The sequence below is a fragment of the Drosophila melanogaster genome, chromosome 2L (assembly GCF_000001215.4).
Source record: "Drosophila melanogaster chromosome 2L".
In the NCBI taxonomy this organism is placed as follows: Eukaryota; Metazoa; Arthropoda; class Insecta; order Diptera; family Drosophilidae; genus Drosophila; species Drosophila melanogaster.
This window is the reverse complement of record NT_033779.5, coordinates 22,994,755-23,066,843: the sequence shown is the minus strand read 5'-3', so window position 1 is coordinate 23,066,843 and position 72,089 is coordinate 22,994,755. Positions and strand designations below refer to the sequence as shown.

The 72,089-nt window shown below is 38.3% G+C and overlaps 1 protein-coding gene across 3 annotated transcripts, besides 1 other annotated feature; it reads left to right on the top strand.

The window, feature by feature from the left end:
• Positions 1–5,928: 5,928 nt before the first annotated feature.
• Positions 5,929–7,817: a mobile genetic element.
• Positions 7,818–40,928: 33,111 nt separating this feature from the next.
• Cht10 (Chitinase 10) lies at positions 40,929–67,270 on the top strand. 3 transcript variants are annotated; one of them, NM_001042957.2, is made up of 9 exons: positions 40,929–40,989; positions 41,620–41,674; positions 50,754–50,806; positions 50,864–54,388; positions 54,441–54,626; positions 61,158–61,437; positions 61,498–62,853; positions 62,911–63,097; positions 65,878–67,270. In NM_001042957.2, the coding sequence occupies exons 3-9, from the start codon at positions 50,774–50,776 to the stop codon at positions 67,169–67,171; spliced, it is 6,861 nt and encodes a 2,286-aa protein (NP_001036422.1). In that variant the 5' UTR covers positions 40,929–40,989; positions 41,620–41,674; positions 50,754–50,773; the 3' UTR covers positions 67,172–67,270. The 3 variants fall into 3 exon arrangements, with proteins under 3 accessions (NP_001036422.1, NP_001260698.1, NP_001260697.1); NM_001273769.1 differs by lacking the exon at positions 40,929–40,989 and adding an exon at positions 41,016–41,147; NM_001273768.1 differs by lacking the exon at positions 40,929–40,989 and adding an exon at positions 41,425–41,555 and having other exon boundaries at positions 50,740–50,806.
• Positions 67,271–72,089: the final 4,819 nt, after the last annotated feature.

Here is a 72,089-nt window from a genome sequence, read left to right as displayed (position 1 = left end):
TTTATTGTTGGGGTCGCTTACACAGTTTAGGTAACAAAGTGGAATACCCCTGGCTTTAGACCTTATGCTATGTTGGTTGGACCAAAGACACTAGAATAACAAGATGCGTAACGCCATACGATTTTTTTGAAAACGATTTTTTCGGAGCTGTTTTTTTACAGCAAACAGCTCATACAGTGACAGCCGGCAACTGTATGTGTGCACACGTATGCTCATGCATTGTTAATTTGACAAAAAATGCCCTTCACTTTACAAGTTTCTAGACTTTAAATATTTATTATTTTTTATCAATTGTCTCCATTTACAAAATTCCTGTTTTGCATAGCCTTAACGTTGTTATTATTTAGCTTAGAAATAGTAATAGCCGAATCAATGCACAGTGCCGCTCAACTGAATAGGTTGACTATTTTTAAATCCGAAACAAATTTGTATGTATGAATAGCTCAGTTATTAATAGCTGTTAAATAGCAAAGTTTCTGATCTCTTAAATTTGTTTTTATATCATTTTTTTTTTCAAAAACAACAAAAAATCTTCAATTTTTTGGCTTAACTGAATAGGTTTTACGCTTTTGACTTTACTTTTTGTTTGACCGCGTGATTGTAAAAAGTTAAATTCTTTTGTATTCTAAAATATAAATTATCTTTTTTAATCTTTTTCTCAAATGGTCCGCGGAAAACCTTTATCCGATTTTGAAAAAGGTCAAATCAAAGGCTATATTGAATCTGGTTTAAAACACTGTGTAATAGCCAAGAAAATCGGTCGAAGTCAAAACGTTGTGAGTAATTTTCTTCGTAATGAAGCCGACTATGGAATTGGATTATTTTAATTGTGTTTATTAGTGAAAAGTAAGTGGGTATGTGGGATACGATTAATAATTGGTTATAAGCAATAATGTCATCAGGTACCAGATGGCTGTGAAATTGAAAGTAGATTATTTTTCTTTTGTTTTGTAGTAGTGCGTAACTCTATTTCTATTAGTGATTTTGTAATGGTCAGGGTCAGTCTGTTCTAGATTTTAGGCTAGTTTAAATGGATTTTCTAATTTGCCTTTCTGTAGTGGGCTTTTTGTGTTGGGCAGTATCTCGTGTCGACTTCGTATACCATTCTGTCACTGTTGAGAAATATGTGTACAGGGTATCCAGTGGTCCAGTGGTATCGTGTTTGGTCTTGTGATTGTATATCTTAAGTATTGTTTTTATTTTGCTTAAAGTCTTAATCGCCCATACAGTTGCCAAGTTATTTCTCAATTGCGCTGTAATTGACCTCGTGTTCATTGTGAGAGTACTCTTGTGGAGAGTCTGTGGTTAAAATAAATTTCTTTGTAAAGTATTTTAATTTTTTAAATGCTGAGGCATATTGTGGGTTGGTAGTATCAATTTTGATCTTTTTTAAACACTTAGTCATGGGTTAGGCTTATGTCTGCAAAGTTTGGAATGAATTTACGGTTGGTTTAGTGGGAATTGTGTATTTCTGAATGGCTTTAATCTTTTAAGGGTCTGGTTTTATTCCGTCTGTATTTGGAACATGTCCCAAAAATGTGGTTGCATGCTTGAGAAACTCACACTTGTCAAGCTGTAATTTAAGGTTTAATTTAAGCCTTTCCTAGTTTTTCAAAAACTATTCTGAGCGGTTGTCAGTGTTTATTTAGGAGCGGTCGTAAAATGTCATTCATGCACCGTTGAAAGGTGGCTGGTGCGTTTTTTAATCCGAATTGCATGCGCAAGTATTCATAATGACCGTGGTTGGTGGAAAAGGCTGTCTTTGAAACTGATTCTGGGTCCATCTCGATCTGGTGAAAACCCTTTGCCAGGTCTATAGATGTGAAATAATTACACCTGCCTAGCTTTCCTAAAATTTTTGTTTGCCTGACGCATCTTGTTTCTTTGGAACCACCCAGATGGGACTATTGTAAGATGAGTTACTGGTACGTATAATACCCTGATTTAGCATATCGTGCATACCTCTTGTTCATAAGCCTGTGGGTAACTGTATAATTAAGAATAAATGGGTAGATTACGCTTTGTATTGATGGTATGTTTGGTTTGATTAGTAAATGTAAACTTGTCACCTTCATGGTACTGTATGTCATGGTATTGCTGCAGGAGTGCACACAATCTTTGTTTTTTTTTTAGATATTTAAATGTTCCAATCTGTATAGGTCTGATTCTAATATGGGTGAATTTTTTTCTGGTGTGGTGTCAGGTATCATATTTACATTTTGAAATTGACTCTGTGCTTGTGCTTCTATTCCTTCTATTAATGTGTATTTGTTATTGTAAAGAGTTACCTCTTGATCGCGGTAACTTATTTTTCCTTTTGATCCTGCTAAAAAATTTCTTCCTAATAAGAGATCGTAATTCTCGGACAAAGGGTGCAGTAAAAATTCGTTGTTGTTGGGAACAAAATCTTTGATGGTACATGTTTAGCTATTGAGCTTTTTCAATAGCTGTTGCGAATAAAAAATAGCCGAAGAAAGTTTGTTTATTTTACGATAATGTTTATTTCGCGAATTGTTTACGGCAGCTAGGGCCGACAAAGAGCTATATCGAATGCACAAGTTTAGTCTCTTCCGACAAACGAAGAAGTGGCAATTGGCCGGACAGACTGCCGAAAAATGCAGCGCCAAGCTTAACGTAGGTATATAACAAAAAGAACAAGGAATGAGCGCCGTACAGATAAATGCGTGCGAGAACAGCGGCTTGCACTATGGGCATCGCAACTGCTGCCACTGACTAATTCGGCTTACAATATTAAAGAGTATTAGATTAGTCTACTGCACAGTTTTGGCGGCTGCATGACCCAATATCCTCCACCCGTTGGAAGCTTGGCTTCCAACAGAGTCCTCAAGGGGAGGCAGACACAGCTTGGTCACTGCCCGCCTTATTACTCCAGACGCGGTCCTCAATTCTGCAACTCGAGCGACGTCGTCTCTGCCAGGAATCAGCCGCATGACTCTCGCCAAAGGCCATCTCATTGGGGGTAGATTCTCGTCCTTAACAAGAACGACGTTGTCCACGGCTACGCCAGGCTTTGGGGTGCGCCACTTGGAGCGCTGCTGGAGCAACGTGAAGTACTCTTCCTTCCATCGCGACCAAAATATTTGCTGAAGAAAGGAGATGCGCTGCCAAGAGTGAAGCCGATTATAGTTTAGGCCCGTTTTATCTGGCTCGTCAAACGACGAAGGCGGACCACCATTGAGAAAATGCGCCGGAGTGAGGACGTCCAGATCGGCAGGGTTCTCTGAAATGGGAACTAAAGGTCTGGAGTTAATAACTGCCGAGATGTGGCACACCAGCGTCCTCAGCTCGTCGAAGGTCAGAACCGCCGTACCCACAGCGCGGTAGAAATGATGTTTGGCTGTTTTCACCGCTGCTTCCCAAAGTCCACCGAAATGGGGCGACCGTGGAGGGATGAACCGCCAGTCAATCGTCTCCGAAAGGCAAAAATTCTGAACGGAGCCTTGATGCTCGCTGCTGAGAAATAACTTTCGAAGTGTGGTAGGATGAACACTCATAAGGCCCACGAAGCATACGAGGAAGCATACGATCATATCCCCGTTAGGAATAAGTATATCATTGCTATCTCGCTCTTACTTATAAGCTAGCATTAAGAGATAAGAATGTACACCTAGCTCACTCTCTCTTTTGAAAGAGCATAAGAAAAGAGGAATACGCGAGACGCGGCATTCGGTGGCGTGAGCTTGAAGTGAGAAGTCGAATAAAGAGATTGTGAAGTTATTTAAAGGAAGGAGCACGTGTATTCATTTTTCGGCGTCCACAACATCAGAAGTGGTCATTACCCACTATGCCTGACACTAAATGGAATCAATTCTCAGTGCCCCAACTAAAGAAGTGGTTGGAAGCTCTTGGATGCCAGACTTCCGGCACAAAAGCGGAACTAATAGTGCGTCTGCAGGCCATTTCCCCAGAAACGCGTGGCGATTCACCGCCAAATAACGGATCAGCAGCAGAAGAGTTGGAGGAATTGGATGGAGATGCAGCCTGGCCAAAGCAGAGAGAGCCACAGGGTGGAGACACACGCACGATCCCGTTCGACGAGCAGTCATTGCAGTCAGAACCCCCGGAGAACCTCGATCTGGATCAGCTATCGTTGGTGGATGCAGAGAGAGCCACTCTAAAAGAGCTTCGGGACGAGATAGAGGCAAACATGGCTGTGCTGCAGAGGATCCAAGCGGATATCGACGACGCGAACAAGAGCAAGTCCGCTCATGTTCGCCAGATCAATGACGTCATCGAGAACAACAGCAACGGAAACCACGGCAATGTTAACATATGCGCTAACAGCACCGACGCCAATGTTAACAGCACCAAGGTGACTATCGCCGCCGATAACATTGATACGGGACATACCAGTTTTGGAAAAGAAACCGCTGGTAGTGTTGTTCAGCACCAGAGTCGAAATATAAACAAGCTTCTGGAATCTCCTGCAACATCGCTTGCCTTGGCAAAAGAGGTAACGATGGAGTTTGACGGCAGCTTATGTGCGCGCAATTGGGTCACGCAGTTTCAAAACATCGGAAAGATTTACAATTTGGACGACGGATGCATGCACATGCTGCTAATTGCCAAACTAAAAGGAAACGCACAGCGCTGGCTGCACGCAAGCGCCACACGCATCCTAGAATCGACCGACCAGCTATGCGAACAGTTAATCTTGACATTCGAGATCAAGATGTCAAAAGGGGAACTGAGGAGCGCATTTCAAAAACGCGAATGGCATCCGGATGAGAAATTTGCTGTTTACTTCGAGGACAAGGTGATGCTGGCCAACGACATCAACATCGATCTAGAGGAGCTCCTGGAAAACATCATTGAAGGAATCCCAGCACCAGCGTTGCGCAACCAGGCGCGCATACAGCGTTTCTCCGAGCCGATGCAAATTCTGCGGGCTTTCTCGGAAGTCCGTCTGCCGAAGCACAAAACAGGGAGCAGTTCATCAAAGCGCCTTACTGGAGGAGGTGCAGCCAATAAGGACTTACGTTGTGCCAATTGCAACTCCAAAGGGCACTTCGCCAGGGAGTGTCTCAAGCCAAAGAGGGAGCCCGGATCCTGCTATGGCTGTGGGGCATTTGGGCACTTCGTCGGACAATGACCGGAGCGCAAGAGCGCCAATATCAACAATTATGTAAGACTTGTCAAGATTTTTTTTCACAATAACTATAAAACCCCATTAATTACAGAATGCCTCATAGACACAGGGAGTCCAATATCATTTACAAAGTTAAGCAGTGTATCCAAAGAAATTAATTTAGAATCCGCTTCAGGAACCTATTTCGGGCTGAATAAAAGCCAACTGACATTACATGGAAAAAGCTTATGTTACATTATAAAAGAAAAAGTTAAATGTTATTTTTATTTGTACGTGGTCCCAGACGAGTCTATGAGTCATAATGTAGTTCTTGGACGAAATTTCATGGAAGCGTGCCAGTTGAAACTGGATCCAGACGCCTTGGGAAGGATAACGGTCAACCCAGTCGATAGTAAAAGATATAAAAAAGCAAATAGTAAAACAATCAGTTCTATTGTTAGTGAAACAGTTAGTGAAACAGTTAGTGAAACAGTTAGTGAAACAGTTAGTGAAACAGTTAGTGAAACAGTTAGTGAAACAGTTAGTCAAATGGATAATGAAACAGTTAATAAGACGATTAGTAAAACAGCCAACGAAGCGAGTAGTATAGTTAGTCAAACTGTTAACGAAGCAGGTAGCAAAACAGTCATCGAAACAGTTATGCCTTTAGCCAACTTCACGATGGATTCCGGACCTTATGCTGCGGTTGTGCCCAGTTATGAAGAAGCTGTTAGAGAAATTTGTAGCATTGAACACTTAGAGGATGAGCAAATGAACTTCATATGCGGCGAAAACAATAACCAAGCCTTAAACAGTCAGTTAAAGGAGATTATTAAACGCAACTACTTAAGCGTTAATAAGCCTACCGAGCCTTTAGTCAAATGCGAAATAAAACTTTGTTTAGAAACGTCAAAACCATTTAGCTGCGCCCCAAGAAGACTTGCCTACTCAGAAAAGGAAAAATTACAAAAACTATTAGATGACTATTTAAAAGAGGGAATTATTCAACCTAGTGTATCAGAATATGCTTCACCAATTGTTTTAGTCAGAAAGAAAACAGGAGACATACGGCTATGTATAGACTTTAGAAAACTGAACAAAGTTTTAATTAAAGACAATTATCCGATACCGCTTATCGATGACCTTCTAGACAAGCTAGTCAACAAGAAAGTTTTTTCGAAACTTGATTTAAGAAACGGTTCGTTAATAAGGAATCAGTCAAATAAACCTCATTTGTTACACCGTTAGGGCAATTCGAATTCCTCAGAATGCCAATGGGCCTAAAAACTGCATCGGCGGTGTTCCAAAGGTTCGTAAACAAAATTTTCGAGGATCTTATAAGGGATAACAAAGTAATTGTATACATGGACGACATCATGATTGCCAGCAAGAACTCGGAGGAGCATTTAGAAACTTTAAAGGAAGTGTTTATCAGATTAGCTCAAAATAAATTGGAATTACGAATGGATAAATGTGAGTTCCTTCAGACAAATATTAAATATTTAGGATTCATTATAAATGGTGAAGGCATTAGGGCTGATGACAAAGGAATAGATGCCATACAGCATTTTCCAGTTCCAGACAAAATACAAGCCGTTCAAAGTTTTCTGGGCTTATGTTCATACTTCCGTAGATTTATAAAAGATTTCTCAACATTAGCGAAACCTTTATATGACCTTTTGAGAAAAGATGAAAAATTTAAATTTGGAGAAAAGGAAATGAGCTGTTTCTCAACTCTTAAGGAAAAGCTGGTGCAAGCACCGGTCTTAGCAATTTATAATTTCAAAGACGAAATAGAACTGCACTGTGATGCAAGCGCTCTTGGTTTCGGTGCGGTGTTATGTCAAAAAAAAGAGGATGGAAAATTACACCCAATATTTTATTTTTCAAAGCGAACAACAGTCGCTGAGGCAAAATATCACAGTTTCGAATTGGAAACAATGGCAATTATTCACGCACTGCGTAGATTTAGAATATATTTGTACGGAAAACGCTTTAAAATTATAACTGATTGTAATTCTCTCACTTTGACGCTTAACAAGACTGAACTTAATCCGCGAATAGCTAGATGGGCGTTAGAGCTCCAGAACTACGATTATGAGCTCATACATAGAGAGGGTAAAAGGATGCAGCATGTTGATGCTCTTAGTAGATGCACGAATATTTTAATAGTGGAATCAAATACGTTTGAAGACAATTTAGTAATCTGCCAAGGCAAGGATCAAAAAGTTCAAGAAATCAAGAAACTGCTGGAAAAAAATGAACACAAGTTGTTCGAAATGAGAAACGGAATAATTTATAGAAAATGTAACGACGGCAGACTTTTATTTTATGTTCCCACAGACATGGAAGATCATATTCTATATAAATATCACAATGAGATCGGACACATAGGTAGAGACAAAATGTTAGATGTTATTTCTAAATCTTATTGGTTTCCCAATGCCAAAGACAAATGTTTGAGCCATATAGAAAATTGTTTAAAATGTGTTGCGTTCTCTCCTAAGACAGGCAAGGAAGGATTTCTGCACTGCATTCCGAAGGGCAGCAAACCGTTTGAACTAATACATATCGATCATTACGGCCCAGTCGACTCAGGCAGATCCAAAAAACATATTTTTGTTGTCATCGATGGTTTTACGAAGTTCGTACGTTTATACGCCACAAAGACCACTAATACAAAGGAAGTCATTACAGCCCTGAAGGACTATTTTAGAGCATACAGCAAGCCTAAATGCATCATTTCAGATAGGGGAAGTTGTTTTACATCCAAGGAATTTGATGACTTTATGTTAGAGTTCGATGTTAAGCATATGAAGATTGCGACTGGTTCACCCCAAGCAAACGGACAGGTTGAAAGAGTCAACAGAAGCCTAGGTCCAATGATAGCGAAACTGGTACAACCAGAGAAAGGCATATATTGGGACACAGTAATAGATAAAGTTGAGCACGTCTTAAATAATACACAGCACCGCAGCATCAAACAAACTCCAAGCAGAGTTCTTTTTGGTTTAGAGCAAAGAGGAAAAATAGTAGACGAGTTAAAAGAAAAACTAGAGGAATTAGAAAATACTGAAGAAGATAGGGATTTGGTAAAAATTAGAAATGAAGTTGAAAATAATCAAAAAAAGGCTCAAGCGTATAATAAAACACATTATGACAAGACCGCCAGACAGCCATCAGAATACAAAAAAGGAGATTATGTGATGGTTAAAAATTTCGACAGTACAGCAGGCATCTCTAGAAAATTGATTCCAAAGTGTAAAGGCCCATATGTGATATCTAAAGTATTAAGAAACGACAGATTCTTGTTAAAAGACGTAGAAGGTTTTCAGATATCTCGTAACCCATACCAAGGTGTCTGGAGCATCCAAAATATTAAGCATTGGATAGGCAACAAGAAAAATAAACGAAGACACAATTAAACAATAATAATAATATAATAATAATAATAACAGATTAATATTGTATGTACATATGTATAAATAAGGTAAAAGAATTCATCATACAACTAAGCAATCAATGTAAACCATGATCAGGGGATCAGCTAGTCAGGATGGCCGAGTTGTGGTAGGATGAACACTCATAAGGCCCACGAAGCATACGAGGAAGCATACGATCATATCCCCGTTAGGAATAAGTATATCATTGCTATCTCGCTCTTACTTATAAGCTAGCATTAAGAGATAAGAATGTACACCTAGCTCACTCTCTCTTTTGAAAGAGCATAAGAAAAGAGGAATACGCGAGACGCGGCATTCGGTGGCGTGAGCTTGAAGTGTGAAGTCGAATAAAGAGATTGTGAAGTTATTTAAAGGAAGGAGCACGTGTATTCATTTTTCGGCGTCCACAGAAGTTCCAGAAGTTCATTTTTGGCGCCGACAAAGTCGGTGGCGTTGTCTGACCAAATTTGCTTCGGTTTCCGTCGGGTGCATATGAACCTCTTGAGTCCGCACAGAAAGGGAACTGTCGAGAGATCCTCGATCAGCTCCAGGTGCACTGCCTTGGTTGCAAAGCATATAAATAAGCAAACGTAGCATTTAACCGCGGGCTTGTTGCGAGTATCCGACTTGTGAAGGAAGGGTCCACAGAAGTCTATACCAGCAACCCCAAAAGCGTGAGATCCTTCCAAGCGCTCCATGGGAAGGTCCGCCATTATGTGCTCTATCAGCCGCGGCTTAATCCGAAAACATCTGATGCACCTGTTCACGGTCTTGGTAAACGTCTTCCTCCCCCCAATAGGCCAATCTTGGGATCGAATCCAATGACGAATTCTGGAGGCGACTGCCTACTCTGAGAAGTCCAAATTGATCCAGCAACGGGGAGAGGGAGGATATGGGACTAGACGAGGAAACTCTTCCCAGCGTTTTTAGGGATTGCAGGTCCTCCCATAAATGCGCGCGCTGTCAAGTACCCTCTTGAATGTGTCTCAATGTGTCTCAAACACTCGTTGCAGTGAGGGGTAAGAATTTGCAAATTTGGAGCTAGCAATTACATCCACGTACGGCGATTTTGCGATGAACACACTTCGACGAAGCTCAAGCACCGGTTTGTCAGGACAAACAGCTGTTGGCCAATCTCTTTCAGGCTCCGTAAGATAGGCGGGTGAGTGACGATTCGCTAAGCTCAGACGGCAGGGAACCTCTGGATAAGATGTCAGCCGGATTTAACGCTGTTGGAACATAACGCCCAGCCGTGACATCTGTCAGCACCAACAATAGTAGCGTCCTTTAAATACTTTCAAGCCAACTATTTCTCTCGTGATTTTAGCCAGAAGATCCGCACCACAAAGCTCCAGCTTTGGTACTGTTATGGTCTTCAACGGAGCTATGCGCGACTTCGAACAAAGCAAATGGCTAAAACTTTGATTCCCTTTAGAAACCACATAAACGCAGGCTCCATAGGCATCAATGCTTGCATCACAAAAACCATGCACCTCAAGACCAGACTGTGCGCTAAACACGAACCGAGGGAAACTAACATGACTTATTATTTCAAAACTGCGACATATATCAAGCCATTTCGTGTTATGAGTTTCCTGGAGGCTTTCATCCCAGGACAGCTTTTCCTTGCAGAGCTGCTGCAAAAAGCGCCTGCAGGGTCTCAATGGCGACTGAAAGCCGTAGAACGAAGACAATATCTGGTCGGAGGCGGGATCCTAAGGGAGACCTAAAGTTTTGGTGAAATCGCTACCATCTTCAAACTTCATGAATGACTCCTTGTCCTCGGCGGGCACACCCTCCAGCACAGCTTGAGCTTGAGCTTGCCCTTCGCAAGAATGCCAGCCGTCTGCTGCATTATGCTGATAGCATCCTTTACCGTGCCTGAGCCGGAGATAAGATCATCCACGTAAAAATCGCGCCGAAGGATTTCTGATCCAATGGGAAACGATGCCTGCTCATCGATTGACAACTGCTGCATAGCCCTTACGGACAAGAAGGAGGCTGGTTTGGTGCCGTAGGTAACTGTGTCGAGTTTGTATACTTGAAGGTCATCGATCGGGGAGTCCCTCCATACAATGCACTCCAAATAGCTATCTTCTTGCGAGACCCTTACACATCGGTACATTTTACATATGTCTCCTGTAATGGCAACTGGGTGTGAGCGAAATCGAATTAGGATGTGAAATAGCTTAGGCTGGATGACCGGGCCAGCCATTAACACATCGTTAAGCGAGTAACCAGTGGAAGTGGCAGCTGATCCGTCAAAGACAACGCGACGCTTGGTGGTAGTGCTATCCTCCTTCATGACGCAGTGACATATGTCCCAGATCACGATATTCCTTCATGAACGCCGCATATTTAACCGTCAAGCCAGGGTGCTTTGTAAGCTTCCTTTCCAGCGACAAGAATCTCCGCAAAGCCTGAGGATAGGAATCTCCTAAAGAGTCCAAATGGAGTTTTAGCGGCAACCGTACCGAGTAATCGCCAGCTGGCAGTCGGCTTGAACTATTGGGCCGGGACAATTTTCTACCTCCCAAAAGCGCTGCAGAAGTGAATCAAGTTCAACATCAATGCTGATTTCCTTGCTGGCTGAAGAAGGAACGCGTGAAGCTATTAAGGCGCTACCGCAAGGGCGCGTGCAGCCTCCAAACACAACCCAGCCCAGACGAGTTTTTTGAAGCAGGGGCAGTCCTGGTAACAACTTTATCTGACCTACGCACAGCAGCTCATAAAACAGGCTAGCTCCTATTAACAGGTCAACACGCTGAGCTTTATGAAATTCCGGGTCGGCGAGCTGCAGGTTTTCTGGAATCTTCCAGTCCCCAATGTCCACATTAAAACTTGTCTGGCGATCCGTGATATTGGGAGCGATAACTGCTGTTATGCTCGTTGAGAAATCCGAAGTGACAGACCGAATCGCAATTCCTACCGAGAATCCATCAGTCGCAAAATTGGAATCCCCGATTCCAGTGACGGAGCCGGACGACCTCGACCTCTTAAGTTGAACGAACAGTCCCGACCGATTCTGCACTAGAACGGTTGCAGTGGCTAGCAGCACAAGGTCACTACCGAGATCCTGGGCAATTAGAGTAGAAGTCGAAAGCGTGGCAGAAGGCTTAGTGCGGGAGCTTGAAGACACCGGAACATGTGGCTGCAAGGAAGGCGGACCATCTAGATGGAGCAGCGTATGGTGCCTGATTCCACAGGTACGGCAGCTCGAGCTGCATTGCCGTAGCTGATGACCTGCCTTTAGGCAATTTAGGCAAAGTGCTAGTCTCTTGAGTGCATGCAACCAAGAGAATTTTGGGTGGTAGCAGCTAGCGTCGAACGATTTCTGCCCACCTGAATGCCTGGCGCATAGGTTGCCATGGCGCAATCCACGGCCTCTAAAGTCCTACATCGCTGCTCCAGGAATGCAGCTATCGATTCCCACGACGGAATAAGGTTGGCAAAGATCGGATCCTCCAAGCACCCCTCCCACTTAGCTTGGCTCGCCGCATCCAGCTTTTGCAGCAGCACTTGCACTATGATGCAGCCAGCGATTGCCAGCCAAACCCTTAAACGCACGAATGTGAGCGTTAAACTTGTCCGACAATTCCCGAAGCGATGCCACTGAACCATTCCGTACTACCTTTAAACCCAGAATCTCAGTGGTGTGCCCCTGAAAAACGAGACGCCGATTATCAAACCTTTTTTGAAGCAACTCTAAAGCCGCTTTGTAATTGCTGTTTGAAATCTCAAATGATCGGATAGTTTCCAGCGCTGAATCCCTCAAACATGACCGCAGATGTTGATATTTCTCAATGTTGGAGAGGTCCGGATGGCTGTCGATTATGCTCGTGAACACGGATTAAAAATCCGCCCAGTTTGCGTAGCCTCCGCCAAACGTTGGCAGCTGCACAGGCGGCAACGGCATCGGCCTCGGCCGCGGCTGCGTTTGAGGTCCACTACACTGGTGGGGCACAACACCTTCCGCAAGCGTTGAGTGCGGCGCGAAATGCATATTGCGTTTGGCTATTTCCGAGCGCACACTAGCCTTGAATTCAACTATGAATTCATCGAAAAACTCGCTCATCTCACTGCCAATTTCGTCGAAATCCAATTTCTCCAGTTCTGTATGCAGAACATTGAAGGCACTTTGCAGCTCATCAATCTGCTCCAGCCTCACCGTAAGAGTGGGTTCGTCGTATCCGCTTAGCGTCTCATTAGACAGCGACGTCTGTAGCCTCTGCAACCTGCTGAACAGCGCATTGGCTTTGCGCTTTAATTCGGTTCAGCGGAAAGATAAGCACAAAATAAATGCCGAAAATGCAAGCGGAGTCAATGCACGTAACGATATATGTAGCAATGTATATATGTAATGCTAGCTCGCTTAAACACAGCCACTATCACCGAAATCACCACTCACTTGTCCAACCGATTGCGATTTAATGTATTTATATTTATTTATAAATGGGATAAGTACATTAATTAAAGCATGCAAATTAACACGTCGGGGTCACCAATGTTTAGCTATTGAGCTTTTTCAATAGCTGTTGCGAATAATAAATAGCCGAAGAAAGTTTGTTTATTTTATGATCTTGTTTATTTTGCGAATTGTTTACGGCAGCTAGGGCCGACAAAGAGCTATATCGAATGCACAAGTTTAGTCTTTTCCGAAAAACGAAGAAACAAATTGGCGGGACAGACATCCGAAATGCCCGCCCAAGCTTAATGTAGGTAGATAACAAAAAGAACAAGGAATGAGCGCCGTACAGATAAATGCGTGCGAGAACAGCGGTTTGCACTATGGGCATCGCAATTGCTACCACTGACTACTTCTGCTTACAATATCAAAGAGTATGATGCTGATGCTGATATTCTGGATAATGGTCGTAAGTTGGATAGTAAAAATAGTCATACGGGACTCACTGCTGATAGAAAGCGTCCTTTCGGTACAATGATTCGTCAGTACTCATCCTAGTCTGTCCACTATCAGCTGGTCTTAATTGCTTTTTTGGCGGCTGCATGACCCAACAAACATATTAATTAAAAATTCACGCCATGACTATTATAATTTTAAAGTTTTCTAATATTCGTTTGCTAAAATCGCCGCTCGAATTAGCTAACGTTTATTATTATTATGTGGGTTTGTATGTGTACTGCGACCGATGAAGTTTGTACATTTATCTTCGAAAATGTTGTTAATTTTCATCTGCCCAAATGACTTTACGGAGAGTTCCGTTTCTAAGTCGAATTCCATCGCTGTGTCGTCGTAAGTCAGGCTGTTGACCTTAACCATGCAGTTGTTGAAAGTTAATATAGCCGATCCATTGATAGAGAAGGGCTTTCTGCACGACGATGTGACATTGGTGTTAATAGTGTTGAAGATAATGATGTGGGGTGGTTCAATTTCTTTTATGATTTCTTGTTGACCTACGTCTTTTACATCGCATGTTGTTGTTTGGTTATAAAGGATACCTTTGAGACAGTGCACTGTCCACTGCAGTTGACGTTTACCAGTGTTGTATGGGTTCTAGCATCCTCACATATATATGTCCTGTGTATTTTTGGACATTTTTCCTCAAGACACAAAATTTCGTTGTTTCGATCGTATACGATGTGATTGGGTACAATTAGGAATTTAGTTTTGTTCAATGGTAAAGGAACAATGTGTGTAAGTGAATACATTTGTGTGTTAAATATAGGTATCTTAACATGAAAAAAAAATTATGTAGGAGTCGTTAATATAAGTTTCTAAAGCTAACAATCTATATAGGTGTTCATCAGATTCAGTTGTAACATTTTGATTTGATATAAATTCATTTATAGATTTAATTTCTTCTTCTGATAATATAAATTTGGGAATAATATTTAATTTAGTTAGTAAAATACTTTCAAAGGGGGTGTACTTTGTCGTCGAGTGGATTGAGTTGTTATATGTTGTGAGAGTTTCGAAAAATATGTCTTCATGATCGCATGAAAGCTTTTCTGTCTTTCTCTTCTCTAATATTATTCTGTAAATCTCTGTTAGAGACGAATGAAGTCGTTCCACTGGAGCGTTACTCGACGATTGTTGGAATGAAGTAACGTGCAATATGATGTTTTATTGTGCGCAAAAATCTTTGAATAGCTTATTAGCAAATTCCGAACCTTGATCGCAAATTAGTTTTTTCGGAATTCCAAAGGTTAACAAAAAGTTTCTCATTGATTTGACTACATTGAGGCTATCTCTAGTTGGGATTGTATAGCCTGAATGGGAAATATAGAGATCTTCTTTCGTCTATTCCCCTGTGATTGTTTGCCGAATGGTATTTACGTATTTATATTTCCTGTTCGTTTGGGTCGGTTATATCTTTCAATAGGGTAGTGCATCTTATAACTTTGTATAGTTCGGTAGGTAAAAAGTATTATTTTAAGGTTTCCTCAATAATTTTAAAAATCTCGTCTGGTGCGAAGATAGCACAGGTTTTGTTAGGTTTCAAAATTTGTTTTAAGATATCCGCCATGTTTTGTTTGTCATAATATGTCTCCGATACAGTTCTTCTCATTTTATTCTTGAAAGGCATGGTAGTCCGTTTCTCTGTTTTTGTTGTGATTTTGAAAAAAATTTGTAAGTTAAATTAATTTAATGGTTTACTAGAGATAGGGATTAAATCAGAAGTGGAACTATTTGTGGGAGGAGTACTGAATTAGTATTAATTTCGCCTGTTATACGACTAAGGGCGTCTGCCACTACGTTTTGAGACCCCTTTTTGTAAACTACGTCGTAGTCATATTCTAATAATTGGAGTTTCCATCGAACCAGTTTTGAGTTAGGTTCTTTGAAATTCATGAGCCAAGTAAGTGGCCTATGGTCTGTAACTATTGTGAATTTCTGTCCGTACAAATAGGGACGAAAATGTTTTGTGGCCCAATTATGGCTAACATTTCTTTCTCTACGGTGGAATAATTTGTTTCTGTATCGGATAGCGTTCTGCTAGCGAAAGATACAGGTTTGTCCTGATTAAGGGTGCCTTGGGACAGGACTGCCCCGATGGCGAAATTACTGGCGTCTGTGGTATGTATAAATGGTTTTTGAAATCCGGATATTGGAGGATCGGGTCGTTGCAAAGTAGTGTTTTGCAAGTTTCAAATGCCTTACTAAATTCCCCATCTTCTGTGTCTTTGCCTTTTAATTGTTGTGTCAGTGGTTTATTGATTGCTGCGAAATCTTTTATGAACTTTCTGTAATAACCAAGGAGTCCTAGAAAAGACTTAATTTGCTTTTTAGTTTTTTGAATTGGGAAAGCTTTGATAGCGATTAGCTATTTAGGATTTGGTTTTATGGCAGAGTTGGTAACTACGTGACCCAGGTATTCAATTTCCTTCCTGAAAAACTCGGATTTTTCTGGTTGGAGTTTAAGGTTTGCTCTACTTAATCTGTCGAATACTAACTTTAGGTCATTAACATGGTCTTGTAGTGATGACGAAAAAACTATAATGTCGTCGAGATATATTAGAGGTCAGCTAGAATATTATCCATTACTCTTTGAAAAGTCGCTGGAGCATTAGTGAGGCCGAAGGGCATTCTTACAAATTCAAAATGCTCTTCTATTGCAGAAAAAGCTGTTTTACTGATATCTTTGGGGTTCATTTCCACCTGCTGGGTTTTCATTTAATTTCCTGTAGTTATCACTAATCTCCATTTTTTGTTACCTGAAGCGTTGGGCTTCTTTGACACAAGGAAAATAGGTGCGCCCCAAGGAGAGTGACTATGTCTAATAATGTCTTGTTCCAAGAGGTTGGTGATTTGTCTTTGGGTTTTGAATGTAATGGAATTTCGTCTGTAGTCTGTATTTTATGTTTAACAAAATTAGTCTCCCTCTTGGTGGAAGAGTTTCGGGAATTTCTTACAGAGGGTTTTTAATGCTGTAAACTCTTCAGCATTTAAATGGTCTGTGTTTAATTTACAAAGAATGTCTGTTTTGTCTTTTTTCATACTGTCACTGCTTTCAGATATAGCATTTATCTCAATAAAGTCATTCCCGGTATATCTCTCGACCTGTACTCGAACTATTTCCATAAGACTCGAGTTGTTTTTGCCTTGGTAAAGTCCTCCAGTTGACAAAAATTTAATTTTTAATCAAACACTAAAAAATAATTTTTTTTTTTTAAATTTAACGCTGTTACAGAACTGTATCTTACTTGAGCACACCAAAGAAAAATTATATTTAAAAATAAACTTTAAAATATCGTGTAGTGTAGTGTAGTTTTGACTTCTTTCCTGGCTTTGTGTAAGTTAATATCTGTAATTAATTGTTTATATATTATTGTTTCCCATTTTTTTTTATATTCCTAGTCATGCTTCGGTTGTTTTATAAGAATGAGAATTGTTAAAACGAAGATAGGGTATGCATGCACATGTGTATGTTGCTCTCTGTATATTTGTTGTTGGTATTTGTTTAGTTTAAATTTTTAGGGTTTAAATCTTCATCCGATTACGCTTAAGTGACCTATTCGAAACAGATCCGTGGCGTCCAGCGTGTCAACGCATAGTTTGACTAGCTTCAGTGACCTATTCCACAATGAACTATTTCGCGTCCAGCGTTAGATGTGATTCACGTTTGTTACTTGTTTTATATTCCAAAGATATATATATATATATATAGTTAAATAGTTTTTAATTGAGCCGAACAAATGATCCGTATTTAAACTAAGATCAACGCTGAAAGTTAAATAGTTTTTATTTTTCAAGTCGAACAAATGATCCGTATTTAAACTAGGATCAACTCCGAAATAAATTAAACACTGAATAAATTCGGTTTTGGTTTTTATTAAATATCGGTTTAAGACTTATTGAACTTTACGGTCTAACTTTCAACTTAAGACTGATTTCAAATGTGAGTGAGATTGAGGAGGGGCCTCTATGGGTTACAGAAATAAAGAATAGGAAAAAAACGGAATATCTCCCAAGGTTGTGAAGTGAAGTAATAACGATCGACACGCAGATAACGCAGAAAATAGCTTTAAACGGTAAAATCATGTGATGTTCTTGGATGTTTACGTTGAGGAGAGCCTCAGAGAGAGCAGACGAAACTGCTAGGTCAGGCTTGGGAATCCGTTTACAAGAGCGGCCCAGTTTGGGTGGCGCGAATATTAAATTAACTGAGCGTGATGAGTTGGCGTGAATACGTCACTATATATATATATATATATTTTGTTTTAATTTCATATTCCTGGTTTTTTCTTTTTTTTATTTGCCTTATTGGTTCTTGAACCACTGTACCATGTTGTACAGTGTGACGTAGCTGGTAATAATACATGTTCGCACAAACTGGTTTAGACAACCGTCAGAACAACCCCATCGTATGCTTCAGTGACCTCTTCGAACCGATTTGTGTTGCGTCCAGCGTGTCGAAACGTCACCTGACTTCAAACAACAAACCGATTCGCGTCCAGCATGTCGATGCGACTGCCATAGTGGTTGTGTGCCAACCGTTGGCGTCATCGCTGTTCGTATGCTACACCGAACACGTTGTTGAGGCCAGAAGACCACATCGAACCTGTTGTTCGGTAGTAACAAGCTCTCAGCGACATGTGGGCGTATGGCCTGACGCTAAGTTGGCATGAACTGTACTTATTGTTTCTTTCTTTTTTTTTTTGTATGTCTTCATTTTGCCTGCATTTGCATTTATTTGTTAGGAATTTGTACCATGTTATATTTATTATATTTTATACAGAGCATTATCCCATTTGTAAGAACTTCAATATTATTATTTATTATTATATTTTTTTATTCTTTCTTCTCATTCTGAGAACATCTTTCACATCACTTTCACATCACTTTAGATCACGTATTATTTACTTACAAAACTATAGTTGCGATGTTCATCCTGTCAATGTCCTTAGGAGCTCACGGTTCGTAATACGATTGCGCCAATTACAGGTTCTCTAGGTGTCAATCTGCACTTGGGTGGATTTCAGGTGCCAACTTCCCAAATAAATTAGAAGACCAACGTTATTTGCTCGTGTCCAAACTGGAACTGAATCTTACTTTATTTTCAAAACTAAAGCTAAGTTAAAAATGTATACAAGATTTCGTGTCTGTGTCTAAACATGTACCCAAGAAAACGCTAGTTCGGCAGTTCTCATTTCTGTTTATAAGAACTGTCGCAATGGACATCCTGTCAAAGTGCTGTGTCGGCACTTGCAACATTGTAATACATTCCATTGCTCAAGTAAACAATGAACTGTGTCTCGGCGGCTTGGCTGGTGGTACCGAATCGCATATACTCTGTAATGCGGCATCGGTAACTCGCGCGGTGTTTTTCCCGTGTGTCATTAAGGTCTTGAACCTTTTATGGACCTTTTTTAGACTGCCTAAGTGGTGGTAGGTGTTTCCAGAAGGACAGACGTTTTTCTTCCTCCAGTGACTTTAGTAAGCCCCGTACTAATTGGGCTTGGGCCCAATTGGAGGGTTTCTTTGCGCATTTCCTGGCTAGGTTGTCCGCTAGCTCATTTCCCAGGATATTGTTGTGTCCCGGGACCCACCTTGTTGTGAGTCTGTTGACAGCTCCTAGCCTAGATGTTATCTTAGCTTTGCTGAGCGCCTTTATGGCTTCTTGACTATCAGACAGTATAGCAATGTCCTGGCCATGATAGTTCCTTTGCAGATTGAACTCCGCACAGCGTCCAATAGCACAGACTTCAGCTTGAGAAATGCTGGTGTATCTGCCCATAGATTCGTGGTATTTCAACCTGGGGCCTACAACCCCCAGCCCACTACCCTCGTCGGTGAGGGATCCGTCTTTATACCACTTTCTTGTTTGTGGTTTCATAGGGTGTACTTTCCCCAGGGATGTCCAACTGTTTTTATTACTGAGATGAGTGCTGAAGTTCTCCGCTGATGCTGCACTCGACGTGCCCAAATAGGATCTGCTGTTGGCGTTCCTCTCCGGTAAAATAAAGGGACAGTATGTAGTCAATTCGGCTTACAAAGATGTATAGGGTGCCCGGATCACCGTTGAACTTCTCGACATTTCCAATCTGGTAGGCAACCTGGGCCATGCTGCGAGAAAAGATCCAAGCTAAACAGACAAGATTGCCCACCACTTTTGTTGAACAACATACCACTCCCGAAAGCAGATGAGGTAACGTATCTAGGAGTACAATCCCATCTTAAACTCAAAGCCAATTACTTACACTAGCTCATAAACGCTGGCTCTCCCCTCAGCCTAGACCACAAAGTCTTACTCTATAATTCTTCATTGAAACCCAACGCCAGAACAGCAATATTGCCATTATACACCGAGCACAATAAAAGATTAAATGATTCTGAGAACTATATCTAGGACACTAAGCTACGTTCGGAACGAAAACATCCAAAGAGACTTAAATATTCCAACAGTCATCAATGCAACCAACCGTTGAACTTCTCCACATTTCCAATTTGGTAGCCAACCTGAGCCATGTTGCTCTCTGATAGGGGAGGCATGACTCTGGGTTCTGTCATTTTGTTTTTGATTTTCACATGGGTTGCACTATTGCTTTTTCGTGGGGTTTAGAGGTAACCCATTGGATTTACAGCCTCTCACAAATTCAATAGCGTCTTCCTGATATTAAATTCAGGTTTGTTGTTGACACTGCGCTATACGGTTTCGCGCTATTGTCGATGTCAGTGACATCGCTGGTCGCTGACGTGTGAAGACGTGTTTTCATCGAGCTCCGTATAAAATCGGTTGTTTTTAGTGAAGTGAATGGTTATTAATATAATACAAACAAATACATCGAAAGCGAAAGAGACGCTCTGTGCGATGCACCATCGCTCGAATACATATTCTGTGTTTGAAATAGTATAAGCAAGTAGTTTTACACCTTCAAAAAAAAAAAAAAAAAAAAAAAAACACTATGATCCAGAACGACACTCGCGTTCAGCGACAACGCGAGCAAGACGATCGCCGGCTCTCATTGCAACGAAACAATGAGCGAGCGGTCTATCACCCATAACTCGACAAGTTTACCATTGCCAATAACTCAAGAAAGAGCGCGTTCTTGCTCTCCCTCACTACTGTCACAAAACCCCCAATCTCCAAACACTTGCGAAATTTCTTTACGCTTACCTACGGTGACTAGTACTGTGACAACAACAACCACTGCAACTGCAATCACAACAACAACTGGAACGGTATCGTCAGCTCGCTCAATTTCGTCGTCGCAAGCATTTGCTCCTACTGAGCCAGCGATCAAAATAAAAACACAATTTAACGGTTCTGCTGCGCTATCAGTAAGCCAAAACGTAAACAAGAACGCCGGGTCCACCATACAGACTGGAATGGATCGCTACATAACAATAAAAAGAAAACTTAGCCCTCAAAATTACAAAAGTCAATAAAGAGAAAACAAATCAAAAATTACACGCGACAATGCTAACATGCTCACCAACAAAACGCCAGAAAACACCAACAGATTTCAGCTGCTGGCAAATTCTACTGATGAAAGTATACAACCGGCAAAGTCACCTAAGAAGGTCAAGCCTCCTCCAATATACATTCGCGAAAAAAGCTCAAGTGCATTAGTGAACAAAATAGCCACACTTATAGGAGAAAACTCATTTTACGTAATACCCCTAAGAAAAGGGAACATAAATGAAACAAAGGTTCAAACTGAAACCGAGGATAGCCATCGTCTACTAACCAAATTCTTGGATGAAGCAGGAAAAAACTTTTATACATACCAACTAAAAAGCGCAAGGGGCCTACAGGTTGTTCTCAAAGGGATTGAGGCAACTGTTTCGACCACTGAAATCGTAGAAGCGCTCAACGAAAAGAACTTTAGTGCAAAAATGGTCATGAACATAATAAACAAAAATAAGGAACCACAACCAATGTTCAAAATCGAGTTGGAGCCAGAGCGCCAGACACTGAAAAAAAATGAAGTTCATCCGAACTACAAGTTACAGCTTCTACTGCATCGGCGTATCACAGTGGAAGAGCCACACAAGCGCAATCGCCCAGTGCAGTGCACTAACTGCCAAGAATATGGCCACACTAAGGCGTACTGTACTCTGAAATCTATTTGCGTAGTCTGTAGTGAAGCTCATAGCACAGCGAACTGCCATAAGAACAAGGAAGACATCTCTGTCAAAAAGTGCAGCAACTGCGGTGAAAGTCACACAGCGAACTGGCGTGGCTGTGTAGTATACAAGGAACTAAAGAACCGCCTTAACAAACGCGGAGAATCAATACGCGCTCAGACCACCCACATCGCTCACACTCCGCCACAATCGGGGCCGTCCTACACTGCACCCCCCCCCTACACATCGTACCAGTCCTAGCGTTTCCTTCGCTAGTGCCTTACAGTCGGGAATTAAATCTGTGAATCCGCTTACACAAAAGTCGACTTCTACTCGGGAAGAACAGAAAATAACTACCTTGAACGAACAAACGCAGCATATATCAACTGGCATTGAAACGATGATGATCTCACTCCAGCACACCCTAAAAGAGTTTATGACATTCATGCAAACCACAATGCAAGAGCTTATGCGAAACCAAAATATGGTGATACAGCTTCTTCTGTCATCCAAATCAATATAATGTCTCCACTTCAAATATCTATGTGGAACGCGAATGGCGTTTCAGGGCATAAAAACGAACTTGCCCAGTTCTTATTCGAAAAAAAATATTGACGTCATGCTCCTCTCCGAGACACATCTAACAGACAAGCACAACTTCCATATCCCAGGATACTTATTCTACGCCACAAACCATCCGGACGGCAAAGCCCATGGGGGCACTGGTATACTTATCAGAAGTCGCATCAAACACCACCTTTATAACAGAACTGAAATGGACTACCTGCAATCCACTTCCATAAGCATGCAATCCAGCAGCGGCCCCGTCACTCTGGCCGCAGTCTACTGCCCACCTCGTTTTGTAGTTTCTGAGGACCAATTCTCGGAATTTTTCAACTCACTCGGTGAGCGATTCATAGCGGCCGGTGACTACAATGCCAAGCATACGCACTGGGGATCACGTCTTTTGACCCTAAAGGGCAAACAACTTTACAACGCGCTCATTAAGCCGCGAAACAAGCTCGATCATGTGACTCCGGGTAGGCCTACATACTGGCCAGAAGATCCATATAAGCTACCGGATCTCATTGACTTCGCAATAACAAGAAAGATTCCATGAAATAATATAACGGCCGAGTCACTTGCAGAACTATCATCTGATCACTCTCCAGTTCTACCTACTCTCTGGCACCGACCACATATAACTGAGCGGCCCTACAGGCTGACAGGCAACAGGACCAACTGGACAAGGTACGCGAAATATGTTTGTACTCACATGGAACCAACCCAAACAGTATTCACCGACGAGGATGTTGATCGCCTGGTCAAATCGATAGAGGAAACACTTGTTGCTGCAGCCAAGGCCTCTACACCTCCAGACACACACAAAATGACAAATCATAGCAATACAAGTCGTGAAATCGAACAGCTAGTACTTGAAAAACGAAGACTAAAAAGAGAATGGCAGAATCATAGATCCCCAACGGCTAAAGAACATCTAAAAATAGCAACACGTAAACTAACCAGGGCACTTAAGCTTGAGGAAGCCAACGCCCAGCTTCTATATATCAAACAACTATCGCCCACCAGCAAAAGGAACCCTTTGTGGAAAGCACACAAAAGCATACAGCCTCCCTCTGGAAGCTGGATACGCAGCGACGAAGATAGAGCTAATGCGTTCGCCGATCACCTTCAGAAAGTATTCCAACCAAATCCTGCTAGCAACTCATTTGTCCTCCCTGTAGTAACTAAAAGCTTGCCGCCTATAAATCCAGTAACATTCAGCCAAAGTGAGATAGCATCTATCATAAAAGATCTTAAGCCCAAAAAATCACCTGGACATGACTTGGACATGACCAAAAATGAAATCAGCATTTGACCGAGTCTGGCTGGAAGGACTAATGTACAAGATAACAAAACTGTTTCCCCAGAACACGCACAAAGTGTTCGAATCTTATCTCTTCAAAAGAGTGTTCTCAACCAGGTGTAACAGTTCGACTTCACACGACCGCGTTATCCATGCTGGAGTCCCCCAAGGTAGTGTACTGGGCTCCGTTTTTTACACCCTATTCACAGCAGACATGCCTACAAACTATCAGCTCACAACCTCTACGTTTGCTGACGATACCGCAATACTTAGCCGATCTAGATGCCCAGCAAAGGCAACAGAGCAACTTGCCTGCCATCTTAAAATAGTGAAAAGATGGTTTGCGGTCTGGCGCATTAAGATAAACGAGACCAAAAGCAGACATGTAACCTTCACACTGAACAGACAAACCTGCCCACCCTGTACCCTGAACAATACATTTATCCCACAAGCAGACGTAGTAACATATCTCGGCGTTCACCTAGATAGACGCCTCACCTGGCGGCGAAATATAGAATCTAAGAGGACTCATATGAAGCTTAAAGCAGCCAATCTTCACTGGCTTATTAATTACAACTCTCCCCTTAGTCTAGAATACAAAGTACTCCTCTACAATACCGTGCTGAAACCCATCTGGACATACGGCTGTGAACTATGGGGAAACGCTTCAAAAACCAACATTGAAATCATACAGCGAGCTCAGTCCACGATTCTGCGAACTATCACTGGGGCACCATGGTACCTACGCAGCGAAAGCATCCATAGAGACCTCCACATAAATCTTGTCAATGAGGAAATTCAGATGAAAAAAGTAAACATCAAGCAAAGCTCGCCGCACACGAAAATCCTCTCGCGAAGTCGCTTACGCGAGTCTGCAGTCAGAGCCGACTGAAGCGCAAAGATTCTCTAGCCCAGCAAAAAATCCTAGGGCGGTCTTTAACTAATACAATTACTTCATATTGTAATTAATATAAGTTATATAATAAGATTTGAATAATTATTGTTAGTCTCACAAAAAGAGAAGATCCAATAAATAACGCAATAAGTTAAAAAAAAAAAAAATAAAACTTAATACGATATTGACTTTAATTAAAGCCGTTAATAAACTTGATCATGTTTCCCCTGCGAGTCCCACATACTGCCATCAGACCTCAATAAGCTGCCTGACTTGATTGACTTTGCAGTCACATAAAATATTTCTCGCAGTTTGGTTAGAGCTGAATGTCTGCCAGATCTGTCATCTGATCACTCGCCTGTACTAATTCATCTCAGCAGGTACGCAGAAAACGTAAAAACACCTTACAGACTGACTTCGCACAAAACAAACTGGCTCGGGTATAAAAAATATATATTGAGCTAAACCCAAAACTTAATACTGAAAATGATATAGAATACAGTGTTCCCGTGCCACTGGAATTCATTCTTACGGAAGCAGCTCGTAATGCAACACCTAAAATCACAAACATTACAAATAATCCGAAATAAGACTACACTACCACTTCCACTGACCATTAAGGCTGGAGTCTCCCAAGGCAGCGTTCTTGGGCTTACTTTATACCTCATCTATACTGCTGACATTCCTACATACAGTCGCCTAACAGTGTCCACGTTTGCCGACGATACAGCTATCCTTAGTCGTTCAAGATCCCCAATCCAAGCCAGATCCAACCCAGATTCTATAAATAAAATCAAAGAAAACAAATATATATTTTTAAGTCGAACTGTCCCGTCAGTTTACTAAGGGCAACGCTAAGAAATAAAAAAATATCGGATAAATAGTTTTCACGTCTTTATTCTTTTGATCTCAGCTTAAGACTAAAAATCTAATGTAAATTGGATTAAGGAGAAGCCTCAGAGTTTAAATAATATTTGTATTTCGGGAGAGCATTGCTTTTGGATTAAGATTAGGAAAAGATTCAAAGAAAGCCGTTAAATCTGCTTAGGTCAGGCTTTAGGATGTTTACAAGAACAGCTAAGTGCCGCTGCAAAAGAATTGTAAACCCGTCACGCCCACACTTTCGAACAATTTTTCAATTTTTTCTTCTTTTATTCCCCAATATCTCAATAAAATATCAAAATTTCGAGTTCGCATTTACACTAGCTGAGTAACGGGTATCTAAAAGCCGGGATACTCAACTATAGCATTCTTTCTTGTTTAAACTCCGCAGTTATATTCCAGTTCTTTTAACTCGGATCTACGTAAGATTTAATAGCTGCTAAAACAGATCTGTCGACCCTATCTGGTGCGTAAATAGCGGTATAAAAAGCACCACGCCATATTTCTCAAACAAAGAATTGAAAACCACGGACTTGAATTGGTTTTCATTGTCAGACGTGATGGTCTTCGGTCCGCCGAAACCAAAGACATTAGAATAACAAGATGCGTAACGGCCATATGTATCCACTTTTTTAGCAACGGCCAAAACTGCCTTTTTTCCGCTCAGAGCGTAAGAAACCTAAAATTGAATTTTCTTGCTTGTGTGAGTAAAAACAAAAGACAAGAACGTGTATGTGTGTGATGTGATTTTCAAGCCGTAATCAATTCTGAACCAAGAAACGAATTTACATATTTCAAGTTTTGGCCAATTTCGTTGCAAAATTTCAATAGGGTACTGTGAGCAGTACCTTTTACAGCATTAACATTATGTTCATCAATATTTCAACTTATAAATAAAAAAAGTTGCGATCTGGAATTACTATTACTTTTGTAATTTAAAACATAAATTTTCCAAAAAAAAACAAAATACATATTTAGAAATATATTTCTATCGTATATTGCTTTTCTTTTTTGTTTTTGATTTTCCTTTAAATTACAATCTGTGTTAATTAACAATAAGTAATTGGTTGACTAGATGTGAAGAATAAAAGAAACGGTCCTTCCCAGTGCAAGGATACGCTAATACAATAAAAATTTAATAGTTTAGTTATGTTGGAGTTCTGCGTTTTAATCTTCTTGGTTCCAATTCTGTCATCGATATTTGTCTCAAGTTTGAGTTTTGGTGGCTAAGTAGTTTATTTGTGTGTATTTTGCTGCTTTTTTTTAATAGTTTCCTTGACTGTTTGTATGTTTAAGTCATTATGTATATCTTCGTTTCTAATGTACCATTCGGCTTTTGTGATTATTCTGACCATTTTTGATTGCCTTCGCTGAATAAGCTGTAAGTGGGATTTACTGGCAGTTCCCCAGAGTTCTATTCCATACGTTCATATTGGTTTTATTATCGCCTTGTATATTGCTATTTTATTATGTAATTCTAGTCTTGAGTGTTTTCCTATTAGCCAGTTAAGTTGTCGAAATTTGTTTTTTATTTCATTTCGTTTATTTAGAATGTGCTGTTTCCATGTTAGTTTTGAGTCAATAGTTAGTCCAAGGTACTTGGCATATGGGTGTAATAATATTTGATTGTAATTGATTTTAATTGCGAAGTTTTTGGGTTGTCGTTTTGTGTATATTACTTGTTACTATAGAAATATCTGTCCGTTATATAGCTTTGAAGAATGGTATATAGGTTATATGGTAGTATATTTCTTAGCTTATGCAGCAGTCCTTTGTGCCACACATTGTCAAAGGCTTTAGCAATGTCCAAGTACACAGCATAGCAAAACTTCTTTTTGTCAAAATCGTCTGTTGTTTCGAGTGCTGCTTCCGAAAGGCGAGTTGGTGAGGAGGTATTATATTTTTGTTTTAGGATTTAAGTTCTTTAAGAATTTTTCCTCCGATTAAATCATTTCCGGGGGCTTTCTTGTTTTTAATTTGTTTTATGTGAGATTATATTTCTGCCTTTGTTATCGTTTTAATTGCACAATTTAAGTTGGTAATTTGTCTTGGAAGCTCAGCATTGTCGTTGTCCATGTCATTAGTAAATGATGTTTTAAAGTGTTCAGCAAGAGTGTCTGCTTTTTCTTTGTTCGATCTCTCCCATGTGTGGGAGTGTGTTTCTTTTTATAGGTGGTGTATAGATAAGTTCGTCAATTTTTTGGTCGCTTTCCACATATCCTTTGCCATATCTTTCTAAGTTTACGCGGGAGTTTAATGTGATAATTTGTATAGATGGTGTCATTATAGCCCAAGTTAACATACCCCCTCTCTCGGTCTACCCAGTACTGCAAAGAGAGCTTTCCTCCCTCGGCCGCAGGCTTGTAACTGGCGCAGCCGGACTACGGACAAGGGATTAACAATGCCCACTACGCTTATCCTTCAAATTCTAAAGAGGTGATGAACATGTGACGGCAGTGGTTGTGGGGATTTTATTAGTGAGTGGTGAAATAGAAAAATTAAATAAAACGTTATTGAAATATAATGACGTGCAACTGCAAATAAAACAAAAGAAACAAAAAAAATGAAGTACAAATTGCTTCACAGGCGACTGTATATGTGTAGATCAATCGCTGATAAGGCACGGACAATCGCCTGTGCGGACAATTTACATCAATTATACGAACAAGTTGCTGTTTGTGATGACCGTATATGTGTACATCAATCGCTGATAAGGCACCGGGATCGTTTTCACTTATCAATTGACAAGAACACAAACTTATTTAACAAATAATTACATGAAAACAAAACTCGTTGCGCAAGAGGTGAATGTGTAAATCCTGTTTCCTTCGGCAAAATCAAGTAAGCACGTATGTGTTTGTGTTGGGCCGCTTGTATAACCCTTGCGACGTCGACGCATCACTGTACATTGGCTGCCGCCAAAAGCTGATGGCGCAACGCTTGACGCCGTGTTCGCTTGTACACTGTTGAATTCGGTTGAATTCTTTTTGCACACTACGCACTACGAGAAAAGAACCACTTAAAAACAAAAAAAAAAATTAATTCAAGAAAAATATTATACAAATGTAATTAAAAAAAAAAAAAAAAAAGGGAACACAGCCCACAAACAACATAGCGCCTACTGTTGTCACATGTTCACTAACCTCTAAAATACACGCTATTGAACACATACATATTTAATTCATGCATTACAGTTAAATTCAAAATATCGGCCGAGTTCGTGGCATACACCAACAACAACGTCGCCGAATCACCCTTTTCAGATCCCGCCATTTACCCTTACGGCCTTCTCTTCGGACTGGGGGGGGGGGGGTTAACATACCCCCTCTCTCGGTACTGCAAAGAGAGACAACACCGACCCAACAACAAGGCCGGACCTAAGGAGAGCCGAGCGAAAGTTCAACAAAGATCGCCAATACGAACTCGTACGAAAAAAAAGCATGCAACTTTTGTAATAAAGAGATTCATTTTCATTTCATACCTCAAACCGCTCAGTTGATTTTTTTTTTAAGCTTTCCTCCCTCGGCCACAGGTTTGTAACTCCCACCCTATAATGTAATTCATATTGGGGAATGGTCGGAAGAGAGGTCTAGGCATGATTTTATTGTTAGGTTCTCTCATGTTATATTTCTTGTAATGCAGAAGTCAATTAAATCCATTAGTTTATTTGTGTCAGTTGGCCAGTAAGTCGGCTCTCCTGTGCTTAGAGTACGGCCATTATTGATTCTTATTGCTTCATACAGTTGACGTCCCTTTGCAGTGGTAAGTCTGGACCCCCAAGTTATGTGTTTGGCATTATAATCACCTCCTGCCAGGTACCGATTTCCCAGTGATTTTAGTAAATCGAGGTATTGGTCTTTTTTATTATTAAATTTAGGCGGGCAATAAACTGCAGATATATTTATTGGGTAAACCCCTGTCAAGTTTCGATAATAAAAGCGTGAAAATGTTCATCATATTTGTCATTTGGGCTGTTAATTGTTTAATCATTTGTTTAAGTTCGTCAAAATCATTATGTGCAGTTTGGCTTAATTGAGTTGAAACAGGCTGTATATCAGGTACAATAGTAGGTTGAGTTGGATTGATGGCTAGTTACTTGGTTTTTGTTTAAGACTTCGGCATAGGATAAAGCTTTAAGCTTACTACGTTATTTGTTGTACTGTGTTGTGTCGTTTGATGTGTTGTTTCTGTTACAGGTATTTCTTTTTTCCGAAGAGTTGGGTATTTTTGAATTTGCAGTGCTTTGTACACCATACAACCTTTATTGTTTGCAGTGTGGTTTTCACTGCATAGTGCACATTTTATGCTTTTTCTGTCCGATGTTAATAGTACAGCTGTGTTTTCCAACGCACTTTACGCAAGTAAGGTCTTTGGTGCAGTAATTTTTTGTATGTCCCTATTTTTGGCAGTTTGTACATTGAGGAAGTGTTTGCTTAGGTCGCGGTGGCTCAAAGATTAGGTGCTGAAATTTATAAATGTCTTTATTATTGTCTTTCATTTTGAGTTCAATAGAGAATAGGGGCAATGGTTGTTGGAGTCGTAGCGCTGGATGTTGTGTAAATTTATAACTTCATGCCCTTGCTGAGCTAGTTCATTGATAATATTGCTTTTTAATTTCAATTTGTAAAGTACATTTTATATTTGCTAGAAGCTGGGTATATTGTTTTGTTTGGGTATTTATTCTGTATTTATAAAGCGATGCAGAAATAGTTTCTGTCAGCGCAGTCTGGCATGGGCATGAATGGGACGGATAGAGTCCGGTAAAACTCACCACAGTGTCTGTGTAGTGGTGTATGAAAGAGAATGAGAAAGAGGAACGCCTGGTTTTGGTCATTCTTGGTGATGAAATAAAGACTCATGCCACGTGCCAGAAAGCGTCTCGTTAAGGAAACAGAGGAAAACTCTTGTATCGAGGAGTCTACAGACCTTGGATCGACATCAGAAGTGGGAGACAACCTGCGAACACTCTTGAAGTCGCAAAATTGGTTATCCCAAACATGCTTTCCGGGAATCACATGGATGCAGTTTGGGGAGTTGTTTTTCCAAAATTATGCAGGAACTGAGACATTGGCCGCAACAGCTACGAGTCTGCTGGATGGACTCCCAAAAGAAGAGAGTGCTTATCGTTTTATGGGAGCAGGTTAATCACTTCTCTCGTGTCCAGGTGGAAGTCACTGGATGTGGAACAAATTGCAGTTTCGGTTGTGCTGGCGCATGCATCTGGTTTTTATAAGCGATTACGGCGTCTAGCTTTTACGACAGACGTGAACACTCGGAACGATCTGCATCAGGAATTAAGAGCATATTATTTTGATGCCCGACAAAGTCAATCTTCATATGGTACAACGTCAGCACCATCAGCGAAAGGAGTTAAGACATTCCCTCACATCAAATACCACAAATGCTGAAAACTTGGTCATAAACAGGCGGAGTGTCGTTTAAAGAAGGAAGCAACTCAAAGCCATCATTCTGAAAGTCATCGTTCTGGCTATACTGATTCTGGATCAGAGTGCTTGCTGATTAAGGAGGCTGCTTCACTGAAACTATCCTGAACTAGGAAAGGCAACGTAGTTGTATTAAGAGGCATTGGAAATAGTACGGAGTGTACTACTGCTCAGATATTGCAAATGTTACATTAATGCTACATTTGAAATTTTATTCCATGTAGTTTTAGATAATTATGATTATTATGATATCTTAATTGGGCGAGAAATATTGGGCCAAGGTGTAGGTGTTACAATAACATCTAACGCTCTAACTATGTTTAGTGAAAAGTCCGTATCGACTGTTTTGATTTCTGAATGTAACTTTGGCTAATGTCGATACTGATTTACGTGGATCAGACAAAGATAAATAATTAGACTATTCAACTAGACTACTCAAGTTCATTCTTAAGTAGTATTCCAATACAAGTTGAAAACGTTGGCTGTTTATAATTTTAAAAAGTATTTTCGCCATTATTTACGACGACATTTCACAGTGCTGAGCGATTGTAATTCATTTAAAGCTTCCCTTGTGCTTGTGTTGAAAAATAAATTAATTTAACAGAGATCGCTGACAATTGGTTGATAGCAAAAAGATGAACAGGTATCGTCTATTGTTTCTGAATAACGAACTTAGTGAGGAATTGGCTAAAACATGCGAGTTGCGGTCAGGAATATTATATCGAACCATTCAAAGGAACGGAAAACCCCTTGCCTTCCTAGTATACCAAAGTCGTTTAGGTGGCCTGCTGTTAATAATGTACATGAAACCATTCGGCATCTTGGTTGGAAGAGAACCCTTGAAAAAATGTATGAGTACTATTGGTTTGAGAAAATGTCAGATCTCTAGTATCATTATTTGGTGTCAATTCTCTAAACTCTATGTCTAAACTATAAACTCTATGTTTAGAGATTTTTGCTCCGCTCAAAAAAAAAAAAAAAAACGCTCTTAATTGCACGCCCAACAGAGTGACTAAAGTTAGCCCATTAGAGTTACTCATTGCTAAAGAAGCGAGACCATTTGGTCTCTTAACAATGCCAAAAGTTAATATGGAAAAGAATGCCAATTACGATAAAATTAGATTTGACAGAAATAAAGCAAACTGTTGTTCGCGCATATAATTATTCCTATGCATTTTTGCGAAATAATCCGTGAGACCAGGACGGAGAGTTTGAAGATCAAGGTGATCATAAAGTGCCACAGGTCGAGCCAGTGAGGTCTGCGACTTTGAAATCGAATAATAAGAAAATTTAAACTTATAGATCATTTTCGATCATACGGCTGGTGGTAATCAGAGTCTTATGTCATAGATATGAGGAGAAATGTTAAGTATATGATAGATGTTTGTTGAAAAGGAAAGGAATGTATTTTTTAGTTATATACAGGTTGTAAACACACGAGGACGTGTGTAGGTCAGGAGGAAAGCCGTGTCGTATATTCCTTTTTCATTTTAAGTTATAACGTACATTTTGTATTTGCTGAAGGCTGGACATATTGATTTGGTATTTTTTGGGTACTTCTTCTGTATTCATAAAGCGAGGCAGAAATTGTTTTTGTCAAACTCACCATAGTGTGTCTGTGTGGTGGTGTATGAAAGAGAATGAGAAAGGAAAACGCCTTGGTAAAATAAAGAGGGATAGTCATGCCACGTACATGAATAAGAAATATCATAATTTTTCTGGTATATCGATAGAAATTGGGAAATAAAATTAAATGAATTAAAAATTGTTCAAATGAATGGGCGCGTCATTTTTTAACGGTTTGTGGTCGTTAGAGTGCTCGTGGCAACATGGCTCAACAAATTTGTGCTGCGTCTATGTCTTTAATAGTTCCTGAGATCACGACGTTCATACGGATTAGTAGACAGATTATCCGAGTCTAGTTGATTCTGATCAATAATAAACATATATACCTAATATGGGGTCGGAAAGGCTACTATACCTATTAGTCTTCGAGTAACGGGTATAATGATTTGACAGGATAAAGAATAAAGAAGAAACGAAACAAACCATTATGCAGAAGTCTGGGCGTGCCAGTTTTGACACTCTTCAAGTAAGGGGTATAATATAATGAAAATACATACATACACATTTTTACTGTGATCAAACATGATTTCCGTTGTAACGCGAACGTAAATAAATAAATATTATAAAAATATAAGAAAATGAGAATATGCCACCGTTTAAAGCAAAATTAATTTCTTGAGGCACGACGTGCGGTCATATGCATCTAAGAATCGATGACTACTAGACAATGTCTACATTTTTCACACGTCGCAAGCGGAATTTTAGAGTATTCCAATTATTCTATATTCAAATAATAAAAACCTTAAGGCAATGCAAATCAAGAATTTTTTTCATGGTGTCAATCGATCAAAAATCGTGTGCATAAAAATCGTATGGCGTTAAGCATCTTGTTATTCTGGTGTTTTTGCCGAAACAGTGGAAAGAAAAGTGAAGGCTAGCCTCCCTTGAGAACTTTTTGACTATTCCAAGAATTGGTAATTTTGAACCATGATTGACGATAATCAACATCGTATATTCCCTTTTGAGCTACGTGGATACGGTCCTAAATAGTCGGCATACAGTCTTTGGAAGATCCTATCTGAATGACCAGAATTCCCTGAGGGTGGCTTAAGATTTGACCAGGATTTTTGGTTGTTTTATACACCGAGTTTTAACAATTCCTTGACATCCGTTGTTTAATTTTTCAGCAAGATTCATTTCCCACTTTTTCTTCTAAAGCGCGATTATCGCGACGATAAAGTACCCGTAAAGTATCCAACAATCTTGGTGTTCTTGAGTACACAGCAGACTTTAAATTTTCGTATTCTATTACATTAAATTCTTTAACCTCTATATCCACTAAGCTTGATACTTCGAACGCGGATATATCCTGTGATAATGCTAGTTTCTTGACTCTCCCCATATACCCTAATTTTTTTCTTATTTCCAGGTATGACCCTGACCATCAACCTGCACATAGTTAGGGGACAATCCAATAACCCAAAAGGCATAACCACAAATAAGTTAAGGGGTATCCCTGGCACGGTAAATGTTGTTTTGTAATTAGAACTTGGGCCTAGCAGGATCTGCTGGAATGTATCCTTAAGGTCTGAGCTAGTTATAAATTCGGCTTTTGGGAGTCTACTCAACATTCCACATATTTGGGGCATGGGGTACGCATTATCTACCTTCACCTTATTTAGCTTTCGGCTGTCGATGTCAAGCCTAACTTTACCTGGTCTGTGCACCAGGACTACTGGGGTGGACCAAGCGCTGGATGACTCCTCAATAACTCCTACATTGAGCATCCTATCCAACTCGGCGTACATCAGTATATCTGTTGCAGGCGATTCGGCATAGTGCCTTTGCTTTACTGGCTTATTTGGGCAACGTCAATGGAATGGGTGATCAACTGGGTCTTCCTAATCTTTTTAGCAGCACTTGCTGCTAACTTTGAGTAAGCTATGGAGCCGAATGTTCTTCTAAAGCTACCACTATGTGGTTGTTGCCACAGAAATCTGTTGTTGGCAACAGCTAAAAGTGTTTCTAAAAATCTAATCCTAATTAGATATCCTCTGCTACAGACGGAACTACGTAAATCGTAATTATTACCGCTTACATGTAGAGTAAAATGGTATACTAGATTCGTTAGTCTTGTAAATTTTTATCGATTTTTCCAGGCCCACTCTACCGCCCTAATACCGGTCACGGCCACACTTTGGAATAATTTTAATATTTTTTCTCATTTTATTCGATATCCCAGAATAATGATGAAATTTTACGTTCGCATTCCCATAGCTGAGCAACGGGTATCTGACCCGAGGCAACGGAGTATATCGCCGGACCGACCTGAGGCAAGCGGATGTATTCGCTTCGTACATCGCCGTCGTGAGATCGTCTACATAACATTGGTTTTCAACGCTCTTCTAAAGTTTCACAAACCTGGCCAAGAGGAAAGGGAACCCTGTTCATACCGGCCGATCTCGAAGGTGTTCGAAAGACTGATTGCTGCCCAAGTAGTCAGGATTTTGGAATCTCAAGGGATTAACCCTGAGGACCACTTCGGGTTCCTTGCTGACTATGGTACTGTTGAGAAGCCGAATAGGGCTGTAGAGCAAATTCGGACTTCCTCAGACAGTAAGAAATATTGCATCGGCCTATGTCTGGACATTCAAAGCGTTTGATCGAGTGTGCACACTGGAATCTTGTTTAAAATCAAACGGACTCAACCTGCCTCGAACATATCTTAAAAGAGAGCGATTCGCAGTTATCTCTTGGCCTTTTCCACAGAGCATGGTGTCGCTGCTGGAGTCCCTCAGGCAAGTGTTCTTGTCCCTTTGCTCCACAATTTATCTACCTTCGATATACCTGTGCCGCACATCAGCATTATTGGTAAGTCCATGCTGCCTGTGAATAAGTGATCTTGAAGCTGCCGTAGTCATCCAGGACTACGCAACAAGATTCTCCGAATGGGCCAGGAATATTGGGATAAATAGTGCGAAGTCGACCAATGTATGTTACACTCTTAAGCGAAACACGCATCCAACTGTTTATGTAGAGGAAGCCCCTATACCTCAACAGAGCAGCAAAGCACTGGTTGATCACAATGTCACACATTATCCGGTGGCACTTTCCAGAAACAAAGGCGCACAAAGGGTTGTTGGACTGCTTCGTCCCGGGCTCAAAGAAAAAGTTTTACGGTGGTAAAGGGCGAAGGAAGGAGCGGCTAACAAAGTACCAGCTGCTGACGAGGCCTCGGCTCAATTGTAATTACGGCAAATTACTCTTCTACATCCGTTATTGTGTGACCATCGAGCGTGCCATTTTTGGGCCTTGAATTAGTGCGAGCGCCACAAGTGATTCGGCATTTTCAAGGCTACTTCTCGGTAACTTCTCCGCTATATTGGTAAATCAGAAAGCCGCCTTTCCTAGCCACATCCTCGATGTACTCCATCGCCGACGGCAACTTCCCAGGTTCTCAAATCCATTGGCAATTGTCACGTAATAAGTTTGTTATTCAATAAAACAAATTTTACAGAATCGGTAGTGGTATTGCTATTTGCTATTTTCTTTCTAGTGCTTCATAAATCATAATTCAATAAAAAACTTTTTTACGGCAGCTTTCCAAAAATTAAACATGGTTCTTTTATATTTTAAATATAAATATTATAATGAAATATTAGAATAAATATATTGGCGGTTTACCCTTATTACAAGTAAATTATTGATAAGATCCTTGTCTTCATTGTTATTTCCTTTTGCATAGTTATTTTATATTTTAAATAGAAATATTATAATTAAATATTAGAATAAAAAATGTGTCGTAACTTTACTTGCAAGTAGGAATTGACAGAAAGGTTAATTTTAATTTAAAAAAGTTATTAAGCGATGCAGAATATCCGTATAGGGCAGACTGTCATTAAAATGTATTTTTTAAATTCGTTGCTTGTTTGAGAAACGGATAGGTTGATATAATAGATCAAATAGAGCATTTACTTGTTCGCTCTAATAAAATGGGACGCCATATTTGCGCATTTCTTATTCGTGGTATTTTAAAGAAATTGAAATTTATATTATACTATTTCGTGGCAGAAACGAAAATAAAAAGCGATTGCTTAAAACGTTTTATCAATTAAAATAATAATAGTTGATAATAATAGGTAACAATAGAAAATGAACCTCACTACTTGAAGTCACCAATGAGACCCCTACTTTACCATAAATAATAAAAAATATTAAATGTTTTATGACATTCCGCATCTTTTCAAGTCTATAAGGAATACGTTTCTAAAAGCTAATTTTGAAACCCCTGACGGACTAGTTGACTTTGATGCCATCCATCAGAGCTTTTTATACATAAAAAAAATTAATCAATAGACTCGGACTTCGGGAAACTAAAGGCACCAACTGATCTATTTTTCAATATCTATTTGCAAAATACACATTAAAAATTTTTAAAAATATTTTTAAAAATAAAAAAAAAACACATGTGTATAAAAAAATTTATTGTTGAGCAAGGCATTAAGTGCACAAATGAAATTAGTACCTTCTCATTATGGTTTTATGAAAATAGTGAATGTTATGCGCATAAAATAGATTTTGTAAACAAACTTATAAAATGCAAGTGGACTGTGATAGCTGATAGACAAAAAAAGCAAGCTAAGCGCATTCTATCTCATAAATAAAAAATTAGTAATATTTATATAATTGACAACTGAAAATAATCAATAAAAAACGAGGCCAAATATAATGAAAAGAAATATTTAGAAAAATAATTTAATTGGGGAACATGAAAATGTTTTAATGTTAAACATTCAAATATTTCAAGTCGTCTCGAAGGTCATGTAAATATAGGACCCCAAAACAATTGTAATGGTCTACCCGTTGTGTTCCAATTATTACATATATTACATATAATTAATTATCAATATAAATATAAATATGTTAGCGGTATCTAATTCTAATGAGAAGGAGATCCAGAAGTAAAAATAATAAAAAACTATAATCGATCAAATGTTATTTAATTGATCGCGACTCCCTGGGATGCGTTTTTTTTATCTTTGACTCTGAAGTCTAAAGTTAACAGTTCTCCCTGTTTCTCTATTATCATTTCGTTCGTTTTACATATGCTTAAAAATGGTAAGTATATAATTTTCTTTTTTCAGAATTCAATGAAAACTATTGTAGGCATCGGAAAATATTTATTTATGACATTCCAAATCGCCTCTAATTGAGATAAGGCCCTATGGAAAGTGTTTCCTCAAAACAGTCATCGATGCTCTTAAAGTGTGTGCTGTTGCACCGTCTTGTTGAAACCAAGTGTCCATCAAATCAGATAGTCCAAGGGCAGATGCGTGTTTGCGCGCAGAACGTCTTGGAGATCGCAATATAGATGCTCTCACTGCTTCAATGTTTTCAGGTGAGGGACTCCAGTTCATCGCATCTGGCCTGAATGTAATGACCCATGTAACAATTGATTTGCGGTCTGGGACGGGAGCCTCAACGGCAAAGGTCCGCTCTTCACTATTCCAACGCATGATGGCGATATGCTGCCGCACGCTGTACACATGTAAATTTGTTTTTTGGATCAGAATTGTTTTAGGCCGCACACATATACACGTTCTCGTCTTTTGTTTTTACTCACACAAGCAAGCAAATTATATTTTTAGACTTCTAACGCTCTCGGTTTTAAATTTTTTTCGATACGCTGAAAGAAAACTTTTTTCTACGCCCACTCTAACGCTCGGAAAACTCGCACGGCCACACTTAAAAAATTTTGCTTAATTTTTTGTCCCCAAGATCTATTTGTTAGTTAGAAAAATTATGGAATTTGGCATTGAAGCTTCCAAAAGCTAAGTAACGGGTATCTGATAGTCGGGGAACTCGATTATAGCATGCTCTCTTGTCAGTGGTTGACAGGCACTATTTACCACTAAATTCCGCTCACTTCTATTCGTTAGTATTGTTTTGTGCTTTTATTTATTCCCCCTTTTTTATTTTTTCATATGTACAACAAATGCACAATGCATTTTATTTTAACCGGTCACTTCGCATTTTGTTACCATGTTTAAATATTTTTTCCCTTTTGTTGGTTCACTAAACTATGTGGTTATCACTTTTTGTTTTGGCGGTTTACCCTTATTACAAGTAAATTATTGATAAGATCCTTGTCTTCATTGTTATTTTCTTTTGCTTCGTTGCTGCTTTGCTTGTTTTATGTCTCTTTTCCGATCGGGCCAGTCTAGTCGTGGTCAAGATTGGATAATGTATTCTTCCGAAATAAAAAGTCTTCTCTGCTTGGGAGTTCAAAATCAAGAAAAGTGTATTTATGTCTTCAATATGTCTCTTCCCTCCCCTTAAAAGGGTGCATTAAAGGCCATTAAAGGCTATAATGTAGGCAACTGGTTTTGTGTCTGTTTTATTTCTTATTTGATAGGACAATTTAAACTAACAATAATTACAATTATTATTGTTACATAAAATATTTTATTATTTTCCGAAATTAATTTTAAAACGTCATCATGTTCTACCATTTTTATCTTGGTTACGTTAACCGGTAAAAACAATAGAGTTAAATCACATTCATTTTTTAATGCCTTCATTATTAATTTCTTTTTTGTCTTGGTTATACATTTTATTCTCATCTTCCAAATACAATATGTTTGGATATATGTATATGTTTTTTTGATATTTGATTTGTTTTTTTGGGCAGGATAGGAAGTAAATTTATTGGTGTTGATGGTATTTTGGTTAATAGGGATATGTGAAATGAGTAATAATTCGTTAATTTTGTGGTCAATCCAAGTTTATGTTTTGCTGAAATGTATATTCTGGTTGTTAATGCTTTATAACTTATTGTAATTGAGTAATTTTGGATTCAAAAGTCACAGACGTGAAAGTTGCATGCCCATTTCTAAGTCTTCTATGTATACAATAAATTGCATAAGTTCATAAACGATTGTGTCAATACAAGTGTGCCAAAAATAAATTTAAAATATGAACCTATTTTGTCCATATTTGTCTGCCCATTTTGCTGATGAATAGTTAAACCATTTTATTCTTTCAGTAGTTTATTGTATAAGTATTTCATTCTGGGCGCGTCTGTGATTTTGTTACCAAAAGAATTAGTGATGACATTGATTTCCGTTAAATTAATTCTTAGACCGTGATGTTCATATACTACAGGTATTTGAATTGGATTGCTCGAGAAGAGTAAGTAGCCAAGGGTCTGGATCTATGTTTATTATTTGAAATTGTAGTCTGTGGCCCGTGGTGAAGAATAGAAACAACATTATTATACACAAGGCTCCTGCGGAAGTTAAACGGTATTAGATATTAGTTATTTGTTTCTTAAATTGTGTTTTGTAGTATTTGGTTTCCCTATTTTGATTAGTGATTTGGTAATGGTCTTAATCTATTTTTTCTATATTTTTATTTGGTTTTCCGAATTTTTCTCTTTGAATTTGGCCTTTTCTGTATTTAGTGTCAATATAAAATTCCTATCGTCCTGTCCTGCTTATATAGTCTTTTGACGTCTGCTACACCGTATTTGCCGTATTGAGTTGCAATTCGATTCCTTCCCTCAGATGATTTTTTATTGGTTTTAATGAAAGTAAGAGAGTATGCAATAGTCGTTGATCAGCTAGAGTGAAACCGAACGCGAAATTTTATTCTCTTAATTTTCTGGGATATCGACAGATATTTCGGAATCAATTGAGAACCTAATAAAAATGTTTTAAAAATGTAGGCGTGTCCATTCTGGGCGTTTTGTTGCTGTAGGGAGGGACGTGCCCTAAGAGGTTTTTGTATAACTATAGAATTTGGCAAGACAAACCATAAAACGAAGAAAACATTTTTTTTAAAGTATGGTCGTGGTAGTTTTGGGCGTTAGAGTGGCTGTAGCAATCTACAATCTGTATGCCTAATCTCAACATTCCTGAAATCGACGTGTTCATATGGACAAAGTCAGATCGTCTCGGCTATTGATCCTGATCCAGAATATATATATTTACTTTATATTGTCGGCAACGCTTCTTTATGCCTATACATACTTTTCAACGAATCTAGTACAGCCATTTACTCTACAATTTATGATTAATTACAGAGAAACAATGAGTTAATAGAAAGCATTTAATGGAATATTATTACGAAAGCTGAATTATAAAGTTTTATCAAATTAATCCAGAATTATATGTCTTCAAAAATTTGAGTGTATTGAGAAAAACATCTTAAGATTAAAACAAGGGCGTGGCGCTTTGGTGGTGTTTGAGTGGGCGGGAAAAAATGTTTTTGGTATACCGATAGAAATCGTACAGACATACATAAATATACATACATATGTATATTCATATTATATGCATAAAACTTAAAAAATAAAATATGCATTAATTCGATACATTATGTTCTAATTTGGTAAAAAATATTTAAAGCGATCATCCTATAAGGCGTCTACTTTCTTAGTTCTTTTTTCGTTAATATAATAGACTTGACGATTAAAGTCGTTGGCAAGTGTCCCGCCACATATTCGCCTCTCGCCTTCTGTAGTTGTTGGGCGGAAACACACAATTAGGATAGGACACTGGTGGCTGAGTGAGTAAAGAAAGAAACATAGAACTCTCTGATTCAATAATGCTGCTCTCTCCTGGTGGCATTCCCTTTTTTTTTTTTATTGAAAAATGTATAAGTATAAATAGAAGCGTCCTCAGCTCAAACACCTACAGTTTTATAGTGATCACACTTGTGAAAGGTTGTGTGCAAATTATCGGATGTTACCGCCGCCTTCAGCAACTCAGTAAGTGATAGCATAGCATGGCATTGCTAGATTTTTTATAAAAGTGTGACATTAGTTCGTAACCGCGCCCTAAGGGAAAATGTACTTTCGTTGAAATGCCAATAGAAATGTCTAAAAACGTTTAAAACGTAGAAAAGAGAAAAGCATGTAATGTTAATGTAAGTTAGTAAAATACTTGATTAATTGATCAACAACAAAAATAACACGCATTCTCAGTTGTTCCATCGTGAAAGCAAAACGAGGATATGAAGACCGATCAAAGTTCTTGGCGTTCAATGAACTCCCACAAAACGGCCAAAACCCGAATTGGTTCCCTGCCTCAAGTAGATAAACTGAAAACTTGTTAAACCTCTTTTTGATTTTTGGTTTTTTTAACTCTTCCATACGCTTCTTACTGTTTCTTGCTATACGTTAATTCGCTGTCGTACTTTGTCTGGATTCACGAAGAAATATATAAAATTAATTTTACACCAAATAAGCAAACCGGTTCATAAAAGCCTAATAAATATGCGAAAAGAACAAAAATGTACGAAGAAAATATTTTTATTGAATTAAGCAAATGGATGGTAATATATAAAATTCATACAATTAACTAAGATAAAATTTTCTGAACGATTTATTTATTTATAGTTAAGAACTAATGAAAAACGGATGGACAGCCATGGCAATTTAGGATTTATATAACGTGAGTAAACAATATTATTTTTTTCTATGAACAACAGATAATTTTTGTGGTACTAATTATATATATACATCATATATATAAAAACACAACAATAAAGAAAGTTATCTTTCTGTAGTAATTGTATATTAAAAAAAAATGGTTTATACCGATTTTTCTTACCGATTAAGAACAATTACATAGCATTTTCAAATATCTTCTTAATTATTTTAGGCATATTGACAGAAGTCGGAAAAACAAATAATTAATCAAACCAAATTCAAAAGTGCGTTTGAGTGTCCGCGGTAAAAAGTTTTTGGTATACCGATAGAATTTGGCCAGAACAAATAATAAACGAAAAAAAAATTTTTAATTTTTTAAAAATGTGGGCGTGACAGTTTTTGAGGCTTGTGATAAGACAATAATAATTGAAAAAATATAAAAATGTTTTCCAATAGTTTTGTCCTTGCTGTTTTGTGCGTTTTGTTAATTTATTTAAATATTTTCTTGTCCACCTGGCCTTTTTCTACTGAAATGACTGTAATCTTACCTAGTTTTTTTTATAAAGTAAAGCTTTATAAGTTTTTTGTTTGTTAAATATAGATTTTTATACCCATTACTCGTAGAGCATAAGGCTATACTAGGAAGCGTTTCCGATCATATAAAGTATATATATTCTTGGACAGGATCGATAGCAAAGTCGATCTGGCCATGCCCGTCTGTTCGTATGAACGTCGAGATCTCAGGAACAATAAAGGCTAATTTGTATTAGTCTTGTAAATTTCTATCGATTTGCATAATCAATTTTTGCCACGCCCACTCTAACGACCTTAAACCGCCCAGAACTGCCACACCCACATTTTTCATAATTTTTTGGATATTTTTTCATAATTTTAATAGTTTTGTAAATTTCAATCGATTTGCCAAAAAGCTTTTTGACACGCCCACTCTAGACCCCTAAAGCCGCCAAACCGGTCACGCAAACACTTTTGAACATATTTGAAATTTTTTCTCATTTTATTCCCCAATATCAATCGATATCCCATAAAAATTATTACATTTCGCGTTGGCATTCACACTAGCTGAGTAACGGGTATCTGATAGTCGATGAACTCAACTATAGCGTTCTCTCTTGTTTTGGCTTAGATTGTATATATTGCTAGGCTATTGCTTTGAGATCACTTGTGATGTTGTGGATGGTGTAGTAGTAGTAGTAGTGCTACGCCACCAAATTTGTTGGTGCATAACTGTTATTTGTTAACAGTTTGTAGTTTATTGGGGTTGGTAAATTATTTGTGTATTGTATGCGGCTTTCTTGGAGGGAAATTATGTGTGCGGAGTATTTTTTGATTAGAATAAGTAGTTAGTTGTAGTTGTGTACACATCATTTTAAATTCCATTGAATTACAGTTAGAGACATTTTTGATAAATGGGGCTTAAAATTTACTCTAGAAGACGTGTTGACGGTTTCGGAAAGTTTAAGGTTTGTTGTTCAAAACGTCGTCGTAGTTCATTAAAGGTCGTTGTTTGGGATTTTTATTTTGTTCCATTTGGGTGTTTGTATTGGGTGCTTTATTACATTTAGATATTTTTGCGTATTACTTGGGTTGATGGGTCGGTCTGCCGGGTGTAATACATTTTGGTGGCTATTTTAAAATCCACTCGCTCAGTGACCTTGATAGCTGTGATCGTTTTTTGCTTGAGAAAGGCTGGACATGATTTGTCTACCGGACTGCAGTTAATGCAGAATGTGTTCCTTGTGCATTCGGTGGTGTGTTCAGCTGAAGAACAGTTGGAGAAAAATTTCGTGATGTGTCCAAGTTCAACGTGTTGTGCTTGGATACATTTACTTTAAAATTATGGAACGTCTTCATGTTCATTAATCTAACTGCTTGGTAAAGCCCTATAGTTTTGACTTGTAATGTTCCAGGTCGAGTATTTTGGAACGCATGTGAAGTCGATGACTTTTTTAATCACAAATGGTGAAATTTTCGAAACTTTCCCCATCTGTTCTGGTTATTACAATAAATTTCGGTTCGTAAATTGTGGGTTGTTTGCACTGTGCTGAGTAGTTCAACTTATTTTTGCCTTTTTATGAAGATTTGTTTTGATTCTTGTTTTTTTGAAAAGAAGATTCTGGTTGATGCGATTACTTGGGTTGTGATGCGAGGAGAGAGAGTAATGCGAGGAGAGTAATCTCAACGGAGTCGTCGACGATGAATAATATTTAATTTAAGAGATAGGCAAACGCTTTATTCTCTTAATTCTTAATAGACCGAGACTGTCTTTATTGTCTTATATTTTCTAAAGTATAGTCTAAAGTATAACTTTAAAGGGTGGACAAGCGTTTGCAAACGATGTAATTGCGATTTAAAAAATATATCAGATCTTGAAAATTGGACGTGGAAAAAGAACTAAATGGGCAAACGTTTCCATCTTTCAAATTTCAAAAATTCAATTTTTCTGAATCCAGCTTTTTTGAGCTAATACCAATTTATCTACATAATTTGGAGTTTTGTCGAATTTCGATGCAAAACTTCAATAGGGCATTGTGAGCAGTATATTTTACTCCATTAATATAAAGTCCATCAATATGGAATAGTTTTATAACTTTTTTAAATGAAAACAAAAATGTTCCAAAAAAAGAAAAAAACACCGTTTAAAATATATATAATTATAACTTCGCGGTTTGTTGGTTCATAAAAAAAAAATTTGTATTATCCAAAAACTTAAGCGAACGTCGGAGACAAATTCACGTCTTACACAATTGAAGTATGAATAAAATCTAAAGCCAATTTGCAAAGCAAACGCTTTGCAAACCCTTGCCTGAGCTTATTTACTTCTTCATATTGAGCGTACATAGGCTCTCATTTATTGTATGTTTACGATAATTAGGCGCTCTCTTGAATGGTTTTCGCATGGATACAGATCAGCCGAGTTTGAGCTACGTGGAAAGTTTTGACCCTTAAAGTTGTGTAAGCAGTTTTCACCCTTCTAGTGGGAATAACGAATAAGACTGCGGATGTTTATGAAGAAGTTGGGGTTCTAATAATTGTTTATCTTATGTGCTAAGGCATTCTTGGTTCTATGTTCTATTGTTGCTAAGTATAGGTAGGTATATGTTGAAATATATGTTATGTGGTTGAGCACTACATATGTCACTATATACATATATAAAAATATGCGACCTATTTAATGCAAATTTGCTTTCTTTAGGGACGACGACAAGCACTTAAGAATCGATGTGTACTAGACAATGTTTACTGTAATTTGACACAATAATTTTAAGACATTTTTGAAATTACTATTCATATGCTATATTCAAATAATTGGAACGTTAAGGCAATGCAAAACGAGAATTATTTTGATCAATTGATCAAAAATAATATAGATTTATTACAAAACACTTTATTACTAGCTTATCTTTGATTTGAAGCTGTTCACAATCTCGTATCGATTAAGACTGATTATCTAAATTTTAATACTAATCCACTCAACCTTGGCCAAAAGCTTTTCTTTAAGATTTTCTGAAACTTTCAAATATATTTAGAATAAAACATACAATATTATTTCACAGCAATGTAAAATTCAAATTTGCTGACTGATTCAGTTTGATTGAAGCGCAATAAGTTGGTCTCCAAGTAGAAGCTGTGTTTACTTTAAGATTGGTTATTGATCGGGTGGCTAAGTGTTGGCGACAAAAACAAAAGCAAAGGCAATGGTTCTCAGATTGGAGTTTGAAATTTGTTTATCAACTGGGGCAGAGTGCTATATTTATGGCTTGGATAACTTTCCCCTTCTAAAATGACGCGCCCCGCTTCATTGTGAATATCGGTTAAACGCTCTCTTAATTCTGTTGAAAATTCTTTGTCAGTATTTATTTATTTTTTATTAATTTATTATTTTTCCTCGTATTTTAGTGCAAATTGATTTCCTCAATTTAGTAAGCGGATAAAAAATTTTTATCTTTAGTTAGTTAATAAAAATGTTCGTTCATAAAATTAGATCTTTCATAAAAAGTATTTTCGCATTTGACGATCTGATAACTTATTCCATCATTACGTGAAATGGATCTGGCATAATAAATATCGCATATATTTTTTATTACAGGGTATTTAATATAAATAATTATGAGTTTTTTATGTAGTAAATTTTGAATACAGACATATCCATTAAATCTGCAATAATTACAGGCTTTTGTTGGTGATTTAATACAATATTTCTTTAATGTCTTCATTATATAACATTTTTGTTTTCTCCAGTGTAATAGTATCAATTATGTTTTACAAGTCAAATGTTAACAATCGTAAACGATGTTTTCTTAACGACAATTCTTGATCGTAAAGTGATTTTATCTCGTTAAACAATTTGGAATTGATAATAAATTGTTGGTTATTGTTTTCAATTAATTGGTTTATTTTATTCTGTATTGTAATGAAATCATCATGATCCGGAGTTCCAGCTAACCATTTCCAAGCAGTGCCTAACTCATTTATTCCCCTTTTTGATCTAGTTTATATCAGCTGTGACAAAATTAATTCGATTAATTGTAGTTCGTAAGTTATTTCCCATTGTGACCTTTTATTTGAACCTTTTTTATATATCCTGATTCTAGATCGATTATTTATTTATAAAAACTTAAATTAGTTACGTGGAATAATTTGGCATATGATTCATAAGTAAGAACATCCTTTTCGTCTTTGAACAGGAAAAATTAGTGATTGGAGTAATCAATTATTTCTGACTATCATTGATTGACTATCATTACGAATGGTGTTATAAGCATTAGGAAATGCATTTTCTGTAATTTTAATATAATATTTGTTAAAACTTAATAATGTCTTTGTAAATAATTCTGTTTCTACTATTGAATATTATTTTGTTAGGTAAGTTTTCTATAACAACCTGTTTCTTATATCTTGTTTTTAGCTTATTTCTTTCACCATGTTTCTTTTCATAAACATCTTGCCGCCCTACATGATATTAACTTTCCTTACGACCTTCATTATGTGTTTCTAACATTTTTTCTTGTGTGTTCTTAAGAATTCTTGAAGTGTTTTCGTGTTCAATTTTATTATAGAGAATTTCAAAAGTTTTTGATTTGTTGTTGAATGAATGCTCTGATTGAATCCTTTTGCGGCTTTAATAATTATTTCTGAATAGTCAGTGAGATTAAATCCTTTCTATATGCAACGAGCTAATTCTGTTAATGTTGAATGTGCACTTTCAACTTGTCCGTTTGAGGTACTGTGTCTGGGGTCTGCGAAATGTAAAGTTAAACCACATCTTTGTGCAAAGGATTTAACTTGTGCAGAGCTGAAGCGTGGTTTATTATCAGTCATAATTACTTTGGCGTGGGGAAATTGTTGAAGTAATTCCATTATTTCATTATCGATGTTTAGTTTATTTTGAATTTCTTTTACTACTAGGAATTTTGAATACGCGTCAATGCAAGTTAAGAAAATAAGATTTTGCGCGAAATAAATATCGAAGTGTAAATGTTCTCCTTTTTTAGGAGCTTCCCCAATAGGAATTTTAATTGGATGCCTAATATTTTTGTTTTCGTTGCAAATTGTACAATTTCTTATGTATTACATTAATTTGATAAATAAATTTTATCCAATAATATAAACAATCGATTTGTTTGTAATTTTCGTCTAGTCCTCTATGAGCTCGACTATGTGTTTCTTCTATTATAATAGATTTATCTTCATTATTCTCTACGTCATGTTGAAATATTTTAGTAAAAAGAAATTTGTTACTGAACTTATTTTTTAAAGGAAATTGAATATGATAAAGACCTTCTAATATGCAATGAATTCCTAATTGGTGGTAAATATTCTCTTAATATTCCTAATAAATTTTCTGGTGGGTCATGTTCGATTATATGTCGTGTCTTATCAAAAACTCTACATTACTCATGTATTGTATACTTCCCCGTTGTTAAAAACAGTTCTTGCTGAAACTGATTTAACGGTTTACGGGTCTCATGTATTACATCTTACAAAGCTGATTGATTGTTCTATGTCGTTGTTTGTAATATTATTTATTTTTATTGGAGATAATGCGTCAGCTACGACATTAGTTGTTCCGGGTTTATATATTATTTTCGGGGTATAACTTTCTATGAAAGAGTGCCATCTTTTCATTTCCACGTTCGGGTTTTTATCTGAGATTGTGAATGATAAAGATTGGTGGTCTGTTTGTATTTCTATACCAACAACACCATATAAGTAATTCTTGAGATTTTTCAGAGCCCAAACTATTGCCAACAATTCTTTTTTATTTGTGGCATAAAGTTGTTCGGTTTTATTTAATGTTTTGGATATGAAAGTAATTGGTTTATTACCCTGTGATAAAACTGCTCCGATAGCTACATCTGATGCGTCTGTCGTTAAAGTGAATTTTTTGTTATAATCAGGTTGAACAAATTCCACTTGTGCTATTAAATTATCTTTAAGTTCGTTAAAAGCTTCATCAGCTGGGTCATCTAACTGTATTTTCATTTTTGTAGACATTCTCCTAGAAATTTTTTTATTACTTCCTCCTAAGTATTTGGTTAGAGGTTGGGCAATTTTTGCATAATTTCGGACAAATTTACGGTAATAGCCGGTGAGGCCTAGAAAACTTCTCTAATGTTCATATAGGTACTTCATAATTGTGGAAATTTTCTGAGGATCCGTTTTAATTACATTGTGAGAAACAATATAACCAAAAAATGCTGTTTCTAATTTAAAGAATTTACATTTTTCAAGTGAGATTTTCATATTGGCTTTTTGTAAAATATTTGAAAATTATTTAAATGAGATCGGTATTTGAAAAGATTATTATATCATCCATATAAACATGACAAGTTTTTCCGACTTTTTCTCTTAATAAATCCTCCATAGCTCTTTGAAATATTCTCGGTGCGTTTGTTAACCCAAATGGCATACGCGAGAATTCCAATTTCCCATTGTTAATAGTTGTTTTTATAGTGTTTATAATAGTGTTTTTTTATATCTGACTCAGGGTTCTGATCTAAAAAATGATCTTCATCAGTTAGTTAGATATTCTAATACCATTCTGGGCTGGTTGACTTACGGTCCGAGTTGCTTCCCTTTTTAATGGGATTTGCGGTTCAGGTTTTTGTGCTAGATATCGTCTAAAATTTATTTTGTTGTGAAAAATTATTTTTATTATACCCCCTTTTATAATTATTAGTCTGACGATAGTAATAGTAATATTTTGGTACCTTATAGAACTATCTATCTACATTGGTTCTGGTGGTACCTTAAAATTGTTATTTGAATTTCAATTATTATTTTGTTTAAAGTTCCCATTTTGCAGCCAATTATTATTATAATTATTATTCTGATTTTTATTCCCATAATAGACTTTTTCACGTATACTATTACAAGACTCTTTATTAATAGCTTATCTTTGATTTGAAGCTGTTCACGATCTCGTCCCGATTCAGACAGATCTTAATTCTAATCCACGCAACCTCGGTCAGAAGCTTTTCTTTTGGATTTTCTTGATCTTTCAAATATGTTTAGTATAAAACATATTATTTCACAGCGTTGTAAAATTCAAATTTTTTGACTGATGCAGTTTGATTGAAGCGCAATAAGTTGATCATGGTTTGGTCTCCAAGTAGAAGTTGTGTTTACTTTTAGTTTGGTTATATATCGGGTCATGATGATTTTGAATTTAAAAATCTAATACATTTTAGGAATTTATTAAAAACCACCGCTGGATAAGGGATAACAAATATAAATTCGGATGGCAGAAAAAGCAAATCCATTCGCTGGGAAAGTCACCCGCTTTTGTAATATATGCACATGTAAATCGTTGTCAATTATCCCCGTATCCAACTAATATAAAGTACATTAATTTAAAAAGCGTATTGTATTGTATTGTAACGATTCATAAGACTAGGGTGGTGTTATGAGATATTCCAGGACGCACACGCGAATTTCCAGCTGCTCCATGTCGGTTAGGTGGGGTGATGGTCTTGTCCTGGAATCTCAGCCTAATTTCATTCTGATGATTATCGATGTTGATTGCGTGCTACGATAATTAAGAAACGGACGGCAAATCGCCATTCACGACACAGACAACGGGCAGAAGATTCGTTTACCCTACAAGCTATCGCTTGGTTCTCAGATGTGGTGTAGGATCATGCATGTAGATGCCCGTCCTTCCTTTGCCATTCTTTACCAAAAATTAAAAACAGTTGTCATCCTGAATGGCCCCTTTTGGTCGCTAACCGCGGCTCACAGGGAATACATCCTAGTCAGAGGCAAACGAGTTAGGTTTCAAAACATTATAGAAATATATATTTAAACACGACTAAAATTTCTTACAGCTATATTATATATAATTATTATTATTATATAATTACAGTTATTTTCCTTAAGTTTTGTAGATTGCAAGAGACCGTTTATTATAACTGATCATTTGAAACTAAAACTAACATACAAAGTATCGTTACTTTGTCCTCCATTCGCCGCTTCGTTACCTCCGCTTGTTTGCACAAAACTTATAAGACTAATAAAGCTATGAAAAAATATCGAAAATTTTTTCAAAAATGGGGGCGTTGCAGTTTTGGGTGGATTTAGAAATTTGGAAATCTATAAAAATTTACAAGACTAATAAAAATGTGAAAAATATCAACAAATTGGACCACTTGAATTAATTACAAATAATAGAACAATAGCCGAGTCGAACTGACCATGTCCGTCTCTCCGTCCGTATGAACATCGAGATCTTAGTAACTATACATCTAGAAGGTTGACACCTTAAAACAAAACGCCTCGATCTCGGAACTATAAAAGCTAGAATGTTGAGATTAAGCATGTAGCTTCCAGAGACATAAACGCAAGTTTGTTTCCACATATCGCCACGCCCACTCTAACAGACTTGTAACGACCACACCTTTTTACAATTCTGAAATCACGCACACTGTTTTTTTTAACAATTTTTAAAGTTTTTCTCATTTATTTCCCAATACCTATCGATATATTTATTTATATATATAAAAATATTTTTTTTTCTTTAGTGTTAGTATTACATTAACAACCTGCTTTTCCTTGCATGTAAAATAGTATTCTTTTTGCAGGAATTATACAAAATTTCAAAATGCATCCGTATGTCCCAAGTGTGCTTGTGGTGGTAAGTTATCTCCTGCATCCCATGTATTATTTATTCCAACCGCGCTATGTTTAACAGGTAGTCTTGGCTATATCTGTAAAAGCCCACATTCGCGTTGATAAACTGCAGATCCATTCGGAATCCAACTATAAACCTGCATTCATACGTTCTGCGGTTGAGAGCATTCCTTTGGATATTGATGCCATACTCCTACTCCGTAACAGCACAAAACCTGAGTTTGGGGACGCTTTCCTACCGCTGAGGAGTGCAGTGGAGAGTATTCCCAAGCTTTATCAGAGCAACACGTCTAGGTTCAGAAAGAACCCTGATGTACGTTCTTTTGTGCGTGATTCTGTAGAGTCATTGCCAAATGATGAAGACGGACTGGAACACATAGAAATTTTCACTAAATATTATAACAGTGTTAGCGATGTTGCAGGAGTTGATCTAAAAAGCAAAAAGTTAACACATGTGAATTTAGATCCTGGGACCATTTCCGATAAGTACGCAGCTTTTATTGCCCGCGGAAACTCAGAAGACTATTATCCGAAGTCATACCGAGCCGGCTCGCCGCATCAGGAGTTGCTTAAAATGATGAACATCGAACACACCGATAAACTTGATCGGTACTCTGACCTGCAACACCAGCAGTCCTACGGAGCTTTGGGGTTGGCAAACAGGAATGATCTCAAAATGACTAAAAAAGTTCTTTGTTACATGTCGAATTGGGCATTCTACCGTAGTGGTGAGGCTCATTTTGTGCCAGAGCAGATTGATCCTAATCTATGCTCTGCTATTATCTATTCTTTTGCCTCCCTGGATCCTGATCACCTTACAATTCGAGAATTCGATTCATGGGTGGACTTGGATAACCAATACTACCGTCGAGTGACATCGCTGGGTGTGCCTGTACTAATTGCATTGGGTGGATGGACGGACTCTAGCGGTTCCAAATACTCCCGATTAGTCAGTGACAATCTTAAGCGACGTGTTTTTATATCCAGTGTGAGCAGCTTTTTACTACGTCATGGATTCAGCGGGCTCCACCTAGACTGGAACTACCCGAAGTGCTGGCAGAGCGATTGCTCAAGGGGACCTGTGACTGACAGGCCAAACCTGACTAAGCTTCTTCGTGAACTACGCACCGAGTTTCAAAGTGTTGATCCGAAATTTCAGTTGGGAGTGGCCATCTCTGGCTACAAGGAGATTATAAAGGAGGCTTATGATTTTCCCGCTTTGTCAGACATTGTAGACTATATGACAGTAATGACATACGATTACCACGGAGCTTGGGAACAGAAAACAGGTCATGTGAGTCCACTTTACGGCTTATCATCGGACACTTATCCTCAGTACAATACAAACTATACCATGCAGTTACTCCTAAAAATGGGAGCGCGAAGAGAAAAACTTGTATTGAGCATTCCGTTTTACGGCCAGAGTTTTACATTGGCAACCGCCCACCAAATTCTTGCAGGCCCAGGAGTGGCAGCCTCTGGACCTGGAGATGCCGGTGAATTGACAAAGCAACCTGGAATGCTAGCTTACTACGAGATTTGTCAGCGCCTAACAAAGTTTAATTGGATAAGTGATCGGAATTTAAACGTGATATTCGGTCCATTCGCTATGCTAAACGACCAGTGGGTAGGATATGAAGACCCCACCAGTGCCCAAGCCAAAGCTCGATATGCGGCTAACAACAACTTTGCCGGAGTGGCAGCCTGGACCATTGACCTTGATGACTTCCGAAACCTATGTTGCAATGAATCTTATCCTTTACTTAGGGCCATTAATAGAGCATTGGGTCGCTTGGACTCGGAGCCGCCAACTCAACCGAACTGTAAGCGTCCTACATTATTGGCGACACCAGTGCCGCCTCAAATGACAACAATTAGTAGCGATGGTTCTGGGGGATTGGGACAAAATCACGATCATACAACTTCCTTGCCAAGCGGGCAGATCAGCAGTAGTCCTGTAAGTACCACTATCACGAGCACCTTCCCCTGGTGGAGTTCAACTACAAAACGTCCGCGCGAGCCGACTAAGACTACAGCACAACCAACTCACACCACAATCCTCATTCCAGCAGGGATCAACCCAGTGGTACAGCCCTCGAATTGCAAAAGCGGCGAGTTCTTCGCTGACTCAAATAATTGTAACGCTTACTATCACTGTTTTTTTGCGGGAGAGTTACAGCAACAGTTTTGTCCAAGCGGTCTTCACTGGAACAACGAAGCTAAAGGATGTGACTGGCCGTCGTCCGCCCAATGCTCACTAAAACTCGATCAACACCTAAGTACTTCTTATCCAAACCCGATTCAAACGTCTAAAAAGCCGGAGACGACTTTGAAACCTAATAAGAAACCGTCAGAGATTTCCACACATCATCAGGTAAATTCTACCTCAAGCCGACCACAATATATGCGTCCAACTATATTGGAGTGCACTGAAGGTGATTACTACCCACACAGAAACTGCCGGAAATATTACATCTGCGTTAATAAGGCACTGGTACCCAGTGAATGTGGCGGAGACTTGCATTGGGACGGTATCAAAAAACTTTGTGACTGGCCTGAGAACGTACAATGCGTAACTAGCAAAAAATATTTAAAAATAATCAAATCGAGTAGCGCCAACGAAGAAGACCCGTGCAAAGGCGAAAAGAGAGTACCCTATCCAGGAAACTGTTCGAAATATCTCTTCTGCCTATGGAACCGCCTTCAGGCTAGTGACTGTCCACCAGGGCTGCACTATAATGAAAGAATTGGGAACTGCGATTGGCCAGCAGCTGCAAAATGCAATCCAAAAGGTAGTGAGAGCAGCGAAGAGGCAGAGCTGAACGCTATGCCGAAGCCTCCGACTCCACAAACCCCCAGTAGTCATTTGCGTCCAACGTACCCCACAGAAAAACCAGTTCCCAAACCTCGTGATAGTCACTACAAAGTTATTTGCTACTTTACAAACTGGGCCTGGTACCGCAAAGGAATAGGTCGCTTTACTCCCGACGACATAAACACGGAGCTGTGCACTCACGTAATTTATGGGTTTGCAGTGTTAGACTATTCCGAACTTGTACTACGAACACATGATTCCTGGGCTGACGTTGAAAACAACTTTTACACAAGGGTCACCAGCCTCAAAAGCAAGGGCATCAAGGTTAGCTTAGCACTTGGTGGATGGAACGATTCGCAAGGCGATAAGTACAGCCGCCTAGTTCGAAGTCCAATGGCCCGGTCCCGTTTTGTGCGCCACGCCCTCGAGTTTATTGAAAAATACGGCTTTGAGGGCCTTGATTTAGATTGGGAGTACCCAGTCTGCTGGCAAACGGAGTGCAACAAAGGGTCTACCGAGGAAAAGGACGGTTTCACTGCCTGGGTACAGGAGCTTTCTGAAGCGTTTCGCCCTCGTGGACTTATGTTGTCCACTGCTGTCTCGCCTAGCAGGAAAATCATTGATGCCGGATACGACATCCCTCAGCTCTCTCGCTATTTTGATTGGATCGCTGTCATGACATATGATTTTCATGGACATTGGGATAAAAAAACAGGACATGTGGCACCGCTGTATCATCATCCCGATGATGACTTTGAATATTTTAACGTGGTAAGCAATGAAATTTCGAAGTAAAATACTTTTTTAATTCTTTGTTTGGCAGAACTATTCTATAAACTATTGGATGGAAAAAGGAGCACCATCACAAAAATTAGTAATGGGTATTCCGCTATACGGCCAGTCGTTCACTTTGGAAAATACCAACAGCAGTGGCTTAAATGCCAAAGCCCCTGCACCAGGTGAAGCTGGAGAGTTCACCAGAGCAGCTGGATTTCTTGCTTACTATGAGGTAAACTAACTTTTCTCTTTTATTTCAAATAATATTAGAAAAAAACAGGTGACGCCATAGTCGATTTCCTGGATTTTTCCTGGTATGAAGCGACTAGAATGCCTCGATATCAGGAACTCCAGAGACATAGACTCACTGAACTGATACGGCCTCACTCTTTTGAAAATTGGAAAAATTTTCTTTAATTATATTTTGAATTAACTTTTTTAAGCTTCTATACTCGTAATACGTATATGAGAGAAGGAAAAATAAAAAACAGAAATAAAAAGCTTAATATTAAGCTGTATATATATACAAGGGTGCTCCGAAAATCGATTCACACTAAAAAACCGTAGTATAAATTGGGGTGCACCTAGCAGATTTTGTTCAGGCTTAAAAACCCAGTAAGCGTTTAAAGGGTTGTTTTTATCTATTTTCGAAACAATATTTCAATCATTTCAGTCATCAAAGTGTCATAGTCACAATTCATTAACAAAATGAATAACATGTTTAACATGTTTAAATATTTCATTTAAATAAATAGCACAAAAATCTATAAATTGTATAAAATTAGAAAAAAATATTATCTAATAAAATACTTGATTAATATAGCTCCTAGGATTTGATTTGGCTGAATTAAATACCGTGCTATTTATTCTCGATTAAAGGAATAGAAACCCGTGCCCGTTTGTATAATTGCCTGGTTGCAAATTATATATAGATCCAAGATTTAAATAGAGGGATAGGGATATACAACTTAAAAGCGCAGTGTTAATTAAATGATTTTTTAAATTACTGTCCCAAAAACCTTTAAAATTTTCCTTTATGGTAGCTTTTATCTCAGCTTGAAATAATGGTTCTAAATTGAGAATCTAATGAAAAATGGTAATAAATAATTAAGCACGATATCGCTTATAAAAAGTAATTTGTAAATTATATAAAACATTAGAAAATAGGTAAGCTCAGTTGTGCATGCAAGGATTACTGAAACTTAAGAACTTTAGCTGAAACTGCATTGTAGAAGCACCCAAAAGATATTGAGTGATGCAGTTAGTTGTAGTCTTCATACACGTATCCGGCGGGAATCTCTACTAGGGACCTTTCTGTTGAGGAATGTCAGGATGATAAGTCAATAGGACGTACGATAGGCTTGTGTTGGAAGAGTACATCGAGTATCAGCAATGTATGCATGTTCAGCAATCCTACCCAGGTCATGGTACATACATACATCCAGATGGTCGAAACAATGCATTTATTAAGGTACTTTTCAAAGTGCAATGTTAATAGAGCTGTGGGGGGCCAGTAGTTCTTGAGAATTCTGCTCAGTTCTGGACCAGTTCAGAAATGGTATGATGTTGTCCAAATTACACACTACTTCAGCTCTCAGAAGCAGAATAACGTAAGGCCAATATGATTCATAGTCTATATTAATTGGAGCAACGAGCCAGGTGGACGATGGCCGAGTTCACGAAAGTATGTATTATTTTCAAAATCGCCAGACGTATTAATATTAACTACGAAAAATTTGAAATTGAATAAAATAGTTGGGGAGAAAGAATCATTAAGGTGTAATATTAACAAATAAGTAAATTACCAATCTAAATTTAATAAATCTAATAATCCAATAAATTTATAAAAATCTGATGCTCTGTGTAAAAGATATTCTCGAAACAATATTTTTCGAGACTTTTCGAAATAATCAAATATCTGTAAGTGCAATGCAGCGTGTTATTGTTGGCCATTTCCCGTTTTGGAAGGAGTGCAAATTATTATTGGTATATGAGAATAGTGGATATAAGAATTAGGGGCAAAAACTTGTCAAAACGACGGAATCCTCCACAAATACAATATCACCAATGGATGCTGAAATACTTTGACTGCAGGTGAATGTTTTGATATCCGAAGAGCAAAAAGAATATAAAAACAAGTTAGAAAGCTATAGTCGAGTTCCCCCACTATCAGATACCCGTTAGTGTGAACGCGAAATGTTATTATTTTTATGGGAGATCGATAGACATTGGGCAATAAAATGAGAAAACAATTTAAAAATTGTTCAAAAGTGTGGGCGTGACTGGTTCGGCGGCTTTAGGGCGTTAGAGTGGGCGTGGCAATAAGTTTTGTGGCAAATCGATTGAAAGTTATGAAGAAATATGGAAAAATGGTTCAAAATTGTGGGCATTGCAGTTTTAGGGCGTTAGAGTGGGCGTGGCAATTTTTTTTTTTGCGAAAGCATAGAAATCAATCATTTTTCAAAAGTGCGGGCGTAGCATCTTTGTGCTGTTTGTAGTCCTTGAAGTGGGCGTAGCAAGCTACTTGCGCTGCTTTTTTGCCTCTAAAATCTGTATGCTAAATCTCAACCTTCTAGCTTTTATAGTTCCTGAGATCTAGAAGTTCATACGGTAACGCTTCCTTCTCCCTGTTACATACCCTTTTGTCTTGAGTAACGGGTATAATAAGTTCGGAATGTTTTAATAAACAGATAATAAGATAATAATTTGTCTACAATTTGCACAAAACGGAATCCCAAATGTTTCTAAAAAGAAATTTGTCGGAATTTATATATGTATGTATATTGCTTATATATTGCTGTTTTGTCAGCGTGTTTCCCAGGAGATAAGCTAGAGCTTCATCTGGTGAAAGAGGAGTTGATTTTTGCCATTGAATTTGCATCCTCGATTTGCTTGGAAATTCTGGTGTTTTTAAAGTTTCTATAAGAACAAAGGCAACGTCCCTCATGGATTCTTTTCTAGCAGAAACAGTTGTTGCATGAATCAAAAGATTTGTGTCGTGATCACTTTCACTTGCAAGATTGTATGCCAGTTTCCTTTTTAGTCTTGCTCCTGCACTTTGGTAAAATAAGTTTCGGCGTCCCATTTTCTGTGGTGTCTAGTAGTTTTCAAAATTACTAACAAGAATTGTAATCTTAGACGCCGTCCACTTAGTATGTGTGGAAATAAATCGGTCTAATTGTTGTTACACTCGGGCAGTTTTCTTTTAATGAATAATTCAAAATGTACTATTTTTTTTGTCAATCTCTTCTGTCTTTCTTGCTTCCAGATTATTGTTGTTGATTTCGGAATAAACGTAATCTGAAACATAACTTATTTGCCGATTGTTATACCTCCAAATGTCTAGGAGGTCGCTATGTCTGAACCCGAACTTGCCTATATAAAATCAAATTGTTAGAAAACGAGAAAAATGTGCAAAAGATTACTCAAATATCGTCAAAGACAATAGTTAAAGGTACAAACTGACGTTTTTATTTTCTGTCAGAAATTGTCAGAAAATAAGTAATACTCCACGAAACACAGGGGACACGTTAGAATTTTCTGTTAAAATACACATATATTTCATGTTCACAACACATAAACAGTACAACTACACACATATTAGCTACATACGTTAAAAACAACATACCTTGGCTTTTATTTTCAATATATTTTCAATAAATACTAACAATCGTACCACGTTCAAAAGTAAGCAAATAATTTGGCGAAAATTGTCTTCTCTTTATCAGCTATTTGAAACTACACCCCTAAAAGCTTAAAAAATGGTTTAGTGAAGCTTTCGGTAATTTTTTTTTTTTTTTTTGCTTTTTATTTACATATATGATCAATTTTCTTTTAGAAAATAATTGCTAAAGGACGATATATTGACATAAAAATCTACTTGCTGATGAAATTTCACTTCTGCACCTTTAACATGGTCGTCCTTACCAGAAAAAAGTCAGCTCCATTTTGACCAGCAAACCCTCCTTTATGCTATATATTTTCACATTTCCTGCGCATTTGATCCTCTTGAATTTACTTCCAAAATGCATGCGTTTGTCTGGACATCAATTCCCATCAGTGTTTTTTCGAATTTAGATAGGTAGATCGGCCACTGGCCACTAATTAGAAAATGCACTGGCGTGGTTGGTCGGTGTTATGGTTTTGCTTTGACTGTTTACAATGTTGAGCTAATAAACTGTCAACAACGAAATAGCTGCTACTGATACAAACAGGCGGTTTCGAATTCAATAGCCGCTTCCAAAAAGGGATATTGATATAGGCGAGGTTGGGATCGGAAGCGGAGAAAAATTGTAAAGTGCACCCTTGGTCAGGGGGTCCTACATACAATATATCGTTTAATGATGTTACTACCAGTATCTTTGCATCTGCTTGTTTTTCAATGAGTCCACAATTCTGTAGGCAAATAAGGATTATAGCCAAAATCCTGCTTCTTTCTTGAATGCTGGGTCCGTTTTCTTACGGCAAGTCCCCAAACTCTTTATGCAAGCATATGCAAGCACAAGCTAGTGAAAAGGTATTTATCAATTCAACTCCATCTGAGAAATTCACCTTTTAATATCGTGTTTCCCGAGAGACCTGTTAGGAACAATCAGGGAATTTTACAGTCTTATTGCTTCAGAAAATATAAAGGTTTTCGCCGCACCTTAATCTCCTAACTATTAGTATTTAGTGTTGTTTTTATATTTGAAAAAGTTTCCCAGTCCCTTGGAAAAGAAGTACTCCAATAGCTTACATAGTAAATATAAAAATTTGGTACGAAACAAATTATTTTTCAGTTACTTAAAACGACCATCCTATGCTATCGAGTTGGTACGTGAACATCGGACCAAGTCTGTTTTAGGATGAAGGCTGTTAATGGAAATTCTTCTAGAAAGGTGCATTTAACATAGGCATTGTTAATGATTTCAATGATTATTTAATGATACATTATGTAGACAGAAAGATCTTAGGGCTTGTGGAAGTGATGTAGCAATGCGTCAAAATCGAACCACTGCCTTCGATGACCTCAGCTACTTGGGTCTTAGTTCGATGACTTGCTTTGTTCCAAACGTCTCGAATTCGTGATCTTGCTCCTTGCTGACTTTCACGCCCGTATCCCAATTTTCTTACTGCTACATATTTTAATTAATGTTCTGATTCTTTTTGACTACCCAATTCCAGTGCTCACTCTGTTACATATGCCTCCTTTTAACCGTTATCTTGGTCTCAAAATAGAGGCCCAGGCGCTGTGTGCTTTCCGTCACCTCTCGCCTTCTTCAACATGTTATTTTCAAGACTCGTCCCACCAATATTTCTGCCCCCTGGCGCTGATATAATCTTCGCGCAGTCTTCGCATTGCTGGCCAGAATTTTCACCTCAAAGTCGTACTGCTGTGGTTCTAGCGCACGTCTGACGATTCTCCCTTAGTGGTAGTCTCTGGCGACCATTGGACATATTTCCGAAGTCGAAGTCTTGACTCTCTTCAAGAGCTTGTTGGTAGTCCTGAGGCCATACCCATTTGGAGCCCAAAGAGGTCGTTGAGCGGTTTTACTATGTACGCAAAGTCTGGCACGAAACGACGGTACCATACTGCAACGCCTAAGTATTGCCTCAGCTGCCTTGTCCTTGTCCTTTCATAGGCAGTGTCAGCTTGTCTATATTTTAACAAAGCTTGGCGTTGTATGTATCCTTCCCAAAAGACAGATTAAAAAAGTCTCAGATTGGATTGCCAGTTAATTTGGTGAGCCAGCACCTAGAAACCTCCACCTGGCCGTTTCCAACAATTACGGATTTGGACCACCTCTCCAGTAGTGTAGTGACCTGTGCTGTAACCGGGGCTTTGTTTCGGCTAAACACGTCTGACTGCTTCCAGGTTGTCCACGCGTTAGGATAGCACCGTGCAGTCCTCTATAATGATTTCCAGCGTTTCCTTTTTCCGTATGCCAGGGGTCCTATCAGGGTTTACATATCAACCATGTAGTCCTTGAATGTTTCTTTTAGCCCCAGCCCTTACTTTCTCTCTTCTTGACTGCAAGTTTGTCAAAGAGCCCCTGGGTTAGAATTATGCCTTGGAAAATGTCTATGAAGACGGTATTTTTAATTGGAAATTAATCATTTCAGTGATTTTTCCTGCATAATTTCCGACATCGCTCAGGGTATCATATTTCATATCATAATTCAAAGAGATTTTTTCTACAAAGCGATACCTTTGCGATATCAGGCTCTAGGTCTAGGGATTAGGTGTCTCGGAGAATGTCTTTCTCTCTCCTGAGCAGACTTGCACTAAGGACTTTACTTATACCTGTGCGATAATTTTTTCGGTGGGGGATCCTGAGTAGGATCCGCTACTCGGAACTAGTGGTGAAAGATGGGAAGAGTACCTATTTTCTGCAAAATTTATTGATTTTTATATTTTATGATCTGTTTTCGTTTGCTGTCTTCTATTAGTAGGCCAAAACACAGAAACACCCACTCTAATGCTCACATGCCGCAAACCTTTAGTTGGAAACAATTGTTAAAATGGTTTTCTTGTTATTATTTTACTATTTATCTTGGCAATATTTATTGATTTTTTATATCTTCATATCTCCAACCTATTTTAAATTTTTATTGGTAAGCCTTATATAGATAAAATAGCTTCGGTTTGCTCATGCAAGCTTCGATTATAGGCAGAATACTAAAAACCTTTTGTATTGTCTTTGTCCTTTGAATATTTAAGTATATATTTGGTGCGAATTTTTTAGTTGTGTTTTAACTAATTCGTATTACTGCTTTATATCAGATTTGTGAACGAGTAAATCGCCAAGGCTGGCAGGTAGTGCATGATGAATTTGGGCGCATGGGACCTTATGCTTACAAGGGAACTCAGTGGGTGTCCTACGATAGCCCCGATATGGTCAGGAAAAAATCACTACTGGTGAGGTCATTGAAACTGGGCGGTGGAATGGTTTGGGCTCTTGATCTGGATGACTTTAAAAATCGGTGTGGAAATGGCGTGCATCCTTTGCTCACTGAAATCCATAACGTGCTTAAGGATCCACCTAGTTTAATGGAAATACCTGGTATGTTAAATCGTAAACAATTAGGTTATCAGTGTCACTAAATTCTTTTACCTCGTCTAGGTCCTATCGAAACGACTCCTACAGAGTACCCAGGCATGGAAGAAGAGATACATGAGTCTAATGGGGAGGGTCCCGAGGTGCAGCCGATTGAAGCGGTGATGCAGACCTGCGAAAATGAAGGTGAAGAACATGAAGGTATTTTAGACCCAAATCACGTCCTTGAGGAGGAAAACATAGAAGCTACTGAAATGGCCACGGAATTTAAAATCATTTGCTACTTTACCAACTGGGCGTGGTACCGTCAAGGTGGTGGTAAGTTCCTGCCGGAAGATATTGATTCGGATCTGTGTACCCACATAATTTATGGCTTTGCCGTGTTGAGTCGGGACAACCTTACGATTCAGCCTCATGACTCTTGGGCGGACTTAGACAACAAGTTTTATGAGCGGATTGTGGCCTACCGCAAGAAAGGCGCTAAAGTAACTGTGGCAATTGGCGGTTGGAATGATTCTGCTGGCGATAAGTACTCCCGACTTGTAAGGAATCCAGAGGCAAGATCTCGGTTTATCCGTAATGTCTTGGATTTTATAGAGGAATATAATTTCGACGGCTTGGACCTGGATTGGGAGTACCCCGTTTGCTGGCAGGTGGATTGCAAGAAAGGGACGGCAGAAGAGAAGATTGGATTCTCAGCTTTGGTGCGGGAGCTTTTTTATGCCTTCCAGCCCAGGGGATTAATTCTGTCAGCTGCCGTGTCACCTAACAAGAAGGTAATCGATGCTGGATACGAAGTTGCGGAGCTATCCCATTACTTTTCTTGGATATCTGTGATGGCCTATGACTACCACGGTCAGTGGGATAAGAAGACTGGCCATGTAGCTCCAATGTACAGCCACCCAGAAGGAACAGCAAATTTTAACGCCAATTTTTCCATGAACTACTGGATCTCGATGGGAGCTGACCGGCGAAAGTTAGTAATGGGAATACCTCTGTACGGCCAGTCATTCTCTCTGGCTGAGACTACTAAGCACCAACTAAATGCTCCCACGTATGGTGGCGGTGAAGCTGGAGAGGCTACAAGAGCCCGAGGATTTTTGGCATACTATGAAATATGCTTGAAAATCCGACATCATAGGTGGAACGTTGTAAGGGATACCAAGGGTCGAATAGGACCCTTCGCATATCATGGGGATCAGTGGGTTTCGTTCGATGATGTACCCATGATTCGGCATAAAAGCGAGTACATCAAGGCGATGGGTCTTGGTGGAGCTATGATATGGGCTCTAGACTTGGATGACTTCAAAAATGTGTGCGAATGCGAGTCATATCCCTTGCTTAAAGCTATTAATCGTGTACTCAGAGGTTTCGGGGGTCCCCAACCGAAGTGCTTACTTGAAAACCCCAAAAGCACAATGAGTAAGAAACGTCTAGCATTATTCAGTAAAACAAGACTAATTCCGTACCATTTTCCAGAGCCAAACATCAAACCGCCTTTCAGGCCAACAATAAATGCCCCATCTGGACCTAATCTTGATTCTCCTACCCAAAATGTATCCTTAAATGTCCTGTCCATCAAATGCCACAGCAAAAACTATTTGGCGCACGAATGGGATTGCACTAAGTACTATATCTGCGAACATGGAACGTACGTCGAGCGAAGGTATGTGTTATGACATTATTTTCCATAGAAGATTTGATTTAGACGTATGGGTTTAACACCCTATATCTGGCTATCTTCGCCTGTACGTCGGGTTGTCTGTAGGTTTGGCTGTCCGTATAAAGTCTGTGATCTCGGGTATTATAACAGCTTGAATATTGCTATTAAATATTCAAATTTTAGTGATGCAAAAGCTTTGCCGATTTGTTTAGAAGCCCACCAAGCCCACTTTTAGGCCTAAAACTTTCTCGTCTACACTTTTAAAATATGTTTAAATTTTAAATTTCTATCGGCATGCCATAAATATTTTTGTACGACAACAAAACGCACAAGACTTAGCCCACAAAGGTATTTCTTAATTTAATTTTTTTTAAATATTTTATTTTAAAAATTTCTATATATATATATATGATAAAACATTTTGGCTACCCCTACTGTATAGCCCTTAAACGGCCTAAGACTACCATGCCCTCATTTAAAGAAATGTTAATATTATTTTTTTTAAATATATGTAGTGCCAATTTAAATCGATATGCCAAATTTTTTCCATCGTACTGAAAAACGGATACCTGATAGTTCAAGAATTATTTACTCTGCAAAAAAAATATGTTATTTCGGGAAGGTGACACAAGCCATTCCTGTATAGTGTGATGAAACTGGAATATCTGCTGTGCAGATGGTATACAGGAAGAGTCCAAGTACACATCCTCGGGGAACACCGGCGTTCTTGACCAAAGTCTCACGATGACTCCTCGAATGCCCGATGGATGATGAAGGATCTCAAAATTTAGTTGTGAAGTGGTGGAGGAATATCGGTCATTTTGTCCCTTGTGTTATACCTTGCTATAGGCTTGCTTAACGTTGGGGAAGACTGTCACCGTATAGAACTTGGAATCGAGGCCATGCGTTACGTGATTGACTAGACGGACAGCTTGTTTCGGGAAAACATGTAACTTCCTGACACCACATTGATGTTGGGGTAAATAGCAGTTCTGCTTGACTTAACGTGATATACACAAGATTCTTCTCCTCTTAGGAGAATAGTTATATAGGTCTTGATATTTTTAGACTGTCATTTACAAGCTAGCTTTAATAGCCAGCCATGCCCTTGTTTACCCTAATAATTCTCTCACATTTTTAAAGATTTATTTATTTTTTTATTTTATTATTAATTTTGCTAATATATATCGATATGCCGAAAACAACAAAAAAATTAATTATTAATCGAACTAAAAAAACTTGGTCGATACACTACACTACTTTAGCAGTAGCTGTAACCATATGCAAAACTGCATCTGAACTTTCAAAAGGCAACAAAAAGCTTCTACCACTATTTTGCGCACAAATATATTCGTATAGTTTTCGACGTAATTCTCGATGCTGATTCTGAAGAACTAGCATTCCCTAGCTTATATCCCGACATTAAAAGACCATCTTCAGAAACTTATACAACCATGGTCAGATCTGACCTTAGGAATGTAGATAGACGAGGTTGTCAAACTCATGAGGTATTCTTTAATTATGAGAAGTTGAAATTAATAAAAATTCGAAAGTTTACGTAAGCGGAGCCATGTGCCATCACAGCTGTTAACGTACTAAATGAAGATTATATTATATAATTTATAATTTGTCATGATGAGGGATATACGATCCATAGTGATATTGAACTGCGCTACCTTTTTGTTATAAATGTGAACGTAATGGATTCGGACGAGGAATTCTTTGCATCAAGCGCAACTATTAGCTTTCTGTTAAAAGAAAACTGGCTTAACTGCAATAGAAATGAAAAAGGCGAATTCAACCATTTATATTATGGCTTACGAAGCCGCTCAATATGGTTCTATAACTGTGCTCTGATGTCTATTTCGACTTTTGATTATATTTTAAATAAAAATAGTAGTCGTTTGACGGAGAATTGTCCAAATTTTGTTAAAGACCCTATACTGCCTTGCCAAAAATTAATAATAACATGTTTAATTATAATTATTATACAAAATAACTATGTTATAATTAATAACATAATTAACAACAAGCATTAAATGGAACAAAACAAAAAAACGTGTTTTGAAAATAAACGGCAATTAAAGCACAGAATACAACAAAACAGTCGTACGCTCTGAGCGAGTTGAAGCCATAAAGCAGGTTGCAAACTCCTCTCTCGCTTTATCGCTTGAGCTCGTGCACTCTGCCGTCAGCCTAAGCAGGGTGTTAGAGTGGGCAAAATTTTTTTTGCAAGTCTATAAAAATTTACAAGACTAATAAAAATGTGACAAATTTCTAACACATTTATCTAAAGTGTGGGCGTGGCAGTTTTGTGCAGCTTGTGGGCTTTATATTGGGCGTGGTAATATGGGTCGACAAACTTTCTCTGCGTCATGTCTCTAGAATCTGTACGGTAAATCTCAATCTTCTAGCTTTTTTTAGTTCCTGAGATCTCGACGTTCATACGGACAGACAGACATGGCTGGATCGACTCGGCTATTGATTCTGATCAAGAATATATATACCTTATATAGTCGGAAATGCTTTCTTATACCTGTTACATACTTTTCAACGAATCTAGTGTACCCTTTCACTTTACGAGTAACGGGTATAATTATCCTTCAGACAAAATATCTTGGTATGCGTAATCTGTAGTAGTTTTGAAAATACCTGTGCTGAACAATAAACAAGTCCTAGAATTAATAGTGGCTGGGGCTTGTAAGGCAAAGTATTTATTTTAAAATCAAGTTGCGACAAATTTAATTATAAGTTATCTTGTATTTATTGATTTGTATTTTCAGCTGTCCTTTGGGACTTCAATGGAATAAAACCTACTGCGACTGGCCTACCAATGTTCAGTCCTCATTGGGATCAAACCAGAGAACTCAGGAGCCAGCGGTCCATCGCCCCAATCCTACAAGTGTCATTACAGAGCCCCCAATCATCAATAACTCATACAAAGTAGTCTGTTACTTTACGAGCTGGGCATGGTACCGTTCGTCACAGGGCAAGTTTGTGCCTGAAGATATAGACGCCAACTTGTGCACCCACCTCATTTACGGCTTCGCGGTGCTTGATAGCAAGTCGTTAACCATTAAGACGCATGACTCCTGGACCGATATAGACAACCGTTTCTATGAGCGAGTTGTAGAATACAAGCAAAGAGGCCTTCGAGTCATGTTAGCCATTGGTGGATGGAATGACTCGTTGGGCAGCAAGTACGCACGTCTTGTTCTTAATTCACAGTCCAGGAGGCGCTTTGTCGCAAGTGTGATAAGTTTTCTAGAACAACACGGTTTTGAGGGTCTGGACTTAGCCTGGGAGTTTCCTGTATGCTGGCAAGTTAACTGCAACAGAGGTAATCCCACGGAAAAGGATGGATTTGTTGCTCTTGTCAAAGAACTGTCGGAAGCCTTTAAGGAAAACGGTCTTATTCTTTCGGCAGCAGTCTCGCCCAGTAAAATGGTTATTGATGCCGGGTACAATGTGTTTGAGCTCTCTCCGTACTTTGACTGGGTGGCCGTCATGACGTACGACTTTCACGGTCACTGGGATATGCGCACTGGCCAAATAGCCCCACTCTTTCACAGAGGGGGTGACGAAAACCTATACCTTAACGGAAACTTCAGCATCCATTACTGGTTGGAAAGGGGTATTCCAAACGACAAGCTGGTTATGGGAATGCCAATGTACGGACAGACGTTTACGCTAGCTGACCAAAATCGCCGGTCACTAAATGATAAAACAGTGGGTCCGGGGAAGGCAGGAACCTTTACTAGAGCGGATGGATTCTTGGCGTACTATGAAATTTGCGAAAAAGTCGTCAACGATGACTGGAAAGTGGTGAGGGATGAAGAAGGTATATTCGGATCCTATGCATATAGTGGCAACCAGTGGATATCATACGATGATGTCACAACTATTCGAAGAAAATCTCAGTTTATTAAGAGCTTGCAGCTAGGTGGCGGCATGATTTGGGCCCTTGATTTAGATGACTTTCGTGGACTTTGCGGTTGCGGCAAGCACCCATTACTCAGGACTCTTAGTCAGGAGCTCCTAGGCATTCCTGGACAAAAGGCTAAGGACTGCATTTAATAACTTTAGCACAAAAGCTTGACCTGTATTCTATTCTAATTTATTTTATATAACCACATATTTGCGAATTAAACTATTTAAATAAAAAATAAATTAAATAAAAAATTAAAATTAATTTTGGCATTAATTCCAAATATTAGGTTTGCTCTTCTTTTAAGAAAAGCATTTTTGTGAGACCACGCCCTCTGTTATATCACATGTATTTTAATTCCAGTATTATATGTAAAAATTGAGTATGACAAGTATGATAACTTATAAGATTTGGTTTTAAGCGTACATTTTGCCTTATAAAGAGCATTCTTCTTTCAGGTCCACATCGAATATTTATCCAAATATTATATTATTTTTTTACAAAGAGAAGTAACGGGGCTTGAACCATAAAGTTGATTAGGTTTCGGTTTGGCAACGGGTTCTCCGATATTGTGGAACAATGTTCCTCCACGAACCATGGTTACCATGGTACACAAAAAAATTAAAATTGATTGCTTTAAGGGCGGCAGAGAGTCAAGATTACAGATAATGGGATAATGAGATATAGTCAGAACATAATACTATGTAAGGGTCATGCATCTCATAGTTAGATCTACAATGATTTAAGATAAGGGGTATACAGTTTCTCAACATCAACACGAATAAGCTTACAAATAAAGACTGATCCAAACTTAGTTCTACGGTTAGCTAGGGACGGTAAATTAATTAAAAGTAGTCTACTGGAATAAGGAGGTAATATACGGTTTGCATCCCAATTTAGGCGCCGCAAGGCAAAAAGTAAAAAGTTCTTTTGGACCGATTCAATGCGGTCCGAGTGGACTACGTATTGTGGACGTATTTATAAAATTTCTTTGTGTTTTATGTTTATTATTGTATCATCAAATTTTAAATTAAAATTATATTTGATTTACAAATATTTATGTTATAAAGGCATCTCAAAAGAAATATTAATATAGCACAAAAAAGTAGCTGCGACGGAGACCGATGGCGAGATCATCCAAGACAGGAGAATCCGCCTAGGAGTGCAATGAAGAAGAATCACAGCGAGTGAACAAAAGTGCAGCAGTCTACAAGACTGAGAGTGCAACGTTAAGATCTACACGGTGAGGGCGCGACAGGAGGAGGAGGAGAGAATTTCTGTGGTCATACCAGACGTGCCCTTCCTGGTCCGGGTAGTCAAGTATGACGAACATCGAGGGGACGACGCAGCACAGCAGATGGCAAGGACCGGCGGAGTTCTTATCGAGAGCCGGAGATATCGCGAATAAAAGATAAGATCGGAAAGTTGGCAATCACATTAAAACATATATTTGGTGAGACGAGCACACATTTCTGAGTTGTCGCTCCTAATCGTAGCCATCAGAACATCAGAACATCAGCTGCTTGTGGTCCATACACAGTCAGCCACAGTCTACGATCCCCCAATTCCGATGTCAACCCAGAGGTGACATCGTACACGTCTTTGGCTTTGCGACAAGCATTACAAATTGATAAAAAGGGTGGTTAAGAGCATGGAGAAGGTGGCTGATGCGATGAAGACCCTGACTGAAAGAGACTAACGACACATGTTTCCACGACTCAGTCTGACGACCACAAGCCCCAAAATTGTTTTTATATGTTTTCATATTTATATTAGTAAATTTCTAGCGACTTGCCAATAAAAAAACTTTGCCACGCGCACTCCAACTCCCACGAACCGTTCAAAAAAGCCGCCCTCACGCTTTTGAAAAATGTTTTGATAATTTTTCACTTTTTTATTAGTCTGGTAAATTTCTATCGATTTAAAAAAAATCTTTTTGACGCGCTCCAAAAGCGCCCGAAACTGCGACGCTCACATTCAACAAGAGAGAAAAAGTAAAAATTGTTCCAAAGTATGTGCTTGACCGGTTCGGCGGCTTTTAAATCGACAGAAATTTACGAAACTAATAAAAATGTGGAAATATATCAATACATTTTTCAAGTGTGGGCGTCTCAAGAATCTGTATGGTAAATCTCAACCCTCTAGCTTTAATAGTTTCTGAAATCTCGACGTTTATAGATCGACTCGACTATTGATCCTGATCAGGATTATATATACTTCATATAGACGGTAACGCTTCCTTCTGCCTGTTACATATTTTTCAACGAATCTAGTATCTAGTTATCCTAGTGATTTGCATACCTTTCGAGACGAGTTATATTCAAAAATTATGGAAGAACTAATTAGATAAAAGCCCTAGAATATCGATAGGTTAAAGAAAGAAAAAATACCCCAAATAACAGACGTGATTTTTAGGAAAGAGAAACAGAATAAACAAATTAACACATGAATTCACTAAACACAACTTTAATCTCAAAAAAATGCAGAAATCAGAGACCAAAAAGGATTGTTAATAGAAACAACAATCGTGTGCCCGCCCAATTTTTAAGCCATCAACAAATCGTTGTTATTGATTTATGGAAATGAAACTGGACTAAACATATAAGACCTTCGGTCACATAGTTGAACTAAGCCAATATCTTTTAAACATGAAAGAACTGCACTCCAGTAGACCTTATTATGTAAATACTTACCATACTCAGATGGCAAGGTAGGTAGATACCATTCAAAAGAAAATCGACCAAATAAAAAATATTATTTTATATCTATGCACGAATAACTGAAAGAAAAGAGGCCTAATAAACGGACTTGGGTCCAGTGTTAAGATAGTAACAAGAAATATGGATGCAAATTATGCATCGGATATTGATAAAAACATTTTATTCTTAATTCTTATTAAGGAGGGGAAGGAGAACACAATACTTTTAACAAATCGAAAGAAATAAAATCACAGTAATTAAATTCAATAATCTTACGGAACTTCTTCTCCAAAAAATAAATAAACTAAATAATAATATTTAACTACCTCATTTGCATATTAGTAATGTCGCCGAGAGTATGCTCTTGGCCAAATTTAACATTACCCCTAAGTTTATTCTACCCATTTCGGAATTTAAGTACATGTCGGAGATCTAACGTATTATTTGAATGTAACCGACATTTTCTTATTGATCCGCTATGTTAAGAATGAGCAGCGAGTAATGAAATTCACGGAAAGCGTTTCGTTATTTAGGGGCATCATTTGTGTGTGTATTCAAATGAGCATGGCTTCCTGTTGTAAGGTCTGAAGTAAGAATAAAGCATCGAAAGGTGAGAACGATAGAAGGAACCACACGCAGGCGACTTGCTGTGCTGAACAATATGGACGCTGAAGTGAATGAAAAAGTCGCGCTGGGCTTCTCAGACATACATACATATGTATATGCATGATGAAAACTATTGAGCAAGAAAATATACAAATTAATTCTGAAGAGCAATTTATCAACATTTAAATGTCGAAGTAAAAACTAAGAACACAAAAATTATATTTCATATAAAAGTACCTATTTTTGAAAAAGACATTTTTTAATGTATTGCATATTAAGAGATGTGATATGTTTTGTCAAGATATGTTTGTCAAGATAGTTTTTCCCCAGATTTAAAACAAAATGGTGCAATGGAGGGTAGTTACCATAGCTACCACCCCTTTGCCAAAGACCCTACAATGTAGATATCCAGCGACCACTCGAGAGTTTTGCTTGGTCAGCACATTCTCCGATGGCCTGACCCCAGAATGCAATAGTGTCGGCATTTGTCAGATGTGGTAAATACCTAACTCGTAATTTTTGGGCAACTGCAGCGGTTTTCTTCAGAATAAGTAAGCTCGGTGTACAACATTAAATATACCCATTGAATTGAAACAGACCTTAAATTGTTTTGGACATCTGTCGTTGTGATATATATTTTTTTAAGTATTACGAACTGTATTTTTATTTTTTTTTGGCTGTAACCCTTAGATACTTCAGGTTTCTACTATGGCGGGTTCCCATCAATTCAACAGCTCGCAACGTACACATCGGTACCTATTGACGACTCACAACAATAAAACACATACGATATCTAACATGAAATAAGTACGCAATGGATTAAACAAAACCAGGAACTACGGACGATTAACGTTTTGATTGATCCTGATCTAGATTATATATTGATTCATATAGAAAACATAAAGCTTCACTTTAAAATACTCCAAGTAAACCAGCAAGCCATTAAACGATAGAGAGCTTAAGTTATCGATAGCAATCATATAAAGCTCCGTAGAACATAAGAATAATTATACTCGTTACTCGTAGAGTAAAAGGGTATACTAGATTCATTGAAAAGTATGTAACAGGTAGAAGGAAGCGTATCCGACTATATAAAGTATTTATATTCTTGAACTGGATCAATAGTCGAGTGGATCTAGCCATGTCCGTCTCTCCGTATGAACGTCGAGATCTCAGAAAGGATAAAAGCTAGAGGGCTTAGATTTACCATAAGGATTCTAGAGACAAAGACGTAGCAGAAGTTTGTTGCCACGCCCACTCTAATGTGTTCATATTTTTTCACATTCTTTTTGGTCTTGTAAATTTCTATCAATTTGTCACAAAACCATTTGACGCGCCCACTCGAACGCCCTAAAACCGCCCAAAACTAAAATTTTTAGATTTGTAAGTTTTTTTAATTTGTTGTAGAAAATCTATGATGTCATGGTAAGCAATAATGTTTAATTTTTACAGATATGGTAGATGTCTTGGTATTTTTCCAGGGCTGGAAAATGTTGCCTAGCAGTGTTTTACCAAAGACACTAAAAAATTTAGAACCTGAAGACCCCATTGAATTCTGACCATGAGGAATTAGCAAAGGTTATCCGAAGAGCAACTGAAGCAAAGATAAAACGCAGCCATCATCATATAAACCGATAAGATTACTAACTTGTCTCTTAAAGTTGTTTTGAAAAAATGCTACTCCTGCAAATTAAGCCTGATCTTAAAATAAACAACGCACTTCCAGCACATCAATTTGGCATCAGGGAAAAACATGGAACCA

Excerpts from the sequence above, each read along its gene's own strand:
- Cht10 (NM_001042957.2), top strand. The coding sequence starts at position 50,774 with ATGCATCCGTATGTCCCAAGTGTGCTTGTGGTG. Across the intron at positions 61,438-61,497 it reads TAGTTTAATGGAAATACCTG|GTCCTATCGAAACGACTCCT; the intron begins GTATGTTAAATC and ends TACCTCGTCTAG. Across the intron at positions 62,854-62,910 it reads AAACCCCAAAAGCACAATGA|AGCCAAACATCAAACCGCCT; the intron begins GTAAGAAACGTC and ends ACCATTTTCCAG.